Here is a 72,089-nt window from a genome sequence, read left to right as displayed (position 1 = left end):
CATACTTTAGTAATTAGTCCCTACCTAGCTAGTATGATACTCCTTACTCTTCCTTGAAACAAACTCTTAGAAACGGAATTTTCAAAAGAATATTGATCCTGCAGTTAAATAGCTAAAATCATTTTACTTGTTGCCACAAGTATAAGTTCTGAGGCTACAAATTTCAGTAAAAACTTAGTTTCTGAGTAGCTCGATATTTTCTGTCACATAGGAAAATTTCATTTGAACAAATAATATTGCTATTTTAACTAGGTATGTAAGTAATATAGGTTAATACCTTGCACCTCTCAATACACTGACAAGAAAAATTTTTGCAAGAATTGAATAATTATAAAAGTCACAAATTATGATCTAAAAGTCAAAGCCAGCAGTATTTCATTGCATATATATATATATACCTGTCTATCTATATCTGTATCTATATGCATATACATCTATATAAGCACATAGCCACACTCATTGATTTATGTATGACCCACACTCATTTTCACACTACAAATGTCCGGCTGAACAGTGGAGAGCATTTGGACATAAAGCCAAAAATCTGTTTATTCTCTGGCCCTTTGCAGAAACAAGTAGGTTGGAAAGGGTGGGTGAGAACGTTGAAAGGAGTGACATTGGCTAAGATGCCTTGCATGTATAATCTGCTTTGCTAAATAGCAACTCCTTATACAACAACTAAAAGATAAATAAAGTCTGACCATCTCTTCTTTCTGATACTCATTTCTTTTATGTGTTTTTGCTAGTGTCTGAACTCAGGACTTAACTCTCAACCCCTAGAATGGTTACTTTTCCTTTTCCTTATTGAAAATGAGGCACAGAAAACCACTACCTCTGAAAACTGTGGCTGCGAGAGCCCAACTAAAGCTTTGCCACTAAGTTGGATAGAGGCTGGCTTCCTCCAGAAACATGTGGGACTTGTCTTCATATGTTACAGCCCACAGGTTACTTGAATGGAGAACACATCAACAGCGGCACACAGGGTGGCTGTGAGGGTTGATTGCTTTTAAAGACTAAAAATTTTAAAAAATAAAAAAAAGGAGAGAAAGATCATTTCCAGACTGCAAGAGAGGTTATGATTATGCAAAAGGCTTAGGAAGCAACAGAGAAACGGACAGACAGACAGATAGGTACAAGTAAAAAAAGAAAATAATTAACTTCCTAATCATTTTGACCAAATAAAAAAATATGTATATAGACATGTTGACTCAAGCAAAGACATCATGAACTAGGGGGGGAATGGATAAATGGTTAAATGGAGTCCAGCCAAGCAAACCTTCTCCAAGGTTTGCTAATTGGGTTGCATCTATACAGGACAAAATATATTTGCCTTCATTTAATTGATACAACCTTCCTTTGCAGATATATTATTCCATTCAAAAAGAAAGGCCTGCATGTGGTAGAGTACTTGCCTAGCATGCACGAAGACCAGGGTCCGATTCCTCCATACATATACATAAAAAAGCCACAAGTGGTGCTGTCGCTCAAGTGGCAGAGTGTGAGCCTTGAGGAAAAAGCCCAATTTCAAGCCCTGAGTTCAAGCCCCAGGGCTGGCAATTAAAAAAAAAAAGAGTAAAATAATTCATTACTAGTGGATTTTCATTGAAGAAAAAGTAAAATGAATTCCTTTGTGCTGAAAGAAAATAAAAAACAGACGAGATTGGGCGCGTTCAGGGTGGTATGGCCGTAGACATGTAATTTGATAGGGAAGGGGGGAAAACCGAGACAGGGGGGTGGGGGTGGGTGGGGGGAGGGTAATGGGTACCAAGACATGTGAAAGGGTATCAATGTATGTGAATTAATGCACCTTCTATCTGGCAAATATCATGTAGCCCTTCTACATGATAAAAAAAAACAAAAATAAAAAACAAAAAAAAAAAGAAAAGAAAAAACAGCACAAGGAAATATGGATGTGAACACAAAAATAAAAGTGAAAACAAAAAAAGAAACAAAAAGAAGGCCTGGTTATATGTCACTATGAGGTAAAATGCAAAAAAAAAAAAAAGCAACAAGCAAAAGTAGGGAGGCTGTATTTACACAAATGAAGAAAGCTACCACTTCTTAAAAGTCTCCTAGACTCCTTTGCTAAAAGTTGTCTAAGGCTGAGGGAAAAAAAAAACGTGAAGGATATAAATGGATGGTCCAATCTAATAAGCTTTATCAAATGACTACATCTATGCCCCTCATCATGTGAACCTCGTCACGTAAGCCACATTTCCAAGAAAAGCAGACAGACCGCAGGTCACCCCTCCTAAAACGCTTATCAACACTAGAGAGCACGAGAGTGATGCTCTCATGGAGATAACCCTGTGCTGTACTAAATATATTTTAAGTGGAAATTATTTGCCAGCTACAGTGCTTCAGCTGGGTTTGGTCACAAATGTTTCTTAGTTGCTTACCTGGGGAAATAATTTTTAAACCAATCTTTGCTCCCAAGGTACAGTGATACATTTCATAGCCTTATACACAATGAGAACCAAGAGGTCCATGAGCTCATTCATTGGTCTATGATTCACACACACACACACACACACACACACACACACACAGAGAGAGAAATCTAGTACATGCCTTTCAACCCACAGGCAATGAGATCTTGCTCTCTACCAGATGCCATTTGGAGGATAAATAGTCCTAGCTCCAGCCCTCTAGAAGCTAGCAAGAGAGAGAGGGAGAGGGAGAGAGAAAGCAATTTCAATGTGATATGATGGAATAAAATAGTATCCTATGAACACCATGTTTGATGAGCCAATAGAAAAGGAAACTGGAACACACAGGAATGATTCAAGAAAGCTTTGTGTAAGAGATGATCATTGATCTTCCTGCAACTATTTATTGAACAGCTGCCCCATGTCATTAGTAATGTTGGGGTCTCTGTCCACCTGTGAGGAAGACAGCATGGGGCCTGGCATGAGAGAACTCACAAACGGGGGGACCAAAAATAAAAAGCCAATTTATATGGATCTTTGACCCATATGACCTTGAATATCTAAAAACAAGGAATTGTATAAAATTACTATTTCCTGAAAGGTACATATTGGAATGCAGTCATTATTATAGATAGATCTACTAGTAAAAATGTATATATTTTCAAATAAATGCTCAATATACTTGAAAATGATATACTTGATATAATTGAAAATGATATTCTTGAAAGATATACTTGAAAGGTGTTACATAGAGTATAATTCTATCTTGTAAATACAATATGCACATACATATGTAATACATATGTAATCATTTGTAAGAGAAAACAAGCCTTGATGGAAATCACCATCAAATGATTGTTGTTTTCTAATGTTTTTTTTTCCTTGAGATTCATTTCTATACGAAAGCTCTTTGGTTTTGTTTTAAGAATGGCTGTAAATGTCAGCTTTATGCCTTTCCCTGGCTGGCTCATGCTAGCTCACCTTCATTGAATGTTCTCGCTTCGCCCACCTACACGTTAGCCAAAGGAAGCCCTCTGTCATTAAAACAAGCTCAGGAAGTGAATCTCTATTTATGAAGTTGTGGTACGTGTTTGAAAACGTTAATTACTCTGAATAAAGGTCTCTTGTCTATGTCCTCGCAACTGATGGAGGTGAATTCTGACTCCTAATTCATGCAGATGAGATGGCACACTCACTGTTATTTCTATTGGCCGGTTCTTTTTAAGATCTTGGGACATTAATGTTGGATAATTGGGACATTAATCACAGCATGCACCAACCCTTAACCAACAGAAGAGAAGCATTTTAATACTCACATTCTTAATCTAAGCCTCAAAAGAAAACCATTAGTAGGAAATCAAAGTTGTCCCTACATAGCTGAAAGAATTCTCTTAGAAGGATTTTTGTAGTATTCAGTAATTGGTCCTTTTTATTTTATGCATTTAAAAAATATATGCATAGTTTAAAATTCCTTTAAAAATTAATATCTTGGAACTAGTGGCTCACACCTGTAATCCTAGCTGCTTAAGTGGGTGAAAGCTGAAGATCAAGGTTAAACATAACTACATAGACATAAAAATATATGATAGGATATATATACTCCATAGAAATAATGTTATATAGATTAATATGTATCTAAGACATACAAACCCTAAGCTTAATTTTAATTATGTTCTAAAATCTATGTGCCAGTGATTGCATATAGATTCCCTCCTTGAATACTTATTTATTAAACATGACATTTGAAATATGGTGTAAAAATCAATGTTAATAAAATCTTTTTAAAAAAATCTAGCTTGGGCAAGAAAGCCCATGAAATTCTTCGAATCCAATTAACCACTAAAAAAAAATAAAAGCTAGAAGTGGAGCTGTGGCTCAAGCAGCAAAGTCCTGGTCTTGAGCACAAAAAGCTCAGGGATAGCACCTAAACTCTGTGTTCCAGCTCCAAGATTGGCAAAACATAGAAAAACATATCAACTTAATAGCTATAATGTTTCTAGATTCCTTTCCTGTGGAAAGTGTGCGTGTATGGAATCTTATGAAAGTATGCATAAATATCCCGGGACAGTGTGGTCTTCTCTGGAGAGAACTCCAAGGGTGGAACGCCATTGAACACATAACTTACAGTTTAACAACATGACTCCCTGGAAGCTGGAAGAGGACGTTATCAAAGAAAGGCAAATCAATGGAGAGGTGAAGGTGGGGAAATACAGTTATCACATGCATGTATGAATGAGAAGGGAATGTGTATATGAAAAGAGAACCAGGCAACGTGAAGGGATTAGTGGAGTACGGGGAAGCAGAATGATGGAAGGGGAGACTTCCTGAGTTCAGTTTTTGTCTCTAAGCCCAAACTGAGAAGCTCATATTCAGAATTAAACTGCACATCTATTAGAAATGGTTGATTTAATTGGGAGATTGGCTTAGATGTAAATTGCCCTTCTGTATGATCTAAAACTAAGCTTTTACTTTCCGGAAATAGTAATTTCGTAATTACTGGAAATGTATTATCAAAACTAGTTTTCATCAGTACTCGCAAAGCTGGGGAGTAGCTCAGTGGCAAGAGCTGGCCTGGCAAGCACAGGGTTCAATCTCTAGCTCTGAAAAAGAAGAAAAAAGGATTAAGTAAGCTTCTTTTGGTTTTGTAGTAATGCCAGAGGCTTTGACTAAGTTAGTTTGATTTCCTCCCTAAATAAACAGTAAATGAAATGTGAAAAATTTACATAGAAAACGATTTTCAGGTATCAAAATACAAGTGAGCGGGAGGGGGCATTTCAGTGTTCCACGGCAAAAAGTACAGTGACTATAGTTTTCTAAAGATGTAGAATAGGCATTTGAAAGCTCCAAAGACAAGTTAGAAATAGTGCTTTAAAAGATGGAAATGCTAACTTACCATGATTTGAGCATGGTACCTTGAAGAATTATAATGAAATATCCACCATAAATCTGTGCTATGTGTTAATTAAGCATAACATTTTTTTGCCAGTTCAGGGCTTGAGCTCAGAGCCTGAGCCCTGTCCTTGGACTTTCTCAAGGCTAAAGCTCTACCACTTAAGCCTCAGCACCACTTCTGGCTTTTTTCTATGTATGTGGTACCAAGGAATTGAACCCAAGTCTTCACACATGCTAGGCAAGCACTCTACCACTAGGCCAAACTCCCAGCCCCTTAAACATAATGTTTGAAGTTTATTTCTACCACTCTCTCTGATCCCTTTTGCATAATTCTGGGTCAGGAGTCTCTGCTGATGAGTTCTTATAGTAGTTCTGTTCTTTAAGTCCAAAGGGCTCCCTTCCAGTTCTAGCCATAAACTATCACTCTCAGCATTCAACAGAATTGGGCCAAGAGTTAGGCCTAGTGATAGAGTGCTTGCCTAGCATGCATGAATACCTGGGTTTAATTCCTGGGTACCACATACAACAGAAAAAGCTGGAAGTGGTGTTATGCTCAATTGGTTGAGCTCTAGCTTTGAGAAAGCCCAAGGACAGTGCCCTTAGTTCAAGCCCCAGGACTAGCAAAAAAAAAAAAAAAAGAATTTATCAAAATTCAAATCTAAATGGGGTTTAAGAATCAGACAATTATTTTTTTAATTGTCCATTAATGAATTAGTTTTGATTGGAGACATCGTTTCTGTCTCTTATTCTTTTATCAAACAATACATCTATAGTAACTCTTAGGTACATATCTCTGAAATTCTATCTTATCTGTCCAATTTTCCTTGAAGACATTAATTTTAAACTTATTTTTCCTCCACATGGACAAAGGTGATAGATAATTATCACATGGGTAACCAGAAAGATGCTTTTGATTTTAGACATCCTTTCAGGACTAGCTCTTCTATTGACCAAGCATCCACGGCATGGTTGAGTAAGGTTTAGCAAGCCATAGACAAGCATCTCATTGACACTCAGGAAATCGAATCAGGGAACACCAGAGTGTTTATTTCGCCTCCTTATTTGGAAGAAAAATTTTCTTCACCTAGTCAATTCTAGGACCAGTGATAGTTAAACCAGAGTCTTTTGTGACATGTTTCTCAGTAAAAGGAAAATCATATCATAAGCCTACTTCTCAACTGTGTGTGACATGCTGTCTAGGTTCTGGTATGCCTCAAGTTGGAAAATATGCCATTCCCTTCAGAGAGAAAAATACCATGTGTCACAGAGGCTGGGGGCCCTGCGGCTTACTTCCTCATGGTTTTCTGAAAGTCATGTCACAACCAATTAAGGAATTACCTGTTTTAGTGTCATACTTTGCTAAAATACATCTCTGGGGTGGGGAGGGGAAGCATTTATCTAATGGCAAATTATCAGTGCTGGAATAGTTCCAAACAACACAAATTCCTTGGATGGCCACACTCCCAGCCCAAGAATATATTTCTTAAGATTTAAAAATAAAATAGCCTAGTGGTAGAATGCTTGCCTAGCAGGAATGAAGCCCTGGATTTGATTCCAAGGTACTACATACATAGAAAAAGCTGTGGCTCAAGTGGTAGAGAGCTAGACTTGAGAAAGCTCAAAGACAGTCCTCAGTTCAAGCCCCGAGACCTGCAAAAAATATATATATATATACATATATATATATATAATCCTTGAGATGATAGACAATAGTTATTTTCAAATTTCATTTCTACTTTAGAGTAGATGTAGAAGCCATGGATTGTCATTGTGATAATGTGAGAATTTCAGAACAAAATACCAGTGTCTCTTTTTTTTGTTTGTTTTGCCAATCCTGGGCTTGAGCTCAGGGCCTGAGCAATGTCCTTGGACTTTCTCAAGCCTAGAGCTCTACCACTTGAGCCTCAGCACTACTTCAGGCTTTTTTCTATATGTGGTACCGAGGAATTTAACCCGGGTCTTCATGCATGCTAGGCAAGCACTTTAACCACTAGGCCAAACTCCCGGCCCTCAGTGTCTCTTTTCTACCCAAGAGACTCAGAATTCATTGAGCCTGGCTTCGACCGGTGCTGGGAATATTTACCAGATCCTCAAATAACTTTCACTGGATGGCCTAGAATTGCCATCCTCCTTTTCAGGCCTCCCAAATATCTCTAATTACAGCTATAAACCACTAGATCCAGCCTTGAGCAACTTCTAACAAGGGCTGTTGCTTTGAAAAGTTTGACAACTTCACAGTCAAAGAAGGCTCCTTTGTAAACAAATTAGAGGATATTCTCCTGAGGTGGCTAGCTACTGAGGCAAACAGAATTATTTGAAAATGGACCAAGAGATCAACCACACCAAAAAAAAAAAAAAGAGATTATTGCAATCTATACTAATGGTTGTTTACTACCTCCATAGACAGTGAGTCCTATGGAGTAAAAGAGTAGACACACAAGACAGACGTCCAAGTGAGGAAAAGGAAGAGGGAGGGGAACAGAAAAAGAAGGAGAAGAAAGAGGAAGCACCGAATATTTGCTACATATCTATCAGATAATTCGACTTTTTAAATCATTATGGAGCTTGAATTCAGGGCCTGGGCACTGTTCTCTGAGCTTTTGCATTTAAAGCTAGTGCTCTATCACTGAGCCACAGCACTACTTCCTTAGACGTTCTATGTACTCTCTCCCTTTGTAGCATTCCAAAAATCTTATAAGAATTTCTTTCCTTATGACATAAAAGAAGACTAGAAAATTTAGGTGCGTCAGGTGCTAGGTCACAGAATTTGCCTTGCATTTTCTTCTGCTGTGAGCTAGTAAGCAGCCTTTGCTCTCCCATTGAAACTCCTCCTTTTCTTCCATCTGTCTGTGTCTCAGAGAATCTTTGCTTCTTTTGTAAGGGGTAGAAGCCTCACAGAGAGCAGGCTACATAGAAATAACTTCATGAGTCATACCACAGGTCAAAACCAGGCATACAGTTTCCATCTCCTGTCGTTGATTCTCTTTAGGAATTATACTCTGTTTCTCATATCTAATATATAGGTATCCTTCCTATCTAGAAAATGGCCATTGACATTTCCACACTTACTTTTTTCCAAGGTTATGACTGCAAAGAAAAACCTCTCTTACCAACTTCATGGAAAAGAAACACTGGATTCTGACTACTCCACTCAGATCCCATGCATTCTCCCTGTAACAGTCATAACGAAATTGGCCAGTCCTGAATCTTGTGTGTACTTCTACAACCAAAATGTTAAGGCTCTCTGCTTGGCAATCCAACTGATCAAAAATATCACAATTGGAGGGAGAAATGATCCATTCTTTCAAGAAGGTGCATGGTTAGCAGAATAAGGCACACAGACAAGCACAAATGGCCGGTGTCCATTCTCTCGTGATGTGTATATGTGTGCTATAGAGGGCTTGGTATAATGTGCTTTTTTCATTTAGAGAATGAAGATCCTGCATGTCCCAGGCATCCCTCCAATCACACACTAAGCCACAAGACAGGAGCTTCCTTTCTGTGAATGGCACATGACTTTCTGAACAAGGTGTATGGTCTAGAGCATGAGGAGTCCACAAGTGATGAAATGCAATCTCACAGGCTCTGTCTGCATGCGGTGCCTCCCTCCGACCAGCCGAGTTCCCGTCACAACACTGAAATAGAAGAGGTGTGGCATGTCAGGATTGAGACATATTGGCAGAAGTCTGTGATAAAAACACTTTACAATTTCATATCACCTTTCATTCCAAAGTGTTTCAGAAGCTGTATGCATTTAGCACAGCTGAAAGATGATAGAGACAGCAGAGTCTGTGGGGTGAAGGAGGTGGCAAGAGATGGAGTGGGGAGGGGATGGTGAGAAACATAAGCCATGGACAGCTGGACAGTTCTCTGAGAAGAAGGAAAACCAAAATCATCAAAGCTCATGATGTAAGATTAGTCCATTCGTTGACATTCAGAAGCATGTCATGGAGCCATCTCTCCCAGTAAGTCTGTGAACACAGAAGAAAAAGAAAAAAGATGGAATCATGATTCTAGCATTTACAGGATTTGCTGGTCTTCTTCCATAATGATTATTAAGTCTTCAGTTATTTGAGTTCAGCTTTCCATCTCAGTTACTCAGAAAAGTAATTTTGATGACTTTGAGTAATTTTGATTGGAGAATTGAGCAACACAATCCATTTAAAAAAAATATTACAGGAGCCAGAAATGTGACCTGGTGGTAGAGGACTTGCCTAGCATCCATGAAGCCCTGAGTTCAAGTCCTCAGTACCACATACACAGGAAAAGCCAGAAATGATGCTGTGGCTTAAGTGGTAAAGTACAAACCTTGAGAATGCACACGGACACTGCTCAGGCCCTGAGTTCAAGCCCCACGATAGGCAAAAAATAATAAAATTTACAAAATGCAAACATGGTACTTAACTCAAGGACAAGGTGAACAGTAGATATATGTTCTCAGAGTCAGGGGATGAGGGGAATTACTTCATGACAAAATTTATGGGAGGGGGTCATCATGACTATTTGACATCAACAGAAGTCACTTTTTGGCATTGCATATCATTTTGTTATTAAGGACCCAGAGGGACTTCAGTGACCTGGTAGGAGTTTTGCTTGGACATTCTGGTTCCTATGATTCCACAAGGCACCAGTGATTCACATCTGTAATTCTAGCTACTCAGGAGCTGAAATCTGAGGATCACAGTTCTAAGCTATCCCAGAGCAGGAAAATTCTTGAGAATCTTATCTCCAATAAACAACTGAGAAAAACGCTGTAAGAGGTGCTGTAGGTCAAGTGGTAGAGCGCTAGCATTAAGCAAAAGAAGCTCTGAAATGGCACCCAGGCCTAGAGTTCAACTGGGAAGAAGAAAAAAAAGACAAAGATGAAAAGGAGGACGAGGACAAGGTGGACAAGGGAGGAGGGGAAGAGGAAGAGGAAGAGTAGCATGATGTAACATCTAGGACTTTCCTAGCAGAGGATTACAATAGCTCAAAACCTAGGTACATAAGATCATATAGTATGAGATTAAATGAAAGCACCTCTAGGATATGGAAACAAGAGCTTTATCTTGTGTGATAGTTGTTTTCAATGTACTATGTTATTTCTCTTCCCTTTTTTTATTATCGAGGTAATGTATAGAGGAGTTACAGTTGGATTCGCCATATAGTTGGTACATTACTTCTCATACATGGATACCCTTTTGTTGCCCTTTGGTTAATCTCATATTGCTACTGTATCTGACTTTGTTACCTGGCATATTATATATACATTTATTTGTTTATTTGAAATAGGAAAGGGAAGGGGGGAACAAGATGATTGAGAGGGGGTGGGAAAAGAGAAATGGGGACAAAATCCATGAGAAGGGGTATCAATGTGTGAGAAGTAATGCACCTACTATCTGGTAAATGTAACTGTAACCCCTCTGTACATTACCCTGACAATAATTTTTTTAAAGAATAGTATGATATATCTTACTAAACCCACTAGCACAACAATGTTCATTGCAGCACTATTCACCATAGCAAAGATATGGAACCAACCTAGATGTCCCTCAGTTGATGAGTGGATCAACAAGTTGTGGTATTTGTATACAATGGAATTCTATGCTGCTGTCAGAAAGAATGACATTGCCCCATTTGTTAGGAAATGGAAAGACTTAGAAAAAATCATATTAAGTGAAGTAAGCCAGACTCAAAGGAACTTAGGCTCAATGGTTTCCCTCATTCGTCATAATCAGTAGAAACCTTGGGCTCTACTAGCAGAGATTTGCAATACAGCAAAATCTTGATACATAAGGACATATAATGTGAAGCTAATTAAAAGGACCTCCAGGATAGTGAAACAAAAGCCATATAATGAATGTACTATGTTGTCTCTCATCTCCTTTGCTGTCCCTTGTTATCTCATATTGGTATAGTATCTCACTTTGTTATCTAATATATTGAATTTATTTGTATTTGGATATTTGAAATTTGATAGGGAAGGGGGGAAAACCAAGACGGGTGGGGGGTGTGGGGGGGGGGAAATGGGTACCAAGACATGTGAAAGGGTATCAATGTATGTGAATTAACGCACCTTCTATCTGGCAAATATCATGTAACCCTTTTACTAATTACAATAAAAAAGAAAAAAAAAGAAGCAAAAAAAAAGAAATTACCCCAACAATAAAATACAATAAAAATTTTTAAAAACTGAGATTCTACCTTATCCCAGTTAGAATGGCCATTATCAAGAAATCTACTACCAACAGATGCTGGTAGGGATTTGGCCATAAGGAAAAGCTACTACACTGTTGGAGGGAGTGCAAACCGGAAAACATTATACTAAGCAAAGTAAGCCAGACTCAAAGAAAATTAGGTTGCATGATTTCCCTCACTTAAAAGAACTAGAATATGTCTATGATATCCTTAACAGGGGATCTCAATAGCCCAGTTGCTAAGTTCAATATATATAGTCTTATGAACTTTAAGAATTGAAAATAAGAGGTCCTTATTATGTCCTGTATATAGTTATTTTATTCCTTTCTTTTAGCTTCCTGTACCTTGTATCTTATATACAACTTTATTAAAGGGAATCACAGAAACAGCAGGACAAAGATGAACTAATGCAGCATTGATATTCACTTGATACTGTGTTGGATATGACCCTTACAACTTGGGAAAGGCGTAGGAAGGAGTAATTGGGAGAAAATAAGGGATGGGTAAACAGTATTTAAAAACAAATGTATTCATTACCTTACATACAACTGTAAGACACCTGCTCATCACCTTTTCTCTCTTTTTGAACACTTGTTTGTTAAACATGTCATTCGAAAAATGATGTAAAAATCAATGTTAAATTCTTTAATAAAGATAAAATATGTTATTTAAAAAAAAAGAATAGTATGATATATCTAAAATATATCAACAACTCAAAAAAATGAATCACTCCAAAACTAATCTCCAAAGTAACAACCATCCCATTAAAAAATGGGCCAAAGAGAGTCTTCTCTGAAGAAGAAACAAAAGTGGCCTATAGACACATGAAGAAATGCTCAACATCTCTGGTCATAAAAGAAATGCAAATCAAAACAACTCTAAGATTCCACCTCACTCCAGTTAGAATGGCCAGGATCAGGAAAACGAATAATAACAGATGCTGGAGGGGATGTGGCCAGGAGGGATCACTACTACACTGTTGGTGGGAGTGCAAACTCGTCCAACCACTATGGAAAGCAGTGTGGCAGTGCCTCAAAAGGCTAAACATAGAACTCCCCTATGACCCAGCAATTCCACTACTTGGCATTTACCCAACCATCCAGAAACAAGGGCATACTAAATCCACTAGCACAACAATGTTCATTGCAGCACTATTCACCATAGCAAAGATATGGAACCAACCTAGATGTCCCTCAGTTGATGAGTGGATCAACAAGTTGTAGTATTTGTACACAATGGAATTCTATGCTGCTGTCAGAAAGAATGACATTGCCCCATTTGTTAGGAAATGGAAAGACTTAGAAAAAATCATATTAAGTGAAGTAAGCCAGACTCAAAGGAACTTAGGCTCAATGGTTTCCCTCATTCGTCATAATCAGTAGAAACCTTGGGCTCTACTAGCAGAGATCTGCAATAGAGCAAAATCTTGATACATAAGGCCATATAGTATGAAGCTAATTGAAAGGACCTCCAGGATATTGAAACAAAAGCTATATAATGAATGATTGTTGTCCTTAATGTACTATGTTGTCTCTCATCTCCTTTGCTGTCCCTTGGTTATCTTATATTGTTATAGTATCTCACTTTGTTATCTGATATATTGAATTTATTTGTATTTGGTTATTTGAAATTTGATAGGGAAGGGGGGAAAACCAAGATGGGTGGGGGGTGTGGGGGAGGAGGGAAATGGGTACCAAGACATGTAAAAGGGAATCAATGTACGTGAATTAATGCACCTTCTATCTGGCAAATATCATGTAACCCTTTTACTAATTACAATAAAAAATGCAAAAAAAAGAATAGCATGATATAAGTGACACATGGATACCTACCAGGGCAGCACATAGCATATTCAAAGGGCAAGGAAAAACAGACATCTTTTCAGTATTTTATAATTCCTGCTATTTCAAATATCTTCATTGTATAGAGCCACTTTGTAAATGTTTTAGCAAAGTTGACTCTTTAGGAAAAACCTTGGAGATCTTAAGGAAAAAGAATAACAGGGATTCTTAGAAATGTATTACCATGCGTTCTGTGTATTCTCTCCCCTGCCTCATCTTGTTTCTCCTTCCACTTAAATTACAGACAAGGCAGCAAAACCTTCCCAGAGCCAATAACACTTATTACTCCAACAGTAATTTTGAATTGGGAATCACAGTTTTATTATTCTGTCAGAGTGACCATCCAGCTGCTCTTTGGAGATCCTAGAAAAGTATTTCCCAGGACTTGCAGGTATTTTTTTATCACTGAAATTCCTCATTTACATTTGGAGATAGATGCACGTGGCTTATGACTCTCACGAGCTCTGTGATGCTTCTGGGCTCCTAGTCAAAAACCTATTTTTATAAATCCTGGGGGGCCACGGATGTATCTGGTTATCTCTTAGGATTCTGTCATCTCCACAGCTAGAAATGGCGCTGCCACACTCACTTCAAAGCTAGGTGGTGGTGATGTGTGAGCTTCAGATAAGGATTTACGTGAAGAGGCCAGCTTCAGAAACCACGTGAAAGATGATAGATAGGAGAAGAGCAATGAGCAAGCGATAGTCAAAAAAATCAGCTATTGCAATCACATGACTAAATATACTCCATTCTTCTTTGTTCTTCACTTGACACACACAAAATTATAAAATAACCTACTATGCCAACTTGAATGAGAAACCAAACCATTTACTTGGCCATAGTTTTTTTTATTTTGGGGGGGGTTGGGGGGTCGGGGGGTTTGGACATCTTTACTTGATTGTTTGACACACTAATAGTCCATCTGCTTCTCTAAATGTAACACAAAGTTTGACCATGCCAATCACATCAAGATAAACTAACCACTTACTCTATCCAGGCACAATTCTAAAAATAGAGAATGTGTGGTAATCAAGACAAGTATGTTTCTCTCCCTTGAAACATTTATCCTAGCAGAACAATCCAGGTTAGCAAGAAAAAATGGAACTACTGAATCAAGAACAGTACTACTAGAATAGAACTACTAGAAAAAAAATGAAATTACCGAAACTAGAACCCCTTTGACCAATGAACTGTCAGCCACTTTGTAGACACCCGCTTATTAAGAGGAAGTGTTATCTTTAATATTGAGGGTGCCATATCACCTTTAAAATTTCCAGATTTCTTGTATTATCTTTAAGTAGTTGTACTAAGGAGTTGCCACTCAACAAAGCAGTTTTTGAGTATAATGAATCTTGATCAGTGTTACTCCTTCCACTGTTTTCCCTTTTCCCCAAAGCCCACCCATCCATCCCCTCACTTATCTTAATTTTTGGAAGTTATACATTGAATTTTATGACTACTTTCTTCATTCAGCTACTTCTTTCCCTTAACCCCACCTATTCCTTTCCACCCTATTAGAATTTGTGTAAATTTCTTTTCACTTTCAAATTCTATAGTATAGTTTCAATATTAGGTTTAAGCATTTTTTCAGCCCTGATTAACATATGGTGCCATTAAAATGTAAGCCAAATAAATATTTAATTCATTAATATTATATTTATACCATGAGAAAAACTGCTTCTAAAAATAATTTACAGTTTATGAACAAAGAAAGCTTCTTTTTACTTTTTGAATAATCTTTTTTCCATTAAAAAAATCATTACTTAGAGCTAGAGTTTGTATCTCTGGAGTCGCTCTAACCTAGATTCAGCACAGCTCCCTTTAGAGCAAAAGGTTGATATAACAAGTACAACAAAGCTAGAAACATGAAATAACATTAATAATTAAAATGTGCAATCAATAAGGCTCCAAAGAATACAAACACTTCAGGACATTTTCGTGTGGCTTTTGTTTGGCTGATTGGTTTTGATCATTTGGATCCAGATTAACATGATAAGAGTAAAAATTATATTGTCACATGTCTAATACATTGAAACTGTGCCTTTCTAATGACTCACAATTTAAAAGACAATTTAATTTTCTTTCCCAAAAATTTTTCTTTCCCAGATTCCTTTTTCTTTGACACAGCTAAGTCTCATAAGAGGCTCACAAAGGTTTATCATTGCAAACAGTAGCTACAGAAATGTAGTCTACGATTTTCACATTACTAGGAATAATCCAAATAGATAATTATTAAAATAAATAAATAAAATTCTGTCTGGGAGTTTGGCCTAGTAGGTGGAGTACTTGCCTAGCATGCACGAAGACCTCTAGGTTCAATTCCTCGGTACCACATACATAGAAAAAAGGTGGAAGTGGTGCTGAGGCTCAAGTTCTAGCCTTGAGAAAGCCCAAGGACAGTGTTCCAGCCCTGAGCTCAAGCCCAGGACTGGCAAAAAATAAAAAATAAATAAATAAAATTTATATATGAGCGAGTCTGGATGGGATGATTAGACAAGATTTAAATTCCTGCATCATAATGCCTCCTAAGATTGTGATTAAGATTTTGACTGTGATTCTGATGTCTGGCTATCGGAGGGTTCTAGGTCATCTTCATCTAGGCGAGCTGACAAGAAAATGTAGTTCCCTCCTGGAAATGCAAACTGAGCAATTCCTGATCTATGGGCAAGAATTCCACTCTGCCCATAACCTCCTAACCCGCATGAAAGCTCCTGACCATGCTCTAAACCTACCCTGCACTCTCAGTAAGCCTTCTTATGTGAATAAGACCCCTGCCATCTTGGTTATAGGTAACCCTCAGATTCAACAGAAAAAACAGATTTCGGCTCATTCATCTCTGTAGAGGCAATGACATAGAGGGAATATATATATACATATATATACATATATATATCCATTGTTTCTTTTCAATTTTTAGTTATTATGATAAGCATGATGTACAGAGGGGTCACAGTTTCATAAGTCAGATAAAGAGTACATTTCTTTTTAGACAAGTGTCACTCCTTCCCTTCCTCTCTCCCAGTTTTTCCCTCCCACCTCCACCCACAAGTTGGATAGTTCATTCTCAACAGAGTATCCAGTGTGTTCCCATGCTGCATTTCACCCTTTGTCCCTCCATTTCTGTGCTCCCCTTACACAACCAAATATACATAAATTTAACATGGTTAAAATGCATAAAAACTGAATATAAAGTTTGATAAATATTCATAACCTTTATATGACCCTTAGGAATATAGCCTCTCTCGTTCCTCTCTCCCTTGCCTTGCTTTCCACACCTAACTGCACAAGTACATGCAAACATAACAAAGTATATTACCTGGATGTTTTTAAAAGAATATTATTACATCAAATTATAAATTTCAAGCCATCTTGTATGAAAATACAAACTGGGCAAGGTGTCTCAAGGTTCTAATCCTAGCTAATAGGTAACAAATATTTGGGAATCACAGTTCAAGGCTAGCCTATGAAAATGTTTGAGAAACTCCCTTTCAACCAGGTGGATATGGCAGTGTGTGCAGAGAAACAGAAATAGGAGGCTTGTAGTCCAAGCTAGTCTTCCCATAAAGCAAGACTCTATCCTAAAATAATAACCAACTACAAAATGGGCTGGCACAGTGGTTCAAGTAGTATTACCTAGCAAATATAAGGCCAAATTTAAAGTCTACAACTATCAAAACAAACAAAACAACCTATATATTTCTTTCTTTCTTTTCTTTTCTTTCTACTTTCTTTCTCTCTTCTGCTACACTTCTGCCATGGTGATTAGATTAGGAACACGGAAAAACCAATCAGGATGTGGCAATGTTCTGGCCATAAGGATTGGTGTAGGATGGTCAGATGATCTACTTTCTCACACTGAAATGCAAAGAAAAGTTGGCATAGAACTCCAGGAAAAATACTCTTTTTTTATATTACTTTAAAGAGAAATTCTCCCCAATCTTTCACTTTCTCTGGAAGTCATGAAATGAAACTGTGAGGCTTAAAGAGCAACTACAGTCGTTCTGCCTGAGAGGGTGCAGCTGAACAAACGGAAGAGAACCAGCCAGAGGCCCTGGATTAAGACAAGCTGTAGCTCACTCCCTCTGCATGCTCAAACATGGCAGCTACTAATATGTATCTGTTTGTTTAAGCTGGTTTAATTTTGTTTTCCATTACTTGTAGTCCTAACACATACGTAACATCAGATTACATAGAGTGATTGTATACGACTCTACTTTCCACATCTGTACAGAACACCCACCCTCTTGGTCTCCAGGAAACCATCACTATTCACGTCGTGAGGGATATGAATGGCTTTTCACTGGGGGCTTGTCACTGTAGCCTGCATTTTTATTTCAAGAAATGTCTTTAGCTACTCATTCTCATCATGGCTCATCTCAGACTTTCTCATAGTTTATTCCTGGACATCGAGTTATAGCAGAGAATGGAGAAAGGAGGCATGACACAGCCATGAGATAGAGTTTGGAGTGTCTCTTTCCTTACTTATGCTCCCCAGAAGACATCAGTCATCTGTAGCAGTGTAACAGGGCCAAATGAGCCACGAGGCTGAGATCTGAGGATCATGATTCAAAGCCAACCCAAGGAAGGAAAGTTCGTGAAACTCTTACCTCCAAGAGAAAGCTAAAAATGGAGCTGTGGCTCAAGTGACTAAGTGATACTCTCGAACAAAACAAAAAGCTCAAGGACAGTGGCCAGTTCCTTAATTCAAGTCTCACGATCAGTACTTGGCAGGGAAAAGGGCTGGGAAGGGGGAAAAAAACCCTGGGAAAAATTGAGAGAATGACAAAATAAATGTACCTGTTGCTTAACTTATATGTAACTGTGACCCCTCTATATATTGCCTTTACAATAAAATGTAAAATTAAAAAATAACAAGGTCACGTGGAAGATCATTGGATAAAGGAAAGCTGATCAAGTTCAGTATGAGGACAGAGAAAGCTCCCATTGAAAGACTGACTGAAGATGTAGCTCAATGGTAGAGTGTTTGCCTAGCACATGGGAAGCTCTGAGTTCAATCTCCTCCACCACACATACACACAAAATAGTAGAGAACATCGAGAAATTAATAAATGATTGATAAACTACCACTCTAGAGTATATTGTAAACTATGATCAAGATATACCATGGATTCTTATGTAGATTTTAAAATAAGTATTGTAGACCACATTAGACTTACTAAGTGTCCAAAAATATTAGACTACCTAATATTATACTCATAAACTGAAAACAATGGCAGCTTTTCTTTTTTAAAATAATCTGAAGTAAATAAAAAGCCACCAAAAATATATTAGGAAGGGCTTCACTGATGATTGTAAACATCTTTTTTTCTTCTTCTTTAAAGGCACAACTTGTGACAGAAATTGTAATGTCTTCATTAAAAAAATATGCATTCAGTGTTATTCCCTTAGATCTAAATGAGTCTGTTTATGTCACATATACAAAGATAAGCAAGTTAGGATTGCATTGCTTAAAGATAGCCGTTTTCCCAAAGAGGCTTTCTAGGCCAAATGAGGCTCATGCGCACAAGTAACAAACTCTCAACACCATCCCTGGAAGGCTGAGAAACAGAAGAGCCTTGGTTAGGTTTTCCCCGCTCTCCAGAGAGTCTTCCAGCCCCCTTCACAGCAGGAAGAGTGGTGGAGAGGTGTGGTGCATGGCTTAGCCAGACTCTGTAAAAGGAAGAAGGAAACAAGGCAGAGCATGAGCTAATGCCAGGCTGTACATCTGTATACACCATACCTTGCTAAAAGTGAAGAGCAAAGTGAAGCTCAGGAGGCAGATCAGTGAGTGAAAGCCACAGGTACCAAGCTTGAGTTCTTATCTCAGACAAGAAAAAAAGAAGGAGAGAAGGGGTAGAGAGAGAGAGAGAGAGAGAGAGAGAGAGAGAGAGAGAGAGAGAGAGAGAGAGAGAGAGAGAGAGAGAGAGAGAAGGAAGGAAGAAGGGAAGAAGGGAAGGAGAAGGAAGGAAGGAAGGAAGGAAGGAAGGAAGGAAGAGGTAGGGAGAGAGAGAAGATGGAAATGGAAACGAATGCCAGCAACTACATATAAAATATATAAATATATAATATAATAAAAAAACATATATTTACCAAAGGACAAATTTTAAATCAGAATTATGGGCAGAGACACAGAGGTTAATAGGAAGGACAGACGAAATTGAACAGGGAACAGAATGAAAAAGGATTTTCCCAGCATTGTCTGATCTGATGATGGAAACCTTGAGATACTGGGAGGGAAGATAGAGGAGAATGATAAATGTGAAGAATAAAAATAAATCATCTTTTTCTAGGTCTTCTGCAGGAACAAATTTTCCAGAGATTTAGATTTGGTAAACAGACCAAGCTGGATCACAGTGAGAAACTCACAGGGGATTTGAGATGTCAAACACACAGAAGCCAGGGTTTGCCTGTAATGTTGAAAATAACACCCTGCATGGCCTTTGAGTATGGGGCTCATTTCAAATAAACTGAAGTTCTTAGGGGCTTCCTTTGAAAATCTAAGACAACAAATTAATTTTTCTCTAGTTATGGGAATAATAATTCCTACACGATTTCTCTACTTTGCTAATGACTCCTCAGACTTGAAAATTGTCTTGTGTTCAGGCAGGCTTGGCACTGTTGATGAACACTGTTTATATTTAGCACTCAACATCAACTCAATATTTATTATGTGATAGAACTGTAAGACTGGAAAACAAATAGCACGTCTGAACACAGGTTTAATTTTTCTTTTCGTTTTCAGAGGTCAGATTCTCTAAGTATAAATTGTTACCAGAGAGTGAATGTGGTGCTTGCATAGCTTTATTAATTTTCAGTGATGAAGAGAACAGGCTTTTGAGTTAGAGGGATCTATCTCACTCCAGGATCCACAATGTTTCAGGGCCTGATCTGTTTGCTAAGGTCTTTGATCCTGTATCTCACCGTGTTTGAGGAAACGAGAGCAGTGCTTGCCTTATGTGTTCTTCATGAAGATTAAGTAAAATCACTGATAGTAATCAGTGATAACCATCTGACACTTGGTAAATAGCTTCTGCTAGCTCAAAAAGTCCTTCTTGTCGTCAATACTGTTGTCACTATTATGGCCAATATTTTTATCAATGGGAGAAGAAATTTGGCTAAGACAAAAAATAAACATGTCTTGCTTACCAAGTCTCTATAGTTCAAATATACTCAAGTTCCTAAGCTTATTGTATGTAGTATTTTCTCCACCTAGATTATAATCTCTGCCATCACCACTCTTGTTACTGGGCTAACTTGCACTCCTTCACTACTCCTGACTTAAAACGTGGCTCCTTCCTACAAGTCAATTTTTCTGACCTCTAGCTAGCTGCTCTGCACCCAGGATGTTGTCATCACTTTTATACCCTAACCCCATGCTTATTTTATTGATCTGTATCCCCCCTTACGTCACACACATGTGCATATGCGTGTGTGTGGGCACACGTATTGACATATAAATACACTCAGACAAACACACATCTTCTTGGATTTCCTTTCTAACACAAACACATAGCCCCAGTATGCCTGGAATACATTTACTTCCTATTATACCTGCTTTTTGAATTATACAAGACACCTAGCAGACAGTTAAGAAGGTTTATAAAAATCTGTATGTTAGGATAGACCATATAATACCTACTGACCGGGACCGGGAGTTTGGCCTAGTGGTTAAAGTGCTTGCCTTAGCATGCATGAAGACTCGGGTTCGATTCCTCAATACCACATATAGAAAAAAGCCGGAAGTGGTGCTGAGGCTCAAGTGGTAGAGCTCTAGCCTTGAGAAAGTCTAAGAACAGTGCTCAGGCCCTGAGCTCAAGCCCAGGACTGGCAAAAAAAAAAAAAAATACCTACTGACCTGAAAAATGCCCTAGCTAATGAACTATTAAATTCATTCACTACTTGCCAGGTTTCTTCTAACTAAAGTAATTTGACAATAGATAAATAAATTTGATATATTTATGTAAAGCAGATTTTTTAAACTTTTTTTCATATATTTTATTGTAATTAATAGAAGGGCTACATTATATTTGCCAGATAGAAGGTGCATTAATTCACATACATTGATACCCTTTCTCATGTTTTGGTCCCCATTTCACTCCCCCCCACTCCTACCCCTCATCTTGTTTTCCCCCCTTCCCTATCCATTTTCAAATAACCAAATACAAATATATCCAATACATCAGATAACAAAGTGAGATACTGTAACAATATGAGATAACCAAGGGACAGCAAAAGAGATGAGAGATAACATAGTATATTAAGGACAACAATCACTCATTAAAAGCCATATAATGAAAGCAGATTTTTTTAACCAAAGTTATCCTCTCCTGAGCTAAGGTATTTTAGTAGCTGCTTAAAAAGAAGTTAATTTTATGAAGATAGTGATGGAATTAACCAACCAAATTGTGGTAAGAAATTCAACTTCAAAAAAGAACATTTGTAAAGGACATTTTGTATGTTAGATGAAAAGGCAGACCAAGGGAAAAAAAACGTTTTAAAAATAGGTGACTGCATAAATGATAGTAAATACTCACTTGTATCTAATGTGCTAATAAAGAACAATTCTTCTTCACTCATACATTTACTTGGCTTCAAATCTGATAAAGACCACATGCTCAAATGCAAATATGTATATGTCTTTCCTTTGCAAGCATTCTGTACTCTTGTGTTTGAGATAAGCTAAGCATTCCATATTGTATCACAACTTGATTAATTTAGTCTTTTGAAAATAAACCAATTCCACCAAGAGCATATGTTCATAAGACTGATCAAGTAGACAAGACAATTTGTACAGAACTTCTTAGATCCCCCCCCACCCCAGTATCTAATTATTTTTCCTTTTGGCAAAACTTCTGACCTGTTGAAGTTATTACTGTTTGCATCCTCTGGGGAAACAAGGGAAGACTAGCTCCCTTTCACACTGTGTTTTTCTCAAGATTGATCAGGAATGTCATACGGCCACTATATATCCAGTGCCACTGAACAGGTGTCTGGCCTTATCTCTCTTCCTCCTCTCTTTTCTCACTCTCAGCCTTTACATGAGAGTTTCTTTTACTTTTCTTTCATTACATTTTCTTTGTGCTCTTTTCTCTTGTGGAACTATCCAGAGTATTGTGGAGATACTTTCAGAAGCAGAAAGAATTTCTATGATTTATGTGTTGCATATAACAACAACAATAAAAAAATTGCTTCTGAGACAAGAAATGGATAGGGCTTAGACCATTCCTGGAGCGTGAAGAATATGAATGAGAACTGACAGGAAATTATCAGTCTTCCCATAAGATGATAAGTCCTCAAGGAAAAACAATTCATCTCAACCAAATGATAACCACTATTTAGTTTGGGGACATGGTGTCTATTTCCTTTTGAAAGTTAAGAGAAACTTAGTAAGTCCTAACTTCATCCCTTCACCAAAGCAAATGCTTAGCTTTTCAAATATGTGTATACATAAGTAAGCTTTTGATTCCATCATTTAATGGAATCAAATCAAAAGATCCTCATTACTGATGATCTATTATTACCATTGTGTTGAGAGGAAGAACAAATGACATTAGAGGAAGAAGACATAATAGGAGGAAAAGAGAAGTACCTCTGACCTCTCTCTCTCCTATCTTCCCATTGATGTGATGTTGTCTAAATGCAACTGCAGGATGGAAATGAAGTGGAAGAGAATCTGGTGATGCAGCCTGCTCTGGTGGCCAGGCACCCGTGGTGGCTCGCTCCTGCAATCCCAGCTACTTAGGAGGTTAGATCTGAGGATTGAAGTTTGATGCCAGCCAGGCAGAAAAACCAGAAAGACTCTTATTCCAATTAGTTTCCAAAAGGTCAAAAGTGTGGCTCAAGAGGTAGAGGGAGCCTAGAACAAATACATAAATAAGAAATAAGCAAATAAATAAGCAAATATATAAATAAATAAGCAACGCTAAAGGTCATTAGTAAGCCCTGAGTTCAAGCCCTGGTATGTGAGCACACACACACACACACACACACACACACACACACACACACACACACACAGGATAGTATGTTTGTGTGTGTGTGTGTGCCAGCTTGGATGCTATCCCTTAGCTCTTCTATCAGAACTGGCACTCTAACACTTGAGCCATAGCTATACTTGAGGTGTTTGGTGGTAATTGGAGATAGGAGTCTCATGGACATTCCTGATTGGACTGGCTTGGATCTGCAATATTCAGATCTCAGCATCCTGAGTAGCTAGGATTATAGGTGTGAGCCATTGGTGTCCAGCTAGAATATATCTTGAAGTGACACAAAACATTTAAAAAAGGTAGAGACAAATCTACATAGGACCTATTAATGAATCACCAGGCTATCATTAAAGAATATTTATCCTCAGCAGTCTAAATGTTTTGAAAAGTAAGAGAGCTTCCCATGTGAATACTTCAATACATGTCTGTACAGATTTACAGTCTCATTTTCCCTCTTCTCATTTCTCAAGCAAAGTTAAGGGTCACCAAGAGAACTACTCAGAAATATAGACAATATGCTACACAGAAAAAGAGTCAGAAGCCTAAGGCTTTGTTTTGTTTCATGTTTTGAGATAAGGCCTCATTGGCATCTAGGATGTCTTAGGATCCAGTTGTGTGACCTGATTGGAAGAAATGAAGTCAGGAAAATTGTACTCACTGGGTGAAGAGAGAATGGATTACTAAAATGTTTCCCCTAGATTAACCCCTGAGAAAGGTAATTGGGCCTGAAGCAGTTAGGAAAATATTGCCCAAGGTGACAACATAGACATGCCAAGCAGGAAAAGGCTTTGTTGATAGACCACACAGTTGACATGGAAGAGCGATGGAATCTGTGCAAGAAAGATCCAGTGACAAAGTCTACTCTGAGAAGGCAATGAGCCCTCAGGCTCCTCCATGCCTCTGAATATTTAAGAGCTAAGAAAGAACTAAGGCCCCAGAGCATGGCCTAGTGGTAGAATGCATGTCTCGCACACAAAGCACTGGGTTCGATTCCTCAGTACCACATACACAGAAAAAGCCAGAAGTGACACTGTGGCTCAATGGCAGAGCACTAGCCTTGAACAAAAAGTGTCCAAGGACAGACCCTAGGTCCTGAGTCCAAGACCCAGGACTGGCAAAAAAGAAAGAAAGAAATAAAAATCGATACTGTCCAGTGTGGAGGGACATTTTTCATTCATCTTCTACTTTCCTCTCCTTGCCTTGTATTGAAAGAAATTGAAGCCGGAAGAGGAGAAACAGAAGGAAGGAAAGTAAATGATTCTTTGCCAGATTCTGCTAGCCTCCAGCTGCCAGTCACTGAGCAGGCAAAGAAGCTTTGATTTGGACAAGAAACTAAATTTCCCTGTAGATTTTCCTGGATTACTACAGACATAAAAATTATGCTGAGAAGGGGGTAGGGGGAGGGAAATCAGGACAAAAACATGAGAAGGAGTATCAATGTGTGACAAATAAGGCACCTTCTATCTGGTGAATGTAACTGTAACCCCTCTATTAATTATAATTTTACAAAGTAAAAAAAATATGCTGATGTTAGACATCTGAAAAGGACTATAAAGAAAGCTGAAAAAGTCAGAAATATACAGAAATGGGGTGAAGCCAGGGCCTTCAAAAATGTAAAGAGAGAGAATGAAAAAGGCAAATGTATTGAAACTCTCCTGAAGATACAATTGGGCTGATAGACTCCAATCTTCCCTCCTGTTGTGGTTATAGAGTAATTTTCCTCCATCCCAGAGAAGATGGGACTAACAGCCAACCTTCAAGCAGTTCAGTGAGGATTAGGAGTGAGGTAAACTGGAGAAAAGAGGGAATCCCCAACATTTGTAACTTCACTTAGCCCCTTGGCCCACAGGGATCCTAGAACACAGGTGGCTAGGCTTATAAACGTCACAGCAGGTGACTTAGACTCTTGTAAAAGATACTTACTGCCCATAAAGGGCAGACATGGGTGGAGAGGTGCCTGATGACAGCTGTCGAGAGAGGAAAGAATATTCCACTAAATATGCTTTCTATTGTTTGAATGGTTGGTTACAGGCAGAGAGTGTCTACTGAAAATAATTAATCATGGCAGTTTTAAAGTGTAGTGAATGTCTGAAAAAAAGATATTAAGTGATATAGGATCCTCAAAACTGAAAGAGATGGTACAGCAGAAGAAAGATTCTAACACCAAAGAACAGCTGTTACAGATGAAGAAAATGATCACACACACACACACACACACACACAATGATGTGATAGAATAAAATTTACAGAGAGAAAACACAGCTAACAGGAAAATGTTCAGAAACCAAATGTCATCTCAACAGCAAAACTCAAAAAATGAAGAAGCATGTTCACAATTCAAGAAAAGAACTGTTTTCCTGCTTAGAACACACAGGAAAGAAAAGCCCCAAAAGTCACTATATAGAAATATTTGGGGACAGCATAGGATTGGAACAGCTTCACACTTGTTGTCAGTTACTCTACCAGTTGAGCCACATATACTGTTAGACACAATTCATAAGAGAATACCCTCTATATCAGTTCCACCTAACTTTTGTTCTAGTTTCTTAAAATGTTGCTCCAGTCAAATGCACACTAGAATATTTATAGTTAGGATCGAGTGAATTTTCACAGAAGTTTGGTCCTTGTTAACTTATCATTTTACAGAGAACTGAATGCAAAATCAGTTTCTCTCCAAAGTATAACTTGATTGTAAAGGGCTTAGTCTGGGCTTCCCAAAGTGAAAGCCAAGTATCCAGGGCCTATCTCCAAGGAATCGGGATAGAGGTAGAAGAGGTAATAGGCAAAGCACGAGGGAGTAACTCCACCAATGTTCTCCTAGAAGACTGGAAAGACTAGATAAACATTGGATTCTTTCGCTGCTTTATAAGTTCTTTTAACTGTCTCTAATTTTCAATTTAATTGTTACTTGTGTTAATTGTCTTTAACACATATGTTCTTTCCTGGTCTCAAACAGCTTCTCCACCTACAGGCTCAGAGAAAGAGATTACTCCAAAGTCTTTGAGACAAAACAGATCTCTCTACATCTTCTTGGAGCAAGGGACCACTCATTCCACAGTTTCTTAAATCCTTACCCTCCCCCCTCCCTGTGATATTCTAACCAATCTCTAAGTCCAAGACATTTATAATTATTTTTAAAAGAGACTGTTTTAGAAATGTTTGCTTTTTTAAAAAATGTTTACTATTCTATGTCCATATGAGTTACACAAACACAGGACTTGGAAGCAATTGCTCAGTGAATAATGTGTCAGTATTGCTGACTGCAGTTGATTCTCCCAACAGTTAGGGATACTCTGTGTTAATAACCTGATACATAATAGTCATTATAATTGTCTTTGCTATCATAATCTCTAATAGCTCAGAGTGAAGTCAGAAATAACTCTATACAGTGTTTCCACCATGCCTATTTCACAGATAAAGAATACTAACAGGTAAGAGAGAGGAGTAATTACATTTTCATGGCAACATCTAGGTCAAGAAGTAATTGGACAGGTTTACATTCATTCCAAGTTGTGGCAGAAATCAAATAGTGCTTTTTACCAAATATCTTACCCCATTCATTCTAAGCATACAGGATCAAGGAAAGATAAAAATCATGCTGGACTCATGTGTTGAGAGCAGAAAAGGGTGTTTGTCAGCAAGGTTAAACATTCAATTGCAAAGCATTACTCTGAACTCTATTTCATCTTCCTTGGTGAACGACCATGTCCAAAATGGTGGCTGCTGTGTCTCAACCTGAATCATTATACCACGCAGGACATTCTCACAACCCACACTTGTCACCATTATCTGTGACTAGCCTAGCCTAATCTAAATGAGACAATTCCTTTTCTGGACAGCCGATCTATCAAATTCTCTCTTTCTCCAGGATCCTCCATCCCTCCCACCTTCCTTCCTGTTGACTTAAAAGCAAATCATTACTGGAAGCAGTCACTCAATTAATGTACGACAAGGCCACATGCGTGAAGTCTACAGAAAAAGGCAAACTGTACTGAGTCCATCCTAAAAAGGGAACAGAGCAGAGATGGTTATCCTCGTAAAGACAAAAAAAATACAGAGTAACTGAGTAATAATTGTGCAGTTCCTCTAGAATTTGCTGTACTTCCATTCTAAGAGAAGTCATTACATTCTTCTGCCATGCAGCTATACTACCCAAGCTAATTTGACTAGACTTTCTTTTACTAACAGTAGAAAGAATGCTGATTGAAAGTGGTTCAAAGACTAGAACAAGATAGATGGTGCCCAGGACAATCACAGGCAGCTTTGTGCCAATAAGAACAGAGGAGAGATTAAAGGAATAAACACCTGCTCGGCCCCAGAGTTAAACCAGAGTGAAGTTGCCATTTTTCCACCTTAGCAGTTCCACAAATGAGCTGAATGTATTTGGTATGTCATAGTGATAGTTAATTGCAGGAAACCTACCACTCATGTTCTGAATTAAACAAATGTCTATGCTCTATGTAGAAAAATAAACTACCTGCAATATGTCATGGATGAAAAAATATTTACCCATCAAGATCCTCACCCCAGGAGAACATCCATTAGGCCAAGCATAGTTCATCTGCTATGGACAAGTGCTGGAGGGAAAATGACGACACCTGCATGAACATTTGATTACTTAACCAGATCTTTTGTCTCTTCTGTCAAATCCCTCTATTAAAAAATCCTTCTTTTTTTGACATAGTAACAAGAGAACCAGCTTTGCAAATGAATGTTCTTTAACACTGAAGAGCAAGCCTGGACTCAGCTCTGCGTGTGTGTGTGTGTGTGTGTGTGTGTGTGTGTCCATCTCTTTTCAGGAGACAGATGGTAATTTCTGCAGGGCTATACTCAAGAGAGGATTCACCCCCTGTGACTTTCACTGATTTGTTTAACCAACAGTGAAATGAGATTTACATGCCTTTCTCCCAAGGTGGTCTTTCCTAAAAGAAAAAGAAAAAGAAAACCACAGCAAAATGATCATCTGATCATGGGCATGCTAAGCTCATGATAAATAAAACCAGGTCCCTTCTTTTCTACAGTGGAAGGTCTAATCCTATCATCTTGATTGCTTTCCTAATACGGACTCCAGTTGTCACCATAGTACCCAGTGGTGGCAAGACCTCTGTAACTGGTTACCATATCCATCTTTATCATGGATCTATTGAAAGCCAGTGCAGAATCATCTCAAAATCCGCATGGTTACAAATATCAAAATGTTTGCTGAAGTGAGAGTTTGGATTTTTTAAGCAGGTCTCCATCCTGCCCTCTGTACCTTTATCTTTCTCATATTTTTTAAACAAGGAAATATGATCTTCCCTTCCAACAATAAAGGAAACTGGTCCAAAAGCTTAGCTTCATCTCTTATTAATAGAATACTGAGAAATAACAAAGCAACCCAAGTCCAAAGGCTGCTAGAGACTTGGTTTTCCATGTTCAGATAAGTCCGGACAAGAAAGACGAATATTCCAGACAGATTCTCATCCATTTGACTGGAGGATGAGTAGCTGCCATGCTACCAAGAGCAGGAAAACAGAGTAAAATGAGAGATGTAGACAACTTGTTCCAAAGGGGAAAAATTCTCAGAAGAGCATCAGGATGTCCCCCAAGAAGACCCCAGCTTAAGAAAAGCACTGGCTTCCTTCGGTCCACACTAACACTTAAACATTGGAAGAGTCCATGGGCTCCTCTGAAGACAGGACTCTATCCCAGACACTATATCTGCTCAAATCACGGAGGAAGAACAAAGGAAAGCCTGAATGAAACCTAGACAGCGAACAGGGCACCTGGTAATTCAAGGTTCCATGAAGCATCTTGTCAGAAAACAGAAACGCATATGGGATAGAATCAAGGACATAAGCCTCACAGCCAGCAAAGCAATAAAAATTGAGAGAACTGGCCAGAGATGCTTATTGTAGACTGGACTCCTGAAATCGTGACAATGGCCCCAGCACTGCATGCCTCTCAATCTTATGATACAAAGGGAGTCAGCCACTCCTGAAGCTGACTGAAGGGGTGAGGAGAGAAATCTCACCAGTGAGGGTTCATTACAAGGTCACTATACACAGCCTGACCTTGGAGATTAAGGCAGGGAAGATGCCACCACACCAGCCAGCAGCCAGCTAGCAAGAAAACTGAAGAGAAAGGATGCTAATTCAGCAGGACCAAGGAGAAAAAGTCAGTTTGTGCAGCTATGTTAATGGGGTTCCATTTCCATTATTATCTGACTCAGGAAAGAAATCATCTGCCTGCTCATTGTTTTTGTCACAAAATGTGAAGTTAAATGAATAATCATCTTTTACTTTTCATTCTCTCCAAGTGGTTCTGAAGGTAGATTTTTTTTTCTTTACATCCAAGATGTTTTCTTACTTTACATTGTAAGGTAGAAACATTGTAAAAATCAATCACGTGATTAAAATGGTCTGTCTTCATTCTAATAGGTCTCTCATTTGTCACATAAAGTACGTAAAATCATGAAAAGCATGGTAGTCTAGCAATCGTTTCTCAGACATGGATATCCACTACTGCCTATTACATTCTTAACGTGCAGGCAGCAATTCCACTTCTAATTCATTTCCTAGAGAAAACTCTTTTTCTTTTTGAAAACTAGTAATTAGCTAATTTTGACCACTATCAACCCAGATCGAATTTGACCTGGTAGGGCATGTATGCTGAAAAACTGCAAATCCTGGATCAGGTTCTTTGTCTCTGTGATCTCAACAAAGGAATCCACAGACATGGAGGGAGACATACAATGACATTGATTTGTTGAAGAAAAGGAAAATAAGCAGAATGCCTACTAGACTGGAGGGGTCTCAAGTGAAGGCACTGACTGGGATGCATAATGAAGTGTATCCAGGAGAGAACTCATGACCCTCAAGATACTGGACAGCTTGCAGCCATGCAGTCACTGGGCCCAATCAGAGGTTCACACCATTCCTTTGATTAGTCCCTCTGACAGAGTATCCATTTGGGCAAACTCCTTTGTGATCCCAATCAGCTCTGTTTGCAGGCTAGCCTTCCAGTGGAAATGAGCCATGATATGATACCCAAGGGCCTGCATATGACTTCTCAAGGTCAATGACAGTGCTATGATATCCAGGAAGCTTGTATGCAGGACTGCTCCACACCACAGTGAGAGATGCAGGAATCTTTCTCCTGATTACCTAGCTAGGCTCTTTTTCTGCTCTGGATATGAAAATGATTGAGCTCCTTGCTTTACTTAATTGTGAGTTTATGTTGCTGTGATCCCTGCTTGCTTTCTTATGCAAGTGTGTATAGCACATACAGAAGACGGATGCAAATCTACAGTCCCTGTGCTTGGCATGATGAGCACAGAATCCTAACCTCAAGACCAGTATGGGATATATAGCGAGACCCCTCTTCCAAAAGTAAGATGTGTGTGTGTGTGTGTGTGTGTGTGTGTGTGTATGTACATATACATAGATACACACATAAACACATGCATGTACACACGTAGTGTGTGCATATATATGTGTGTATCTATGTATATATGAGAGAGCACTTGAGCAAAACACTTTGTAGGAGTACATAATGTAATATTGCTATAGCTGGAGATTCATAAATGTATTTTCATATTTTACATGCTTAAGTACATTGTGTTTCTGAATAGTACACATTCTTTGGAGTTGAGTTACTCCTGTTGTAATTTCTAGTTTACAGATAAGGAAACTGAGGCACTAAAACAGATTAGATCTACCATTAATCCCTCACTGTTAAATGTCTGCTGTTGACAATCTGAAGAGAGACAACAGGGCTAGTCAATTAGAGGGCTGGATTAAGTTTTCATGTCCGGCTAGGTTCAGCCTTGATCAAGGGACCACCTTGTCACTTCCACAGTGTACTGGAGGTAGGTAATTTTTCTTTTGTATGTGACAGACTCTAAAGGAATCCTATCTTCATTCCATTGGCCCTTTATCTTGTTTCTTCCTATTTCAAATCAGCTGTCTACATAGTTCCATGTTTTGAATATACTCAAGAGCAAGACTATAAAGAATACAAAAATAAATCAGTCCAGAAAGATTATCTGCACAAATGCCACTAGGAGACAAAAGAAAACTGCCACAGCAAGAAGAGAAATTAACATTCTTTCCTATCCACCTGGCAAGAGCCACACTCAAACAGGATGAGCGTGAGCATTCTGCTCATAGGGAGGGACTGGAGCGCTGAAGCTTGCCTAAAAGACCAACCGCGACAGGCTTTCCTTATTTACTCTTCTCTCTCTTGAACCTCTTGCTTGCTGACATTCTCATTATTAAACTTCCTTGAAGTCTTTCTGAAACGAACTTTTAAAAATGAATTAAAGGCTGGGTGAATAGTTAAGAGAAAAGTGTAAGTTTTATCTATAGGAGGACTTCCTTCTGAATACCACCTCTGACATTTATTAGGTGAAATGACACAGAGCCAGGCACTTCACCTCTTTAAGTTATTTAACCTCTTGAGGCCTCACTGGTTTCATTTCTTTAAAAAAAAATGATCATTAGAAAGTGGCACTGTGGAGTCTGGGATATAGCTCAGTGGCAAAGTACTTGCCTAGCAAGTTTGCAACGTCCTGGGTTCGATCCCCAGTACCAAAAAAGAAAAGACAAAAAAATACATTAAAAAAAAAAAAAAAAAAGAAAGTGGCACTGCGGTTTGGGAGCGTGGCTGAATGGTAGAGTGCTTGCCTAGCATACACAAAGCCCCGGGTTCAATTTCTCAGTGCCACATACTCAGAAAAAGCCAGAAGTGGTGCTATGGCTCAAGTGGTAAAACAGCTCAGGAACAGTACCGGGGCCCTGAGTTTCTAGTCCTATGACTGACAAAAACAAAATAAGATAAAGAAGAATCTCTCCTTCTTGTAATTATTAAAATAAGATGTATATGTAATTGATAGCTATTAACTCAAGTTTCTAGGCAGCCTATATGATAGCAGCCATTTTGCATCAAGGTAGTTCCAAAACAAGAGAGAGAGAGAGAAAGGAAGAAAAAGAGAAAGACTTAAATTAGTCTAGCTTTCTCATAATACAGTGACCATTCTAATTAGATATTTTGGAAATTCTGTGCAAGTGCTCAATTTTTTACTTCTAATTTTTACTTTTATTTATTTTTTTGACAGCCATGGGGCTTGAACTCAGGGACTGGGCAGCGTCCTCAGGCTTTCCTGAGGCTAAAGCTCTGCCACTTGAGCCACAGCAGCACTTCTGACTTTCTGCGTATGTGGTACTGAGGAATCAAACCTAAGGCTATGTGCGTGCTAGGCAAGCACTAGGCCATGCTCCCAGCCCACTTCCAATTTTCAACAGGCATCGAAGAAGTGTCAATAGATAGTATGAAATGTTAATTGTCTTTACTTTTTTTTGGGGGGGGCAGTCCTAGGGCTTGAATTCAGTCTGGGCACTGTCCCTGAGCTCTTCAGCTCAAGGCTACCACCCTACCCTTGAACCAAGCCCCATTTCCCATTTTCCAGAGGTTAATTGGAGATAAGAGTCTCAGGTCCTTTTGTGCCCAGGCTGGCTTTGAACCTTGATACTCAGATCTCAGCCTTCTGAGTAGATAGGATTACAGGTGTGAGCCACAGCACCCAGCTACTTTTTTTTTTCTTTTTGGCAGTGCTGAACTTTGAACTTAGGTCCTTAGGTCCTTGTGGCTTGCTAAGCAAGCAGCCTGTCCCTGAGTCACACTCTCAGCCTTTTCTTCACTTCTCTATGGAAAACAAGATGAATTTTGGCAATGCATGAAGAAAGCAACCATAAAGTTCAAAAATTCCTTCATCTAACTCTCCAAGCCTACTAATATTGCAATATTCAATCATTAAGTATAAGTACTATAATGTAGTTTTTGAAAAGTTGAGACGTCCTCCATTAGAATATTTGAACCTGGATTCAGCCAGTTGATGCCATGGGACATTACACGTGGCCTTTGAGCTGTGGATTTCTACATGTGAGATGAAAAGTTTGAACTAGATTTCCGGTTGATGAACTGTTCCTTTGACTACATCACACAAACTGTGAATTGGAGCTTTGGATAGGGAAAACTATTGAAGCAGAAAATGGGAAACATCTTTTACTATTGAAATGTTATATAGGTCATTCATTCAAATTCTAAAATCCTATGATTCGCAGACAAGAATTCTACTATGTATAGCTTCTTCTCTCTTCTCCATCCCCTTCTTAACACAATAATCTCATTATAGAAAATATGTATAAACTTAAAGAATAAACATCACAAACTAATAGCCAGAGGATGTCTCTGATTTTGCTGTCTTATATATTAATTCCAAGTCACAGATAGACAAGAACCTCACAATATTTACAGAGTTATAATCTCAAGGTCCTGCATGCTGTGGAAGTTAACAGGATGGTGACTGAGCACCAAATGGCAGGGTGGGGAGAACTAAAATGTATTCAAACAATGAGAACAAATGACATTCTCTGGATTTTCATTTCAAAGAACACAAGATGGAACAATCAGCAAAATACCAAGGAAATTAATTCAATATGCACGGAAGATTAAATCCAATCAAACAGTGGGCTGGAAGAATCTGTTCAGTCATGTGGTAGGGAATCAACAGTGAAAGTCCAAACTTCTGTTTTGGTTTTACACTTGCTTTTGAATGAAGCCACAAAACTTTGCAAACCATATGATGGTTTGCTAGATCGTTTTAATGTGATCTAATTGTTTTTGACGGTTCCTTCTACAAAGTCATAGACTATGTACATTAAAGATGAGCCAGGAGTAGAGAAAACTATTTCACTGGGAATGCAAAACAAATATATAAATAATTGAAATTTGTTATCCAAGTTTTTTGTATGAAAGAAGAAAGCAAGTTTAACAAAAAAATCATATTCCTGTTCACTATTGAGAATTATTTTTGAATAATTCAATAAACTATCACACGTATGGTGAATTTTATCTTGTAAACTCTTTTAAGTCAATAAATCTCACTTCATAATTAAGGTAGTACTTTATGGGAGATTTCATTTAGCAAGTGGAATAAAGTACATTAGTATGTTTATATGGCCAGGGTTTCATCACGCTGTCCATCTGTAGAGAGCATGTTGCCTTGGTCCACACTGTATATCTATCTTTTTGAATGAACTTCCATATTGCCAGTACAAAGCCCCTGCTCATATATTCTGAGTGTCTTCAAGAACTCTCTCACACTAATCTGAATATGCCCTAGCCCCAGCAGTTTCAAGTCCCAAGTAACCTAAATTTCCTGCCAATTGACCAAACAGGATAAGGAGTGATAATTGACCATATAATTGAACCAGCTGCCTGAAATTCTGAAACATTGTGGGTAATTTATTGAGTAGTGCCTTTTTTCTCATCCAGTATATACTATTCAATGATGTAGCCATAAATCTCAGTTCAAACCCTAATCATATTCTATACCTAACTCTACCAAGGTAAAAAAATATGCAAAAGAGATTGCTACACTCAGCCAGTAAACAATGATGATAACAGAAATAATTAGTAACACTATTATGAAAAGTTGCAGAGGTGAATAGAAATCAAATATTTAAATAAAAGAGAAGATAGTGAATAACAAGATAATAAATATATCATTCGAATGGATTTATCTTAAAATAAAATAGGAATTAAACAGTGATAAGTAAAACTTAGGGCAGAGATTAGCAACTATGGCTGGCTGGCTGCTTTTGTAAATAAAGTTTTATTGAAAACAGACACTGACATAAATTTGCCTATTATCTATGGCTCTTCTCACACTACAACAGCAGAGTTGAACGGTTACAATTGAAACCCCCGGCACACAAAGCCTAAGGTGTTTACCGCATGACTTTTGTTTGATAACTTCTATCTCTGACCTTTGGAATCATTATGAAAAATAAGTCTGATATGAGCTCAGTCACCAACACCTAAACTGAAACGTCTATTTTTGGATATAATATGAACTCACATCCACATCTCACATTATTCCACACTGTAGGCTGTTTGTAGGGTAAGTACCATTTCACTACGTAGTTGGAGTGATAAATTCAGAGAGGCCTCTCCTGTCTACACGTGGTACACTTTTTCACATAGAAAGCCAATCAGATAAAGAACACCCTCGTCCTATCAAAACCTTAAGAACAATACTTCATTAAACATTTGAATTATAGTATTTTCCAAACAAGTGCAGGAATGCTTTCAGAAGGATGTCTGAGAAAGTCCTCTGGGTGCTTTAGGGAACAACTCTGTAAAGAACACAAGGAAAGGGAGAGCATGGAAGAAGATTGTGGCCAAAGGTTCCCATCACTGTCTACTTTGGGGCTAATTATGACACCCACACTTAACCTTGCCAATGCTGGTGAAACCAAGTCCCTACAAGTGTCCATTTCTTGATTTGTAATCCGTATTGATAGCACAGAGCCCACTGTATTGGCAGCAGTCCTCTCATCTTCAAATCCAGCTTCTTCAGGATGTGAACAGGTAGAGGTAGAGGTAGAGGTAGAGGTAGAGGTAGAGATAGAGATAGAGATAGAGATAGAGAGAGAGAGAGAGAGAGAGAGAGAGAGAGAGAGAGAGAGAAGGAGAGAGAGAGGTGGAGGTAGAGATAGAGAATAAGAGAGAACTATATATAATAACTATATATAATATATTGACATAAGTTGCAGTGTTCCCCAAATTTTAAGTAAAAAGTAATCCTTAAACTAATGTGAACCCTTAGACTTAAAATACATCACTGATCTGAAAAATAACTTAAAGTAGATATGGGGCCTTACATCAAGTGAGTGAAGCAGAAGGACCAGAGGTTAAATCCCAGTATTCAAAGAAGAGGAGGAAGAGGAGGAGGAGAAGGAGGAGGAGGAGGAGGAGGAGGAGGAGGAGGAGGAGAAGGGGGAGGAGGAGGAGGAGGAGGAGGAGGAGGAGGAGGAGGAGGAGGAGGAGGAAATGAAAAAAGAGAACTTTTTAAATACCTCTCTTCAACTGTGTAACCATGTGAAATTGAATGCTCTATACACATACTTTGCCCCTAAAAATATGTGTCAGCAGAGCACATGTACAATGATCTTCAATGACCTTCTATTAGGCCAGACATTCAAGAAACTTGGGAAAAAAAGTAAAACCATGTCCTCTTCTCTTCCAAATTTATTCTTCATTAAGAATATGTTCTATATATTAACATATAATAGACTTAATATTTTAATAAAGTAATAAATATGCTGAAATTTTCATAGGCTTAATTTCTAATATTGCAAATATCAATAGCTATAACCCACGTAAATATATACTCCTTGTGAACCATGGTAGTGTGTGTGTGTGTGTGTGTGTGCGTGTGTGTGTCTGTCCTGGGGCTGAACTCAGGACCTGGGCACTGTCCCTGAGGTTTTTTGGTTTGGGGGGTTTTTTTGCTCAAGGCTAGCACTCTTAACACTTGAGCCACAGCTCTACTTCTGTTTGATGGGCGAGGGGTTGTTTTACTCTTTGGTAGTTAGAGACAGACTTTCTTGTCCGGTCTAGCTTCAAAGCATGTTGCCCAGATCTCAGCCTCCAGAGCATCTACAAGCATGAGCCACCAGGACCTTTTCCTACTTGTCCTTAAGACCTCCTCTTCCCTCTTCTCCTCCTCCTTTCCACCTTCTTTTCTTCTCTTCTTCCTCTTCCTCCTTCTCTTCTTTCTTCCTCTTCTTGTTCCTGCCCCTCCTTTCTCCCTCTCCATATTCACCCACAGCTAACTGATGCTTGACTAAACAGTCGACTAAAAGAATAGGATTTGTAAGATAGGTCCAAGTCCTTATAATATTGAAAAGTAACTTCAAGAAACTTACCAGTCTCATATACATTTTATAAAAATCAGTTTTACTCACTACTTTACCAAGACTAATACTTCCATGAGAAATAATGTTGAACAATATCCTCTACTAGGTTTATTAAGCAATATAGATGGCATCTCATTATCATATTAATCTGTAAGTCTCTGATCACATGCCTTGGAGCATGCTTTTATATTCTTATTTTCTGCATGTCTTCTTCACTGAATTATCTGTTCAGAGTACTTGCACAAAGATGACTTTACTATGAAGATCTTATGTTCAGGATTTTCTCTTCATTTCAGCTCCACTAGCATACGCATATGTGATCAAGTCTCAATCTTCGCTCCATTGAATATTCAATTACTTTAATCTCTCCTTCTAAATCAATTCTTCAATCCTATCTATGTCTCCCCTCCCATTGTCTTTTTTCGAAGTATTTACAGAATAGCTAAATGAATCTCAGTTATTATCTTTCTACCACCCTGATCTCCTGATACAAAGTTAAAAAGTAACTTTGGGACCAGGAGTTTGGCCTAGTGGCAGAGTCCTTACCAGCATGCATGAATACCTGGGTTCGAAACTCAGGAAGTGGTGCTGTGGCTCCAGTGGTAGGACTCTAGCTTTGAGAAAGCCCAAGAACAGTGCTCAGGCACTGAGTTCAAGCCCCAGGACTGGCACAGAAAAAAAAGGTAAATTTGGACACCTACCCAGAATTTACCTGTTGGTTGTGTCATTAATTACATTGAACTATCCATAGTTTTCATTGGCTTCTAGATTCTTCTTTCCTATGACCTCTCAATTGCGTATCCGTTTCCCACACATAAGAAAGATCTTATCAACATTGCCAGGACTGTGAGATTATGAGAAGCTAGGATGAAACGGAAGTTCAGAAAGAGTGGGAATGGCACTCGAATGGGGTTTGCGCATGCCTGCACACATCTGAAGATTCAAAGGATAACTTTTACCTCCGTTTTGCATAGAAAGAAATGCATGTTTCAGTTCAAATCCTTGATCTTCCTTCTTCTCAAGGTATACTCGTCTTTCCAGCATGACATTCTTTTCCTTTATTATTTATTGCTAGAGTATTTTTAGCAAAGAAAGAAGTGTATTTTAGAAATCATTCTTTTAAAAAGAAAATATCACATATTCTGAAGGGAACTTTTTTCCTTTTACATGATAAGACTTGGAGTACACCTTTGTATTGTTGGCAGTTTTCCATCTTCTGGTCTGTGGACTTTTCAAATGCTTGCCTTGGGGAGAAGCAATCAAGATTAAGCAAAAATAAGCCAGCAATCATCCCCAAATCAAAAGCTGATGAATAGTTCATGGAAAAGCAATGTATTTAGAGACCTTTTCTGAAGGTTCATAAAAGAAAATAATACAGTAGAAAATTTAAAGTTGAAACTATTTTTCCTTAACTCATATTCCTCTTTATTCTGGTATATATTTTATAAAGGGTAAGAGGTCACCTTCATTTCCTCACACCTGTCACTCTCCATTGGCATCTCACATCATGATATCTTGATCATCAAAACTAAAAGAGAGAGAGAGGAGGGAGGTGGGGGTGCCAGAGGTTCATGCCTATAATCCTAGCTACCCAGGAGGCTAAGATCTAATGATCATGGTACAAAGCCAATCCCCAGACAGGAAACTCTAATCTCCAATTAACTACCAAAATGCCAGGAAAAAAAACCTAGAAAAAGTCACACTCTTCTATAACATAACTACATATTCATAATTGCTTACATTTGGTCATTTTGTTATAAGTCAACATGACTAGAAGAAAATCACATTTCCTGCCCTGCCCAAAAAGTAGGAAAAAGGATTACCAGAAGGCATGGATGCCAGGAAGAACTGAAATCATAGGAGCCACAAAGACCTTTCTGCCAGTCCAATAAAATCACTTCATTGCTTAAAAGATGCGTAGAGGGTTTAGAGTCAAGATGATCTTCAAGTTGGAGCCATCTATGCAAGAAATCTACATACACATTGAGAAATAGACACATATATTACAAAATGCTCAGTAGCATTACCAAATCTTGGGACATGAAAGGAAAGATTCTTTGCACATGTTATCAAGTATCTGGTCAAAATCAGAAGGCTAATCTGCCTTTGCTTCTAATCAAAGAACTCTGCCACAAGTCTAAATAAAGATGGACCTGTAGTCAAGGAAATGGAATTTCATGAATGCTACTTATCAATACATCTGTATCTGGAAAAGCTCAGTTTAGGATGCAGTGGGGAAAATGCCGGTCAGTGCCTTTCACAGACGTGCTTCCAGGAATCTACCTCCAAAACATCTCAGAAGCCAACAATTTAAAATTTGGCCAACAGAAAAGTGTGATTCTCCATCATCTATGAAGAATACTATTTCATGAAAGTCAAGGACAGGCTAGAAGTTTTGAGAAATCCCGTAAAGGGTAGAATGAAGGAACTGTCACTAAAGTTTCATTATGATAGCTCCATATCTGGAAGCTCTCCATCAAGATTTTGGTCACATAAATAAAGAAGTACAGAGACTTTGTTGGATAAAGTATTATCCAAACACACAACTGGCTTAAAGTGAGTTTTGTTTGAAATACTTCAGCTATGTTTTGAATGTCATCTGTCCATTCATTCTCAGGAAAACACACACAAAAAGAAAAAATAAATAAAATTCTGAATGGTTCATTCTGTGATGGCTTTATTAAAAGCATTCTCCATTCTCTTCTTCTTTTTCTTTTTGCCAGTCCTGGGACTTGAACTCGGGACATGGGCACTATCCTTGAGATTTCTCTACCACCTAGCTCTACCACCTGAGCTACACCACCACTTTTGGCTTTTTCTATGTATGTGGTACAGAAGAATTGAACCCAGGACTTCATGCTAGGCAAGCACTCTACCACTAGGCAATGCTCCTGGCCCTCTCCATTCTCTTCATATGTAACTAATTTTCCATTGTGCGTACCTTTCACATGTTCAAGATCCAAGCATCAGCTGGACAGCAATTGCTCTGCTTTCATAGTTCAGCTGTTATGAATTGTGTGTGTCAATAAATGCAGTATGCCAATGCCTTCATTGTATCTAAATGTACATTGCTTTTATCTGTGACCAAGAGTGGTCATGGGGTAAATGTTCACTTTCCTGAAGAAACTCCATATTGATTTCCACAGTGGTTGCACTAGTCTTTATTCCCTCCATCAGCATAAAAGAGAAGCCAGATCCAATTTAAAATAATTAATTAAAAGAGTTTTATTTTAAGACAGCAGGGTGGCTCAGGCCAGTAATCCTAACAACTCAGGAGGCTGAGATCTGAGGATCAAGGTTCAAAGCCAGCCTGGTCACAAAAGGACCTGAGAATCTTATCTCTAATTAATCCCTTGAAAACAGGAAGTGGGGCTTGGCTCAAGGGTAGGGTGGTAGCACAGGGACAACGCCCAGGCCAAGTTCATGCCCCATGATCCCCCTGCAGGGTGGGGCGGGGGAGGTAAGGATGGTACTAAAATAAAACTGAAAAGAATTCATATTTCAACTATATCCCAGATATTAGCTCCCTGGATGGCATCAAGTCCATTTCTAAACTATTCATTTGAATATTTCTTTTACCTTATAGTAAGAAATCTAAGGTCCATTTTTCTGTATCTCTAGAGATTTGGGCTGAGGAGGTATAGAATATCTTGATGCTAATCAACTCTGGCTCCTAAGGTTTCTACTTTGGCATAATTCTCTAGCTTTCATTCATGCTATAACTATTTTCCCATACTACATTGCTGTGACTTTCGCTGAAACTAAAACCAGGATACCAACAAAGTTCCACTGAAGACATAGAGGAAAAGGCACAGGGAAGCAATTTCTACATTAAAGATGTTTATATAGCCACATATTATTTAATTACATTTAGCTTTATAAATATGCTATTCCCTTTGTATATAATCTTCTCAAACTTACCTTAGATCATGTTACTAAAATACATCCATACAATTTCAGCCTCTCAACAACAACATTCTGGTTCTCAGTTTGGGTTGGGTAGTTGAGTTCGCCAGTGTTTGTTTCACTCTGATATATATATATATATATATATATATAATCATATATATATATATAATCAATGTGTTCTCTGATGTACGCTAAGTATTGGCTACTTCAGTCCTGAAAATTCCTCCAGCCACAGACACCTCCACAAATGTCTTTCTTCCAGTCAACCCTCCCAGGGAGTCTAGATTCCAATCTCTCTGTCTTCTTCTTTGTTTCTTCTAATTGCATACCTTAATCCTTCAGTTCCTTTACTAGTTTTATATATGCATTAATGCATAAGAAACAACTCCACTGTCAAAGTGGCTTAATACAATAATGCCACACTCTTGGTTCATATAAAATCCAGATCAGAAGCTCTTGCCCAGAGGATTTCCTGAGCCACTCCTCCAAGTAAGTGATGGACAAGGAAATCAAATTCTTCCCACTGTAAGTTCTACTGGAAGTGGCATACAGTTTATCAGTTGCACTCACCTTCTATTCAAAGAGCTTGAGAACACCAGCTTCCAGCAGTCTCAGAGAACTAATGGGAAAGTCACATCTTCACATGTGTCCTGGAGATATCTAAAATAGTTTGGCTTGGTACGTTGTTTTTGTTCTGTTGCTTTTCTAGTGATTCAGGGTATTGAGAAATACAGAGAAACAGAGGATAGGAAGGATCTTTTTAAGTTTTAAATTTTATTTAGTGTGTGTCTTTGTCTATGCATATGTATGTGTCTGTGTGTCTGTTGTTTTCAGGGCCTGGGTGACGTCACTGAGCTATTTGCTTAACTGTGGTGCTCTACAACTGGAGTCACAGCTCCACTTCTGGCTTTTTCTTTGATGGCCAATTGGAGATAAGAACCTCAAAGACTTTCTTGCTTGATTTGGCTTCAAATCAAGATGCTCAGATATCAACTTCCTGAGTAGCTAGGATTACAGACATGAGCCACTGATGCCCAGCTTGAGATAGTTATGTTTTGTTTCATTTTGCATTTTCACTCACAAATATAGTATCAAGCTATTCCTGATACAAGAACAGAACCATTTCTGTGACTGAATCTGCTACAGTGGGATGGGAGAAATGCTGATAAAGTAACAGCTTTCCTCAGTTGCGTTTCTTTTATTTTATTTTCTTTGTGTGTGTGTGGGTGGGGGGTGGCAATAGTATCTTCTTCTTGGGAAAGAAAATCAGAATGAAGAAGTTACCTGAGATGCCTAACTCATTTGTTCTCTCAAGTTTTCTCAGAGCCAGTTGTCTTGGAAACCAAGAGAGGAGATTTTAAGAGAAAAGAACAACCATCTTGAGCTACAAAAAGCTTGCATGTGAAAAGAACTGTAATCTGGAGGGCTGACATGCTGAAATCTGCCATAAACCTGAACCAAAGATGATCATGTTGTGAGAGAAAACCAATTCCCCCAACCCAAAACGTGCTGAGTGTGGAAGGGAGATTGGAAGGTGATTGGGCATTTAAATATTGATAGCTTCTCAAGAGATATTCCAGTGTGTGCCATCTCTTCAGGGTCAGCAAGGCTTGGGAAGAATGACTGAAGACAAAGATGTATCTCATATTATATTGAAGGAAATCTGAAGCATCTTCCTAGAGTGCTTTTCAATGGTCCTTCTTCACTATCATCTTCCCCAGACAAATTTGAAGAGAGCAAACATAACAGAGAAAGACCATCACCTAGTTATCGGGGGTCTACTTCAGCAGCCTGGTAGAGCAATCCTCTCTATTCAACAAATGCACCTGCAGCAGCAGAGCCTGAAAGAGGCTCTTAGACCAATGGGCCTGAGTAATCCCCTGTCTTTCTCCAGGTCTGGCATGTCCAGGAGAGTATAGATAGATGTGACAATCGTGAGCCCTTCACAACCTAGAGGAGAACAGACATAACTCAGAATCCAGAACTCAAAAGTTCTTTGCAAGTAGAGAGGAGAAAAGGAAAGGAAGATGAAATGTGAGTTTAACTGGAAGTGACAGTAGGTGATGCCTAAGACCACGAGTGAGTGACCTCTTTTGGGCAATGGAAAAGGCCCTTCTTCAAGCCACATGGCTGGAGCCTAATACCTGAAAGAAACGTGACACAACCTCTATGATCAAGAAGGCCCAGAATTACAGGAGTGAGGTCAATGCAATTAACCAACTATATAATCTAATTCCTTTAAACTGGCAGTAACAAGGGACTTTCAGAAACCAAGAAACTTGACTAAGATTAGATGAATTATGGGGAAATAAGCTATGATTTGTATCCACTTATGACTTTATCCCTTGTCTAAAGTATGCATTATTGATCATGTATTATGGTCTAGGTATGATGTCATGTCTTAAAGATGCATCGTTTTTCTAGTCATTGACTAGATTGTAGCTAGCTTGACCCACTCAATCTTGGTGTCAATCACCGGAGTTGAAGACTGAATCAGTCAACAGACCATCAAAGAAACAGCCAGACATTGAAAAAGAAAGAGAAAAAAATTCTCTGGCAGAAATGGTTTATTTCTCTCTTGTGAGCGAAATGGTTTATCTTAGTCTAAGGCTAACCTTCTTGATTCGAGACAAGACCAAGGGCTGGGCAGCTGTAGCACATTCCCATAACCCTAGCTACTCAGCAGGCTGACATCTGAGGATGGAAGTTCAAAGTCAAGCCCTGAAAGAAAGTTCATGGGACTCTTATCACTATTGAACTGCCCAAAGGCTGGAAGGGAAGCTGTGGCTCAAATGGTAGAGTTCCAGTCTCAAGGGACAGTACTCAGGCCTTGGAGTTAGGCCCCAGCATTAGCACTAAAATAATAATAATAGTAATAATAAAAAGTCAATTTAATATTTTAAATTTTTTAAAGACAAGAGCAAAGAAAATATGAGAATGGAAAATTACATGCAACATGAAACCCTATTTATAGCAGAAATGGTTCTTTACTATCTTCTATCCATTGCCCCTTTCTTCAGCAAGAGAAACCACGCATTATACCCATTAGTAACTGTTTGAAAGTACTTTGCATTCTCAAACCTTTTAGCCTAGCATGATGTAAGACTACATTCTCGCTAATGAGCAACAATACAATACAGGATTTCCGAAAATCCGGCTAACACACACACACACACTTGTCCTTTCCCTCTCACCTATTACCGCTTTGCTGGAAGGTTAAGTCCCCAAATTCGTCTTGGAACAAGACGTGCCCTTGAGACTAAATCCCATTTCACTATTGACAGAATAGTGAAATGGGATGAACTCATAACAGCCATCATAAAACCCCCGGATACCTTTCTCTGTGCTTTGTTCCCATGTGAAAGAAATAGATACGTCTAGCATACATACAGCATTTGGGATTTGTTATTAAGCAAACTTCCCTAGCTATAGAGATATCAAAAACTTAGTGACATATCCTCATATAATCTATACAACGTTTTATTTTGTGCCATTCCTGAGGCTTGAACTCAGGCCCTCGGCATTGTCCCTGAGTTTCTTTGACTCAAGGTTATCACTCTACCACTTGAACCAAGGTTCCTCTTCTGACTCTTTTTGTAGTTAACTCAAAATAAGAATCTCACAGATTATCCTGCCAGGCTGGCTTCAAACCAAGATCCTCAGATCTCAGCATCCTGAACAGGTAAGATTGTAGGCGGGAGTCACAAATGCCTAACTTACATTATCGCCAAAAAAAAACAACAACAACAACAACAACAGCAACCAAAAAACCTTCAAGTTTTTATTTTTGTCTTTAAAATAGAAATTGAACTAGATAATCCCTAAAGTGCCTTTGAACTACAAATAACTTTTTTTAATCCTATATGTCTTCCTTTTATTACAGGGTAGTTCATAAGCTCCAAAAGCACATTTATTATTTAGCAAACCATTGTCAGCACTGGCCAGGAGCTTTTATTAATGTAATCATCTCAAAACCAATAAGAGCTATTTTTCAGACAAGAAAACTGAGGTATAAAGAGCCTAAATAATTTGTCCAAATGTACACAGTTGGTGCTTGATCAAACCTAAATTCAAACCCAGGAAGTCTAACTGGGTTTTAATCCTAAATAAATAAAACAATAAATAACTTCTCCTTAATCATCCGATTGTATCAAATCTAGTACAGTATGACTCCAGGAACCTAATCGAACTTACAATCTTAGAAACAGTTCTTATTTCGCAGTACAATTTCTTCCAAATCTTTATTTTTGTATTTCATTGTTAAATAATTGCATAAAGAGGTTACAATTCCATAAATCAGGTTATGAGTACAATGCAAAAGCATTTTTTCTCATATTTTATTGAAGTGTTGTATACAGGGGTCACAGTTACACACTTCAGGGAATCACCATGGACTGGACCTAAGCTATTTTCTCAGGAAGGAGAGCGCTCATGCCTTCTAATAAAATCAATTTTCTTCTAAATAGATAGATAAATGAATAAATAATCCCTTGCCCCTCCTGTTTTCAAGCTGGCACACCCCATTGATCTTGCCGCAGCCTGGCAGTGGATTGGCCGCGCTCTGGCATGCCCACACAGAATTGCCATCCATCAGTCACCCGGGCTCCAGTTCCTCCTTGCTTTCCTGGCACGTGCATATTGGGTTTCACATAGCAATGTGAAAAATGCCTTTAAGCTCATTTCAACATGAAATACAATATATTCACCAGATAAGTGAGACCCACATATTAATCATAAATCAATTATGTTTATCCTTAGCCAAGAAAGGACTCAAATGTTCTTTCCTCGTTTTGAAATCCAATCTGCTATTCACAGTAATTACGCTGCCCTTCATATGAATCATGGTTTCAGACTGTAATTGTTGGTACATGGCTCATTCACCTAACTGCTTTATAGCATTGCAAATGATTGTTTCACTTGCGGTAGGATTTGGGGAGTTATTAAACTAAATCCTTTTACGCACTAGACTTTCCTTTGTTGTATCTCATCGTTAGTCTTTTTGTTCAGCTTTTACACCCAAGTTGGTTGAAATCTGTAACAAGTATAGGACATGCTCTTGGTTTTTTTCCTTTTATTTCATATATTTTTAGTGTAATTAATAGAAGGGTTACATTATATTCACCAGATAGAAAGTGCATTATTTCACAAACATTGATATCCTTTCTCATGTCTTGGTCCCCATTTCCCTCCCCCCACCTCTACCCCTCATCTTGTTTTCCCCCTTCTCTAACCTATTTCAAATAACCAAATAAGCATATATATAATATATCAGATAACAAGGTAAAATACTGTAACAATATGAGATAACCAAGGGACAGCAAAAAAGATGAGAGATAACATAGTACATTAAGGACAACAATCACAAAATATAGCTTTTGTTTCTATATCCTGGAGATACTTTCATTTAGCCTCATCTTATATGGCCTTATGTATCTAGGTTTTGCTCTATTGTAAATCTCTGCTAGGAGAGCCCAAGGTTTCTACTGATTCCTTTGAGTCTGGCTTACTTCACTTAATATGATTTTTTCTAAGTCTTTATTTCCTTACAAATGGGGCAATGTCATTCTTTCTGACAGCAGCATAGAATTCCATTGTGTATAAATACCACATCTGGATCCACTCATCAACTAAGGGGCATCTGGGTTGGTTCCTTATCTTTGATATGGTAAATAGTGCTGCAATGAACATCGTTGTGCTAGTAGCTTTAGTATGCCCTTGGTTCTGGACAATTGGGTAAATGCCAAGTAGTGGAATTGCTGGGTCATAGGGGAGCTCTATGTTTAGTCTTTTGAGGAACTACAATACTGCTTTCTATAGTGGTTGAACGAGTTTACATTCCCACTAACAGTGTAGTAGTGATCCCTCCTGGTCACATCCCCTCCAGCATCTGTTGTTACTAGATTTCTTGATCATGGCCATTCTAACTGGAGTGAGGTGGAATCTTAGAGTTGTTTTGATTTGCATTTCTTTTATGGCCAGAGATGTCGAGCATTTCTTCATATGTCTATAGGCTATTTTTATTTCTTCTTTGTCACCCTGCACCAGGATTAACTCCAAATGGATCAAAGACCTGGAGGTAAAAGCAGATACACTGAAAACTTTACGAGAAGGAATAGGAGATACACTAGGTCTCGTTGGCACAGGTCGAAACTTTCTTAATAAGGACCCAGAAACACAACAAATCACAGAAAGTCTGTATTATTGGGACTGCATTAAACTGCAGAGCTTCTGTATGGCAAAAGACATAGCTAGCAAACTAACTAGAAAGCTTACAGAGTAGGAGAAGATCTTCAGTAACCATACAACAGACAAAGGCCTCATGTCTAAAATATATCATCAGCTCAAAAAATTGAGTCATTCCAAAACTAATCTCCAAAGAAACAACCATCCCATTAAAAGATGGGCCAAAGACTCAAAGAGAGTCTTCTCTGAAGAAGGAACTGGTTTTTATACTTTATATGAACTGTTTTTGATGATGGTGTGGTGATTGTGCCAGTTACTAGGGCTTGAACTAGGGGGGTAGGCACTTTTTCACTCAAGGTTCTGCCACTTTAGTTTCAGCTCACTTCTGGCTTGTTGCTAATTAAATGCAGATAAGAATCTCATGAACTTTTCTGCCCAGGCTGGCTTTGAAACTCAGTCCTCAGATTTCCACCTCTTGAGTAGCTAGTATTAAAAGTGTGGCGCTCTTTGCCTTTCTTTCTGGAAGCCACATCATACCAAGCCAATTCCTTTTTTAATCTTTTCTTTTTCTTCTTCTTTTCTCCTCATCTCTCTGAAAGTATGTTAGTATCCTATGTTAAAATTCTCTTAAAGTCTTGCTGTCAGGTCACAACTCAGGTATGCACAAACAAACATTGAGTTCTTTTTTTTTTTTAACCATTCCTATATTAGACATTCTAGAAGAGTTCTGTCTGGAGACAGATAAATGTCCATTCCTCTAGAACCTCCAGCACCACAGTGTTCCAGGCAGATTAAGAAGGTGTTGTAGAACGGAATGTGAGTCATGGCCTTAAGATTATGTCCCGCGGTCCTTTCCACAGGAAATGTTCAAGTGTCAGTATGAAGGGGAACAGGTGGATGAGCCAAGAACGGCCATCTGACTTAGGGTTACCATCTCTAGGAGGGAATCGTCGGGAGAGGGACAACCAGGAGAAGACACAGTCGTGAAAGGACAAACCAATCTGATACGTAGTTCCTAGAAGTACGTTTTATCAAATCTATTTGTAGATGTGGAGACAAAGCATCAGATAACTAGTCAGGGTAAAATTCATTTCTGAAATCCCAGGGTTGAGCCACTAAAATCCAACCATAGCTTTATCTGAGGGCTATACCAGGCTATTTTTCCCAGGATTTTCAATATTTTAATTTTAAAAAAAAGTTGTTGGGGTCCTAGGGAGGAGTTATAGTCTGGTGGCTCACTCCTATAATCCTTGGTATTCAGGAGAATAAGATCTGAGGATCATAGTTTAAAGACAACTCGAGCAGAGAAGTCTGTGCAACTCTTAATCTCCAATTAACCACCATAAAAACCAAAGTGGACGCTTGGTAGAACACCAGCTTTGAGTAGAAAAAAGTCTAAGGGACGGTGTCCAGACCCAGAGTTTCAGTCCATAGTACCAGCACACACACACACACACACACACACACACACACAGAAAAATGTGATCTTAAATTTATCCACCGTGCATTACTTGCTACCAGCTATCTTTCTTTCTTCACTAGCCAGTATGCCTCCTGATGTTTAGTCATTCCCTCTTATTTCCCACCATCAGTACTCATGTTTGTTTGCCTTTCTTAGTCTTTACAGAGCAAAATAATGTTATCCAGAGACAGCTGTGATTGGTCGACAACTACTTTTTTAATCAATACATATGTTCTCACATTTATGTGAAATAGAAAATTGGTGGGATTTTTCTTCTATGTGAAGATGACCCTGCGTTTTGTAAGATGGTTGTTTTTCTAAGCTACAGAATGATATTCTTCTTGCTCAGTGGCCAGCCCCACCCCCACTCCTGACTTCCCATGTGGAGCTACCCTGACATCTAGTGGCAAAAGGCAGAGCGTGTTTTCAATATTCATACCAAGTGAAAAGTTTACAGGGTGCTTCACAATTTATAATTCCTTGTCTACATTGCCAGTTGTAGACTTCAATCAAGCATCCTTCCTATATTGCTTTAAATTTTAAAATATCTTTTATAATGAATGTTAGATTATTCTGAGCATGTGAGCTCACCAAAGGATCCTATTTTTAATTTTATACACACAAGGACAGTGGCTTTTTAAGATAAATATCAATAATTAGATCAAATCTGTGTGTGTGTGTGTGTGTGTGTGTGTGTGTGTGTGTGTGGCTAGCCCTGAGGCTTGAACTCAGTGCTGAGTTCTGTCCCTAAGCTTTTTTATTTCTCAAAGATAACACTCTATCAGTGGAGCCATAAGCTGCATTTCCAGCTTCTTGGTGGGCAATTTGAGATAAGCGTCTCACCAACTTTATTGCCCAGGTGGCCTTCATAGCATAATCCTCAGATCTCAGCCACCTGACTATTATGGGCATAAGCCGCTGGCACCTAGCTTTTGTTTTTATTTTTATGCTATAATTTGCATTTCTTGTTATTCTGTTCAAATAGTCATACATATGGGTTACACATTAACATATGCCTCTATGCACAGTATATCTTGATCAGTGTCACTCCTCCCATCATTCTCCCCTATCTCCCATCCATCCTGTCTTACGGGTCTCTTCATTTCCTAGATCCATTTTCACATGAGTTCACTGAGCCCAGGCACTGTATTTACCCACCATTCATCTCTCTACTCCTCTGGCACCCTCCCCTCAGCTCCCACCTCATCCACACACAGCATGTTTCAGCATCTTAGTATTCGTTCACTAAACTACGTATTAATTGTTCAAAGGGTTTAACCTATGTTAGTTCATCCCAGTTTATACTAACTTTACTCATCATATTTGCATTTTAAATAAATGAAAATCTAAGAAAGTGAGTGCAAACCATATGAACTGCCATGAAGCCAAGCATTAGGGACTTACACTACAATCCTAACTCCTCTAGAGGCTGAGATCTGAGGACTGCAGTTTGAAACCAGCCAGCCAGCCTGAGTAACGAAGTTCAGGCATTCTTATCTATAATTTACCAGTCAAACCATAAAAACAAATCTGAAAGTGAAACTATGAGTTCCAGTGGTAGAATACTCTAGATCAAACTCTAGTACCAACACACACACAGACACACACACACACACACACACACACACACACACCACGAAAATTAGGATATACATCAATTTTTATACTTTTTGCTGCATTGCTATGTTTTTTTCTACAGTAAACTAAAAATAAGTTCAATATCTTCATACTATTCAACCCAAAAAAATAGATTAAAAATAAGCATTTAAAAGGAAGCAACTAAGCAGTGGCTCATGCCTGTAATCCTAGCTACTTAGGAGGCTGAGAACAGAAGGATTACAATACCAGTCTATATCAGGCAGAAAAGTGAGTAAGACCCCTTCATAATTGGGTACACCCATTGCGTGGTATAAACTATACATCGAGTTCCTGAAAGCCACAAATATCAACAGGCAAATGCATGGAATATATTTCTTAACTTTTTTCTTAGATTTTTAGCATAAGAATCTCCAAAAACGACACCTGGGATAAAGGCTGATGTATGAATGGTTTGTCTGAATTCATGTCACGAGCAGATGTGGATTCCAGGAGGGACAAGAATGCAGAGAGAAAGAGCAACCACCAGTACAAAAATGTGAGATAGATCGATTGCCTACTAAATGCCTCAGGATCCTGGATCTGTCCCATCTTCTAAGAAAACTGGAGATGCAGTTCCTTCTGTAAGTTTTCTTAATCACCTTCTGGAAGAAGGGAGGAAAAGAGTTGCTAATCCACCAAGGGTCACATCCCATTGGTCAAGTTTTATTCCATAGATCATAACATCACCCTCTCATGTTCATAGGTTGCTCGTGTGTGATTAAGAGTCTCAGGTTGCAGATGTCAGAAAAGCAGTTTTATATGGACTAAGGCAGGGCATTTCTGTTTAGAATGTACAAAACAGGCCAAAGTATGTGCAAAATTCTTCTTTCAGCCATGACCAATATAAAAACAGGGTCAAGTGGACCCTTTCATTTTCTTGCTTCTTCACAATAAATATGCCATGGTTATCTTTTAGTAAATCTGTTGATCAAACCATAGAATCTTCCACTCTGGACTATACACACCAAGCATCAATACCATAAATATATCTTGAATCCATTCATCTTAATTGGCAATTCCTTTGGCAAAGTTTTGAAAAACCATCTTGTATGTATTCTTATGTGAAAGAATTTTAATCTTGTAGAATTATCTTGTAATCATAGCTACTCAGGAGACTGAGATCTGACAATCCAAGTTTGAAACCACCCCAGGTAGATAAATCTCAGATATTCTTATCTCCGTATAATCAGAATAAAGCCAGAAACAGCAATGAGGCTCAAGCTCAAGTAATAGAACATAAACTTTGATTGAAAAAAAAAAAACTAAGCAAAAGCAAGATGTCTTGAGTTCTAGATTCAGCCTGGACTCCTTTCAAACTTCAGATACCCACTGAGCCCACAATGTGGACTTAAATATGGGTATTATCTTTACAGACCATATATCTCAAAGAAGTTAGTCTATAATAATCTAATAAACTCATACAATTCAATAATAACACTCAAAATAAGTTAAGAAATCGGCTACGAATTTTAAGAGATATTTATCTAAAGATGTTATACAAATGATCACCACAAGCCTATGGAAAAAACATCTGGTATCACTACTCATCAGTGAAATGCAAATCACCTCAAGTGTCATTGCATACCAGGCAGGGTAGGTATTATCAAAACCAAACAGAAAAGAAAGAATGTAGAGTGATCAGACCACTAGTACACATTGGTGTAAGAATACAAAATAGGGCCGGGAGTTTGGCCTAGTGGTTAAAGTGCTTGCCTAGCATGCATGAAGACCCGGGTTCGATTCCTCGGTACCACATACATAGAAAAAAGCCGGAAGTGGTGCTGAGGCTCAAGTGGTAGAGCTCTAGCCTTGAGAAAGTCCAAGGACAGTGCTCAGGCCCTGAGCTCAAGCCCATGACTGGCAAAAAAAAAAAAATACAAAATAATGCATCCATGAAGGAAAGTAGTATAAATGTTTCTGAAAAATTCAAAATGCAATTACTCTATGATCTAGTAATTCTACTTCTGAGTATTTATCTTAAGATTGAAAATTAGAATAGTAAAGAGATGTTAACACTCCTACATTGAGTGAATCATTATACCCAATAGCCAAAATATAGAAGTTACCTAAATGTCCACTGACTGATGCATATATAAGGAGGAAAGTAAGTTAAAGTAGCATTCAGTCTTTGAAAAGAATGAAATTCTTTCTACTACATGCAACAACAGGATTAACCCTTGAGGACATAATACTGAGTCACAGAGAGACAAATATGGTGTGGTTCTATTACGTGAGTAATCTAAACTAGAAAATTCACAGTGTCAAAGAATAGGGGAAAGAGGAGTTATCAATCAACAAACACAAAGTTTCAATCACACAAGATCAAGCTGTTCTAGAGATGAGCGATACAGCATTGTACCTGTAGTCAATAATTATGTTTTACAGCTCAAATTACTTGAGGTAGACCTCCTATTATGTGTTCTACCACAGGAAAATAAAATTTCAAGAACAAAGTCACAGGGCTGGGAGTTTGGCCTAGTGGTAGAATGCTTGCCCAGCATGCATGAAGACCTGGGTTCAATTCCTTGGTACCACATACATAGAAAAGGCCAGAAATGGTGCTATGGCTCCAGTGGTAGAGCTCTATCCTGAGAAAACCCAAGGACAGCACTCAGGCCCCGACTCCAAGCCTCAGGACTGGCAAAAAAAAAAAAAAAAAAAAAAACAACCAACAGCAATCATTTCAATAAGTGATAGCAGCTTCTATTTTTTGATATGCAGATATCTGAAAATCATTGAGGAAGCGCAGTGGCTCAAGTGGCAGAGCACCTGTCTTGAGTGTGAATGGTAAGGGAGAGTGGGAGGCCCTCAATTTAAACCCGATATGGACACAAAAATTTCAAAGAAAAACAGAGGAAAGAAGGGATCAAGGGATGAAGGAAGGAAAGAAAAGAGAAAGGAAGGAAGGGAGGGAGAGAGGGCAAGTAAAAAGCTCAATTCACTATAGTTGACTAGAAGAACATTACACCATCTGATGACTACAGAACACTGTAGGAAAGAAGGAAAGGATAAATCACTGATTAATTTTAAAGCAGGATATGTACAATTCTCACCAACATTTTACTGCCACAATTAAAAACAACTCACTAAGTCATTCTTTTTATATGGGTCTAGTAAGTAGCATAACTCCCAGCTAAGAATATTCTATAATATGAAGATCCACAAAGGTAAAATACATCTTACATTGTATTTAACACATAATTTTTATCTGTGATGATACATATCATATAAAACTCCATAAACTCCATGTACTTATATTTATAACATATATATGTATGCATTGCAAATGTATATGTGGATCTTCACCAGTGCTTTAAGAATAAATATTCATCTAAAAATAGGCATTCACAGCTCTTCATATTTTGTATTTTACTTGAATGTTCTATACAACTGTGTGGGAACCTGGGAGTGCTGAGCTATGAGACCTAATAAAGAGAATTGGAACGCCATTCTCTGACTCCCAGAAAGCTGGGAAAGGCCTGAGAAAGATCAATCTCTCTCAGCATTACAGAGACCCAAGATTCTGCCCTTAATGTGAGTTAATCAAAATCTACCTTCCCTATACTCTCAGAATACTGAGAATCTCCCACATCTGTCAATCAATCCTGGCTTGAAGGACCTCAGATTCCTATCCTAGGTGTAAGCTAATTCTACACTTAACCTTCTGGGAAGTTAGGGAAAGATATAAATCTGTGCTAATTGAATCTGCTTTTTAAGATAAGTTGGTTGTCACTTGAGTATATCACATGATCATGGCTGTGATTTCCAGTTTACTGTGACCTCATTCTTTCTACTGTATTCCTCTGTATGCTTCACAGTAAACACCTGGTATTATGGTCCCAGGACACCTGAAGCTAGAGGAAGATTTCAGGCCACTGGTGCTCCAAACCTAAAACCCAGGCTCTAGTATCCATTATTGTCTTTCTCCAGTCTCTATGGTTTGTGAGACAACTGTACATTACTAAATGAGAAAACAAGGATAAACTATTTTTCACCTGTAAAGAAATAGACCTTTGGATATGCTAGTCTTAGGCTGTGCAACACAATCTTCCACTGTTTCTCCCCAAGTGGTCAGCTTACAAACACCACATGACCAGATTTCACTCATTTTCATCTACAAGGTTACATATCAAACTTTCAAAGCATCAACCAATTTTGGTATTAATAGATAGATAGATAGATAGATAGATAGATAGATAGATAGATACTTCCTTTACAAAGGACCTCCTTGAATACAAAAGCCTAAATGGTGAAAAATAGAAGAGGAAGATAGGCAATGGGGGAAAACAAGATGAGGGGCAGGGTGGGGGGAGGGAAATGGGGACCAAAACATGAGAAAGGGGGTCAATGTTTATGATGTAATGCACCTTCTGTCTGGTGAATATAATGTAACCCTTCTATTAATTACAATAAAAAATATATGAAAAAAAAAGAAATGCTGACCTGCTCTGGGATTCTCCAACAGCCAGCATCCTTCTCCCACCAGAAGGAACTCCACATTCCATAAGGCCTCAGCACCTTCTCACTCCTGGGAGAAGTATGTCCCAACCCAGGATCCAATGCCTCCCTAATACATTAAGAAGTCAATAACTCCCTTCTACCAGGATTAGATCATTGATTACACGATCTCAGCAGAGGTGCTTAATGTCAGCTCAGTCCCAGTTAAACCTCTTAATAGAGCACGCATCCTCCCTGAAGGACAGCAAGGTAGATTCGAGTTAAGAACACTAAATCAACTCCCTGTGGTCAGTAGCTCAGCTGTGTGACTTCTGAATCATGAATCCCAGGAAGATGAACCAGATTTTGCTGAGGAGGAGGAGGCGGTCAAGGAAGTGATGAGGTGAATAACAAGAGAAAGGAGTGAGCCCACAGTCACAACATCCAATGTACATATGTAAGAACTGAACCTCAAAACTTGAGGGTAGGCGTGAAGGTGAACTCCTGGACCACATCTGTGCCGAAGATGAGAACTGACTCCTCCCTTCTCCTCCATCCAGGCTGAATTTGGTCATCTGTTTCCTCCCTCCAAGCTCTCTTGCATTCCAGAACTCATCCTTAATGCTTACCTCCCCATAAGTTGAAACTGGGGTATCAATGGACCTTGTGGTAACCTGTCTGGCCCACAGGTACAACTATATTGGGTAAGAGATCGTGCTACTGGCAAGATTATTAGTAAAGAAACTGAGATCAACAAATGTTAATGTCCTTGATCTAAGTCAAGTAGTAGGAACTAAAAGAAACGATTTCATGTTTGTCAAGTATCTAACCGAGCAGAAACACCATAGCATGAAAAAGAAATGTTAGGAATATCTGTGAATGAACTTTAAAAATTCACTAACTACAAGAGGGATGTATTGAGAAATGTACTTTGAGAAATGTATTTTGTGAATGTATTGAGAAATATGTTTGAGCTCTGGGTATTAGACATGAATCTAATATCCTAAGAATTAAAAAAAAGAGATGAAGTAATTTTTCAAAACAGAATGGGTATTTGAAAATGAATAAAATGAAGTTTTATTATAAATAAATGAATAAAAAAGGAATAATATTAGCAAAAATGCATGAAGACAAGCAAAAATAAATAAATAAATAAACAAATAGATAAAGGACTAGAAGAACTAGAAAGAATGCCTAGATCTTGAGCTTTTAAGTCTATTTTTCCCTCTTTGTAAACCATGTTTCTTTCTCCACATTACAGAAATAAATTTATTGTTCAAGATACCATAGAAAATTTCAGTTCATTGTTTAATTTTTAAAATATGTAAGAATACAACTTATGCCAGACACAATGGCCAAAAGCCGTCATCCTATTTACTTGGGAGGTAGAAATCAAAATTGGGGAAATATAGCTGAAGGCCAGCCCAAACACACACATTCCTGAGACTCCATCTCATCTCAACCAATAATGGAACATGATATCCAACACCAGATGTCCCAGCTACCAGAGAAACACAATCGCTGTTATCCAGTGGTACCCTCTCATATATATACATATATACATACATATACGTGTATGTACATATGTGTATATATACATATATGTTTGTTATATACATATGGAACCATGAGGAAAAGGCATTGCCTCCGCAAACACAAAACAGATGATGTCTGGTTATGCTGGCTCACACCTATAAACTCATCAGAGGCAAGAAGACCTCAGCTTCCAGCTACCTAAGTGCATAGTGAGTTCGAAGCCAACTTGAACAAATTAGCATAATAACAATAACAATAAGGAATAACAGTGATACTTAGAATTGTTTAAGCTTGTTAGAGAGACAAGTTCCCTAAGAAAACTTGTATTCACAAACAACACAAAGACAGAACTTAAATATACACAGAAACTGCAAGGAGACTATTTTGAGGGTTTTATATTAATAGCCAACAACTGGAACTAATCTTCAAAGTTCCAAAAAGTAGCTGAACCTATAAAAAAGATTCTTATTGGCTTTGCCATTTTAAATGTTTTAACATAACTTTCTTGGAATAATATTAATTAAATTTAGTAAAATGATTTTGAAAGTGTTGCTTACCACTAGTGTTTCCTATGACATTCAGTTAATTTAATGTAATCCCGATATAATTTAATTTACTCTTCAACATTTAGCTGAAGTCTGTGGCATCTTATGTATTCTGCTGTCAATTACTTTAACACAGAATTATTTCAATTAACATAATTTAATATCTTGAAATTATGGTAATAGAGGGGGGTAACTTGAACAGATAGAGATTGTAAAGATTATGGATAGCCAAATTGACTGAAGTGAACTCTTCCCTACACTGTGTTTTCTAAAGAAAAGCAAAAATATGACAGTAAAAGAATCTTGATCCATTCCCAAAATATATTTTAAAAGGAAAAGTCTTTATCAAAGCAAGCATTCATGTATATAAAGACCAGTAGTCTGCTCCATCTAGTTTTGAATGTAAGACTTTTTTAGCATTAGCTGTGTGCCTGAGTCTTATATTACTAAAATGTTTCCCCACAGTAAGCTGTGAATTACATGAGTTTCGATGCATCCACAGCCAAAGATAATCAAGTCCACAGCAGAGCAGGTTCAACACACCCCAGGGCCAACAAAATCCCTGATCTTAAATTTCAAGAGAGAAGAAACAGACTCAGAGACAGTTGTTAAGGAATCCTGGCAGAATCTCTTCACAGAGAGAAGTTAATAGGTGTAATAAATGACCCAGGGCACTGGTAGGAACAAATTATATAAATAAACTTAAGAAGACATTATACAAGGATGGTAGACCCAAACAAATGTGACTCTGTAAGTTACAAATGCAAACCCGGAGGACTGCAGAACCCATTAGAAGCTATTTGACCTCCAGATCTTCTATTCTTTCGTCTGAGTTATGAGACTTACCCCTTAAACTGTCACTTTTACAAATGTAAGCAAAATAATTTTATAAAGACCTATTTTGTCTTATTAAACACTGCCCCAGTACAAAGTCCAGATTTCCCTCTTAGGAAAAGTGAATGAACATTGGAGCAGAAGGTTTACATTAGAGTTTTTATTTAAATTATCATTATGCTAGGCTCTTAAATCACCTAATGATTCGTTTGCTTAGCAAACCTAAAACAGAACTTTCTAAGATAAACTTTGGCTTGCTACAAATCATAAAATTATTTCCATATAAAGTCTGTTTATTAAAGGTGCTAAACTGTTATATGGCCCCGTAAAATTTATGGAAAGGCAAAGAATTGTCTGGAAATAATACCATTAAATGCAATATACACCAGAAAAAAAAACCTTTTATGCCATATAAAAATAGAGTACACAAAGGATATCTGAACTATCCAAGACTGGAAATAGAATTATTAAGTCGAACAAGAGCCAAAATGATCTTTTTATTATTTGTTTGTTTGTTTTTGTATGGAGCCATCCTGAAGGCATACAGTCTTTTATTATCTACCCTAACAATAGACACTTCTGATTTCTTCATCTACTGATTACAAGGAATTTAATGACTAACTGGGGTTCAACAGCTTCAAGTCTTTTCCTTCATTTTCTGGGTGCAGATAAATTCCGGAAAAAGAAATGGTTAGAAACTACCGAAGCTTCAAGTCAAAGATCACAACGTTACTGTTTTAATGGGTTGGAATATAATTGTTAATTGCAGATATTTCCCCTGCAGACACTCTTATAGTCCTGCCTGAGAGGAATATATGTGGGCCAGCTTAGCATTGTAAGAGCTCATAACCTGTACGTTAAGCTGTTAGGAAAGTTGTTAGCCACAAACACTCTGCTTCTGCCAAATAACAGGAAGATTTCCTGAAGCAAGTCTGCACCTCTGCCTCAACAATCACACATGGCTTTTCCTACAGCACTGTAGCTGGATTAGCCAGAGGAAAACTGCATAGCATCAGATGTTGACCAAGAAAGAAAGACTCCTTTCTGAAGGAGTGTAAGTTCAATTTCCATTAAATCCTTTGTGTCTGTGTGCATGAATATATATATATATATATATAAAGAGAGAGAGACATGGAGCCATATATATGATTTGTATGATGCATATGATACATACTATATATCACATATCTGCATAAATACATATGCATATGAGAGATATAGTATATTTTTTTTAATTTATTTTTTTATTTTTTTATTTTTTATTGTAATTAGTAAAAGGGTTACATGATATTTGCCAGATAGAAGGTGCGTTAATTCACATACATTGATACCCTTTCACATGTCTTGGTACCCATTTCCCTCCCCCCCCACACCCCCCACCCGTCTTGGTTTTCCTATTATATATTATATATGATCATATATGCCCTCATGCACACATGAGCATATATAATCATATGTATGATCACATATGGTTAAAACATGTATATAATATGTATGATCATATATGTGATTATATATGTGACTGATCTGATTATGTGTGTATATATGTATATGTGTGTGCATATATATATCTGTGTGTATATGTGTGTGTATGTGTGTATGTATGGATTTTATTGTTGTTTGCCAGTTCTGGGGCTTGAACTCAGGGTCTGGACACAGTCCTTGCGCTTTCTCAAGGCTAGTGCTCTACCACTCGAGCCACAGCATGTCTTCTGGCTTTTCTGTGTATGTGGTACTAAGGCTTCATGCATGCTAAGCAAGCACTCTACCACTAGGCCATGCTACCACCCTGTATGTATTGGTTTTATATATGATTATTGTGGGTGGGGAAGTTATCAGATATGAGTTGTGCTTGTGTTTCCCACTAAGAGTTCACTGATGTGCTTATTCGAAGATTACAAATTTCAAAGGGAAATCACATCAGCATATATTATGACAGGTTAGTCAGTGAATGTACAGGTTTTAGACACTGACTGACTCCCCCTCTCTGTGCAATTCTATCTGGAAGTGATATTCTTCCCCCCACACACACACCTTTTTTAGCTGCCAACTCAAAAATCCATAAACAACCACAACACAGGAAAACAAGCAGTTTCCTTATAAATAGATTTGTCATGTTAAGTTATTACTTTCATTGCATCAAGGAGCTCGACAGTTTTCTGACTACCCCATGAGACTGTGATAAAAAATAAGAGCTTAGAAATCTCTAAAGAAGTTTTATCTGTTGAGATACCAAAAACAAAAAAGCTATGCAATAAATAAATGATATATCTAAGATATCTTTCATCCATATCATTCTTATTTCCAAAGAAGAAAGATGACAGCTTGTGGCTATCTTGGTTCAGTGACTGGTTGCCTCATTTTTTGATAAGAAAAACTATTCAGATATTCCATGCGAATATTCCAGAAGCTGACATCAAAGTAATCTTGAAAGTGGGTATACTTTCTTTGTTGCTATTTTTTGACAAGGTAGGACATAGACAATACTGTGAAGTCAAACTCAAATATTTAAATGTGATCATGTAAGTAAAACAATGAATTATGTAGTTCCCATGTTGCAGACACCAATCTAAATGCTGTATCTGAACTACCCTTATCAATTTCAAAAGGATAGTAAACCACAATTTCGTGATTAATAACTAGGACACACTCTTACTTGCTACCTCCTTTAATCCTCAGAAACAATTATACAATGTAGGAATTAGGATTCCCACTTTTCAGAAGTTGACTAAAATTTAGATGTTGTGTGATTTTTGCCTAAGACTATGCATAGTAACTATTAGAGACAGGTCTTTCACTCAGAATTAAGACGCCACATCCAATGTTCTTTGCAAGACCCTGGGTTGTGTCCTTACACAACACTCAATATTCTCTTTGGCTGAGAGGCAATGCTGAGAAAGCTTAGTATATGACTCAACATATGACTCTGGGGTAGCAGAGTGGATTTCCAACTTATGAGGCTCTTTGAGAGGTAAGAAAGCAGACAGGAGAACACCAGTAAATCCTCGAGTGTCATTCAACTGAAAACACTCCAAAGCCACTAATTTTATCTTTGGTAAAGGTGTATTGACTTTTGGTTTAGTTTCTCTTTTCTGGGTTTCATTAAAAGATGGCACATGTGTAACGCCCCCCTCAAAAAAAAAAGAATACAAGGCAAATTCAAATTGGTTTAAAAGAACCTGCATGCATAAAGGAAGCCAATCATAATTTTAAAATGCAATACTTTTAATAAAACAAATTATTTTAGACAGGTGCCTGTGGATTATGCCTGTAATCCTATGTATTCAGGAGGCTGAGTTCTGAGGATCACAGTTTAAAGCTATCACTTCATGAGATTCTTATCCCTAATTAATAACAAATAAAGAAAAGAAAGGAAAGAAAGCAAGGAAGCCAGAAATGAAGCTGTGTCACTTGCCTTAAACAAAACAGATCAGAGACAGCACTCAGGCCCTGAGTTCAAACCTCAGGACTAGCCAAAAAATATGTGTGTATGTATATATATATATATATATACATATATATGTGTGTGTACACATATACATACATATGCATATATGCAGATAGATATAGATCAATTAATTTGTATTTGGGGTTCATTGAAGAAAATAATTTCTTTAATGTACCCAGAACGAAGACAATGACAATTTTAGAGCCAGACTGGAGCATTTTAATTGTGGTCTCTGAATTTATCACCAATGCAGTCCTGAGTAAAATATGTAACTATAGCTGTGTCCTCATTTATAAAATAGGGGCTAATAAAAATAGTATATGTGTAAAGATTTTAATATAAGATTATTAGATTTTTTCAATCAGCATAGTTTGAAAATCTATTCTATGTGAAACAGAAATACATGTTTGCAGAGCAATGTTGAATGATGACCAGTTTATGGTTTATATGTCATTTTCAAGATATATTTTGCAAATAAAAAGACACTACTAAAAAATAAAAATAGTATATACCTTAGCAGTACTAGTGGCTCAAATCTGTAATCCTAGCTACTCAGGGGGCTGAGATTTTTGAATTAAAGTTCAAGACTAGTCCATGTTGAGGAAAGTTCTAGATATCCCCTTCTCAATAAAGAGCTGATGTGACGGCATAACTGCTGTCTGGGAACCTACCAAGTGGATATGCCCAGGCACAGATACGATAGGTCCAGTTAGGAAATGAGACTGTGTCTCAAAAAACGTAGAGCAAGCCAGGTGCTAGAGCCTCCTCACACCTATATTCCTACTTTGGGGGGGGAGGACATCTGAGGATTAGGGTTCAAAACCAGGCAAAGCAGAAAATTCTGTGACTCCAATCTCCAATTAGCTATGAAAAGCCATAGGTGGAGCTCTGGTTCAAGTGGTAGAGCACTAGCCTTGAGCACAAAAGCTCAGGGACAGCACTCACGCCAGAATTCAAGTTCCAGGACTGAGTGGAGGGACAATTTTAAATCAAACTAAACAAATAGCAAAAAGTAGTTGAAGGCATTACTCAGTTATCAGGTATGATACTGGGAATTCACAACCTCAGTACTAAAAAGAGAAAAAAATAATAACACCATTACTGGGAGAATTAAAATTTAGCTATTAGTTGCAACAGTATATACTAAGCCGGTTAACTACAGATATCACATTGCTTAACAATATTCACCTATGTTACAAATTACTGCCTAGCTGGGAGCTGAATAAATACTTCTGATTACATGATCATGGTACTATAAAATTATGGTAAGCATACAACTACCTGATTGGTCATGATAATGTGTAGTTCTTTCATCCTAAGTCAAATCTCTATGATTAGAGACATAGTTAAGCCAGTTTTTCAGATGCATGGGATTAAAGTATTGAGGAATGTAGAAGTAACGATGTGAGCCAAAATAGATACAGAAATCATTATATATTTGTAGTTCCAGAGATGTTGGTAGTAAATACACACATGAATAGAATTACACTAAGGTGAAGAGACAAGTCTGTCCAAAGTTCTATGGATGTGGTAACAACTGTCCAATCCTCATGCCAGAAAGTCTAACGTTTTATTATTAAAAGTCACATTCTATTAAATAAACTTCTCTTAATTCCACTTTCAAATATGTTTTATTTATTTCTATAAGTGCTATATATTTCTATTATAAGTGGTATATATTTCTATTATAAGTGCTATATATTGGGTATATCTATTCCTCTTTTATTTTACAAAATTACTCCCAGAAGAGGTGAGGCTCAAGAAAGTTCATTCATAAGAAAGTATTAGCACCTGGTCTGGTCTCTTTTCTAGGAAAATAGAAGGGCACAGAACAGAAGAGTTCAATCATGTTCAGGACAGTTTCAGAGAGAGAAAGAAGTAGGATAGATAGTGAGAGGAATAAACTGTCAGGAGGTCTCTGAAGAACACAGAACCAGCCCAACTTGATTTTCATCCCTTCTTTCTAGAACAGGCTTACAGAATCTTATTTTACAAAGGACCAGAGAGTTAATATTTTTAGCTTTACAAACTAAATAGAACTACCCATCTCTGTGTCTATGGCACAAAAGAGCACTAGATCAGAAGTTAAGAAAGGAGAATTTTGAGAGATCAAGACCAAAAAAAAAGCTCTTTAATATACTTAAACAGTATTGGACCACGTGTGTTCAAATAAACTTGTTTATTTATAAACATTGGTAGATGTCTCACAAAGACAAATATACAATATATCTCCTATATAGACTCAAGGAAGAGAAGGACATAAAAGTAAAAGAGGCAATGAGAAATACAGAAGAGAAAGGAAAAGGGGAGGGGAGAAAAGGGAAAGAGACAGGGTAGACATAACTAAATTGCATTATATGCATATGTGAAAATGTAATAATGAATCTTTCACGATTTCAGAATTTTTTTCAATGGATTCTTTAAAAAATGTAGCCAGAAGCAGAGACTCACACTTGTAATCCTAGCTACTTAGGAGGCTGCGATGAAGAGGAACAAAGTTTGAAGCCAGCTTGGGGGAAATGTTTGTAATACCCCGTTTCAATCAATATAAACAAAAAGCTGGCACACGAGCACACATCTGTTATTCCAGCTCCATGGGAGGCGTTAATGGGCGGTTTGCAGTCCAGAGCATCCCTAGAGAAAAAATAATACTGTGTTCAGAAAGTCTTGAAGGCAAAAAAAGGCTGAGGATATGGCTCAAGTGGTCAAGCACCTCCCTAGTGAGTGAAAGGCCCTACCTTTTCAAGTTCCAGTACCATGGGGGAAAACATATCTGCTCTGAACAGTAACAATGCTAGATTTCTTTTGGGTTTTGGCATATTGTCTCACATAAAATCTAGCATGAAAATTTTAACTAATAAATTTTAACTAGAAAAAAACCCTAATGCAACTGTTTCTGCAAAGAGAGCACATAGGAACTTATTTAGACACGTAATTGAGTGTGTAAATTGGAATGAGGGATTAACACAATGCTCTGATGCACGTCTCTACTCATAAACCGTCTTTCACGAACCCCCTGCTTATCTCACCCACGTAGGGAATTGATAGACATTGTATGGTTTACCATTTTCTAGACAGGCTTTCCCTTTAAATAAATAAAGAAGCACACTTAGAAATCTGTTAAGGAACACAACGTCAATCTGGCAGGTGACAGAACCCAGATTTTTTTTTTTTTGGTCAGTGATGGGGTTTGAACTCTGGTCCTGGGTGCTGTTCCTCAGCTCTTCAGAGCAAGGGTAGTGCTCTTCCACTTGAACTACAATGCCACTTCCAGTTTTCTGGTGGTTAATTAGAGATAAGACTCTCATGGACTTTGGTGCCCAGGCTGGCTTTGAACCATGGCCCTCAGATCTCAGCCTCTTTAAGTAGCTAGGATTACAGATATGAGCCACCAGCACCCAGTTAGAACCCAGATTTAAACCTAGTTCTACCTGACTCTGAAGTGCAAGTACAAAATAACTTTGAATGGACATCATACATAGTAGCCTAGAGATAATTTTTAGTATATAGGAAAATGTGTGAAGCTTATTTACAAAGAATATTGCATAGATAGCTAATAGCATCCAAAAATAGCTAATTCTTCGTAATTAGTGACAGATGACTGCATTTAACTTAAATGTACAATATTAACAATGATATGCTGTAGAAGGGGTATCTATTTTAGTTTTCCCAGGTCTGGTCTGTGCCTCAGTGGTAGAAATACTTGCCTAAATGTCTAAACATCAAAGGAAAACAAAGTAAGTACATCCAATTTAAAACATTTACTGTTCTCTGATTTAAATAGTGTGAAACACATAGACTGTCCAAATATGTAGGGAAAATTCAAATTTAAAAAGTAGAATTCAAAATGTAAAAGTCTAACCAGGAAAATGTTCAAATTTAAGAACTGCTTCTCACAAGAGAATTACCTGGCATCATCCATACAGAGCCCATCATATCACAATATACATTTTATTTATAAGGGATTAGTAGGTTCTGTTCTAAGAATAGGAGCCATGCACCTCAGATTCCCCTTAGGCTGCAGAGATTATACACTGACATTGATTTCTACATCTGTCAACATAGTAACCTGACATCTGTGCTGGCCTAGCACAAACTGTCTTTCGTCTTTGCTTCTACAGCACAAAGATTGCAGAAAAATGATCATGAAAGATTGCAACTGAATAAACTCTGAAAACCAATTTTAATTTTGCTCTCTTTGATAGTCAGTTTCTAATTACTAAATTAAGCACATTCTACATATCTTTAGAAACACAAGCCAGGCACCAGTGGTTCACACCTGTAATCTTAGCTACTCAGAAGGCTGAGATCTGAGTATCTTGGCAAGGTGAGTCAAGTGGTAGAGCGCTAGCCTTGAGCACAAAGAGCCTCAGGGACAGAGCCTAGGTCCTGAGTTCAAGTTCCACAACCAGAGAAAACAAACATGGTTATCTTATCTCATTATGGCACACTAGGTAATATGGACAAATTCTCAAGTAGAAAAGCTGAAGACATTGTTTTAAGACATATTTTTTAATGGGTAGAAAACCAAAAGAAGATAAAGAAACACTAAACCAATACCTGGAAAAGACTGAGGTCCAAAGAGATGAACTTGGCATTGGAAGCGACCCATTGTCCGATTGATTCGACATATCTGCTCAGCTGAGAGGCTAGGAGGCTGAATGGTATTTTGCCATGCTTTGAGAGGTAAAGAGAAAAGGATTCAACTCCATAGGCCCCTAGCTTCCTTTCAACTAGTGCTTGCACACAATACTTGTATTTAAACCCATACACATTAGTGTTCACATGAAGTAAGAAAAGAAACTAAATATTCCAATTAAGAGACAAAAAAAGATCAGATTGACTTTTTAAGAAAATCATATGCTATCAGGAACATATTTAAAGGAAAAGACATATAGAAAGTTGGAAGCAGAAGGATGATAAATGTTATGCTGTTGCTAGGGTTCGAATGGCCCCACCAAAAATTCATGTTGAAATGTAATCCTCATTGTGAAATCATAAAAGGTGGGGCCAAGCAGGACTTTCAAGAAGTGATTAGGTAATGAAAGCTTTGAACTCCTGAATAGATTAATCCACGCATAGATTAACAGATTATTAGGTTCATAGGTTACCTCAAGAGTGAGTGTTTTATAAAAGCTACTTGGGCTCTCTCTCTTACATGTGCCGCTCTGTCACCAGCTCATAATCTATAACATCTAGAGGTTTTGCTGATATAGTGAGCTGAATAAACCACTTTTCTTCATAAATTATGCAGTTCAGGTATTCTATTGAAACACCAGAAAATAAACTAAGATCCATTAAACATAAAAAAAAATCCTGGTGTAAATATGTGATCATGAAACACAACAAATGTGAAGTCACAAGATATGACTAGAGATAAAAACATATTTTTTACACTAAAAGTTCAATTCACCAGGAAAATAAACTAATTTTAAATTTATAAACACATTAGAATGTAGCCACATCCGAAATAAAACAAAAATTGGCATTCTGATAGGGAAAGATAGATAAATCTATATGGATGAATAATTCTAGCAGACCTCTTTCAGTGATTGGTAGTCCAAAATATCAGCAAGAATATAGATTCATTGAATGCATTAATTGCCAAAGAATCACCAAATAGCTGGAAGTGGAGCTGGGCTTCGAGTGGAAGCATACTAACCTTGAGTGAAATAGCCATTGGACAGCACACAGAAGCCCTGAGCTCAAGCCTGGCACAAAATACTAATATAAATAATACTAACAACCCCCACCTGAGTCATCAAGAAAATTTGAATCCATTTTAAATGACAGAAAATCTGCAGTGCCATCTCTGATCAACTAAGGTCAAAAGGATTACAAGATATTAAGCAGAAGTTCATTTCTGCACATGTCACAATAGCCAAGATAGGGAAACTACCCAGATGCCCCACAGTAGATGAGTGGATCAAAACATGTGGTACCTATCTATACATAATGGAATTTTACATAGCCATTAGAAAGAATAAAATAATGTTATTTTCAGGATGGAAAGCCAAGCTCAAAGAGACAAATGGCACATGTTCTCTCTTATAGGTGTGAGTTGGATCTCAAATGCACTGGGATATGACAAATTATACAGGATTCTAGATACTCACACATAGTGAGACCAGGTGAGGATAGTCTTGGTAGAGAAATACAAAGGCACAATGCCTAACTGCCTCTTCACATTTATATGAAATAATACATACTGAAATGAACTGGGAACAAGAGACTTGCTTTTTTTCTTTCTTCTTTTTTGGGGGGGTTTTCAGTTTTTGAAAATCTCTCTTCTTTTACCTTATATATGGTATATTCAAGTGTACATATTCATAAGGGTTAGTGGGAAGGTACAGAACTTGAGATGAAAAGTGTGAAAAGTGCAGCAGTGGAGCTACTGGCCACTAATAGAAGTGAACTATAGAACTTGAGGGTAGACTATGTTATCTCTCATCTCTTTTGCCATCCCTTGTATCATCTCATATTGTTACAATATTTCACCTTGTTATCTGATATATTTTATATGTGCTTATTTGGTTATTTGAAATTGGATAGGGAAGGGGGAAAATCAAGATGAGTGGGGGGAGAAGGGGAGGGAATGGGGACCATATCATGAGAAAGGATACCAATGTTTGTGAAGTAATGTACCTTCTATCTGGTGAATATAATGTAACCCTGGAAGACACTGTATATGAAGGAAAATGTACTCCTTACCTGACTCATGTCACTGTAAATCCCTCTGTACATTCTATAATAATAATAAAGTAAATAAACCATTTAAAAGCTTTTAAAAACTATGCAAAAATTATCCAGTGTAACCCAAACACTTGTTTCCACACTATCTCCCAAAATAAGTCTGCCAGTCAGTTATATTATTTCATATAGAGAGAATTCAATAGAATTCATATATATATATATATATATGGAACTATTGAGAACCAGAAATATCTTGTTATCAAGATTTATGCCAGGTGCTGTGACTCACGCCTGTAATCCTTGCTACTCAGGAGGCTGAGATCTGAGGAGCACAGTTCAAAGCCAGCCTGGGCACTAAAGTCCATGAGACTCATATCTCTAATTAACCACTAGAAAAACTAGAAGTGGCTCTGTGGCTCCAGAGGTAAGGATAGTAGCCTTGAGCTGAAGAACTCAGGGACAGTGCCCAGGCCCAGAGTCCAAGCCCTACAACCAACAACAACAACAACAACAAATAAAAGATTTTACATAAAACTGCACGAATTGAAATAACTGATATGAATGGATAGACACTTATTGAGTGTAATGGAAAACCAAGAACCATTCCTTCACCTAGCAAAGTTGATTTCCTAACAAAACTGGCCTTGCAGAACAGCAAGGAAAAGATGAGCACTTCTATAACTGGTGCTAAAAAAATAGATATATATGTGTATAGAAATAAATGCCCTTTATGGAGAAAAAATAAATAAAACTTGATTGTTCCTTACACCAAGCAAAATACAAAAGGCAGATTAGATAGCTTCTAATGGCTACTAGCTACAAGAGGACATTTTAATAGCTAATAGATACAAGAGAACATTTTGTGGCCTTGAAGTGGGGAAATTCAGCTTTTATTTTAAATCATTTTTACAAATTTTAAGTAGATATATAGAGTTTCATCTCTGTGTGTGAACTGATGGAAACACTGCATCTTCATCAATGTCATCTCTTTTACTACTCTCCTCCCTCCACCAATCCCTGAGCCATCCAGCCTCAAGATCCGTCCTTCAATTTGCCCATGTACACACTGAATATCATGATTGTATTTGCCCATCATTTCTCTATATATTTTCCTGTCAGCCTTCCCTGGACCTTCCCTTACCTCACAACAGAAGAATCATAGAAAAAAGACATTGATGAACTGGAATGCATTGATTCTGAACTTAATTGGAAAGATGGTGAACAAAAAAAAAAGTTCTTTATTGGAGTTGGTTAGAAATCAACGTTTCTGCTTTTCAAAAGACATCACAAAGAGCTAAAGATCCACAGTGAACCCATGGGATGATAAGATGAGCAAAAGATTTAAACATGTGTTTTACAATAAAGAGTATCTAAATGACCAAGAGATATGAAAGGTGTTCCATGTCACAGATAATCAAGGAGCTGGAAATCAAAGCCATCATAAGCTACCACATCAAGTAGCCAGGCAACGAGAATGAAAAAGTCTGATACTACTTATATTTGAGAATCTGTAGAAGAGCAAGAACAATAAATACCACTGGTGACAATAGAAATGCCTAGGAGAATGATATGGAAAACTCTTCTTTAACTTTAAAGTGTGTGTGTGCGCGTGCGTGCGTGCGTGCGTGTGTGTGTGTGTGTGTGTGTGTGTGTGTGTTAGCTTTCCATCATTGTTAAGAGGCATTTGAGATGGCTAACTTATGAAGAGCAAAGGTGTCTTTTGACTCACAACTTCATAAGACTTCAGTCCATGATTGGTTAGTTGATCTTGCTCCTTTGGAGGCTGTGGCAATGTAAAGGAAAGCTATTCACCTAATGACTCAAGTGGCTAAGACAGGCTGGAGCCTCACCTAATCACTGCAGCCCTCCTACTACAAACCTCTTCATTACACCAAGCTAAGACCCAACCCTTTAACACATACACTTACAGGAAACATTTAAGATCTACATTACAGCAACATGATTTCTTATAACTCGCCTTCTTCACTTGTAAGTAGCTAACTCTACCCCATCTTCTTTAAAGAAACATGTTATGGGGGCTGGGAGTTTGGCCTACTGGTAGAGTGCTTGCCTAGTATACATGAAGACCCAGGTTCAATTCCACAGTACCACATACATAGAAAAAGCCAGAAATGGTGCTATGGCTCAAGTGGTAGAGCTCTAGCCTTGAAAAAGCCCAAAGACAGTGCTCAGGCCCCAGGACTAGCAAAAAACAAAACAAAAGAAACATGTTATGATAATATTGTGATATTAAAAAAAACTGAAATCACAATTACACGTTGAATCAATTAAAACTAGTAAATAAGAATATATTTTAACAATGAACTTCTATGCAATGATAATGAAGAAATGAAGTAACAAAGATTCTTAGGAACAAAACCACTGAGATAAGAAAGCTACATATGAAAGCATTTACATTAGTTTAATAGGCATGAAGATTTTTAAAGAGACTTAACTATAGTGCTTAGAGATCAAGTACATTGTGCATGTATAAGGAAAAGAAAGAAAATGATTATACCATTACTTGGGGTGTTAGTTAACTTTAGGAGACATAAAAGGAGCAATAATTGGAGAGAAGTGTAGAAAGGAGTGTGGAAATAATTCTGAGCTACTTATTCAACTGGTGCTTTGCCTGTTTGTGAACTTTGTGACAAATCATTAAGCTGTATTTTTACATTATGAACTATTGCATACATGCATTATATTTACTAGTTGGGCATTCCTTTTAAAAAAATTCTTACAACAAGAGGCCGGGAGTTTGGCCTAGTGGTAGAGTGTTTGCCTAGCATGCATGAAGACCCGGGTTCAATTCCTCGGTACCACATACCACATACATAGAAAAGCTAAAAGTGGTGCTGTGGCTCAAGTGGTAAAGCACTAGCCTTGAGGAAAGCCCAAGGACAGTGCTCAGGCCCTGAGTTCAGGCCCCAGAACCAGCAAAAAAAAGAAATTCTTACCATAGTAGAACTAATACATATATACATATAAATAGACATATATAAAGGTATATACATACATACTTATGTAAATATGTACTGTACATATACACGTATACGTATATAGTGTGCTTAAGATGAGTAAAAAATGTATTAACATTTAGAGATAACTGTGAGAAATATTTATCAATAATAGAGCCAAACCCATTTCTTATATAGTAAGATATATAATATTCTGCGTCAAGAATTATGTCAACCAATGCATATATATTATATTTTATATTAGATTTGGTATTTTGTATGTATATATTATATATAAATAAATAATGATATGTTATATATAAATACATATTAATATAGAATATATTTAAGCATAAATAATTACATATAAGTGTGTAGATATATGTAAGAGCATATATATACATATATACATTTATACATATACTTACATGTGCACCTATACACAGATGTATTTAATCTTCCAACTCAATATATTCATTTACAATTATGTATACTCAATCTTACAAATCCTATGAAGCATGGAATAGAAATATCTGCATGCATCTTGTTTTCTAAACAGGAATCGCAAGATTACTATTTGTGAAGAAATAGAAAGCACATTGAAAACACCTCTGAATAATCAATGCTGTTCCCAGGGTGCAACCTTTCTGAATGTCACAGGTCACGACAGACAAACAAAACCACTTGTCAAGAAGTTCATGCCGAGCCAAGGAGAGATTAGATATTTTCAAAGAGATCAAGTACCTGTCCATCAGCAGAAGGTGGGAACCAGTAGGAAAGTATTATAGATAAATAAGTGAATTTAACAGATGCTTTTCAATCCAGATTGCTAAACTAAGTAAATATATGTATTTTTGCCTTAAAATCTTCATGAAGGTTTAAATGTAAAATGTTGCCCTTGTGAATTTTCAAGATCTCACAAAAGAGTCAAGAAAGTGTCCCAAGACAAATTAAACTGACTGTAAAGAGTGATACGAACAAATAGCTTACCATATATATTCTATTTGGAAGAATGGGATGAGCCAAGCAAGATACCACTAACACTATATATGTAAACACCACAGGCCCCTTGAATCACTGGGAATGACAACTTCAGTCTTTCTGGACCCCAGATTAAAAACTCACCGTGAATTCCATCTTCATGCGTGACAGTTGAAATATCCCGTCTATTATGTGATCACAAAAAATCAGTTTCCTTCAATACATGCACTGGCAAAATAAAGAAATGTGCAGTTGGTAGAATATTTCACTTCTCAGTGCTTTTCTTTGGGTTTTTGTATACTCATTACTTGTTTGAACTCGCAGGCTCTTTCAACACATAAAATAGCTACCTACATAGAAAAAATTCTTCTGATTTTTTTTTTAAATTCCATATGG

The 72,089-nt window shown here is 37.7% G+C and overlaps 1 long non-coding RNA gene across 1 annotated transcript; it reads left to right on the top strand.

Moving 5' to 3' along the window:
- Positions 1 to 47,975: 47,975 nt before the first annotated feature.
- Positions 47,976 to 71,856, top strand: LOC150047281 (uncharacterized). Its single transcript, XR_016539382.1, has 3 exons — positions 47,976 to 48,183; positions 50,700 to 50,843; positions 71,272 to 71,856. It is a non-coding gene; the product is annotated as an uncharacterized LOC150047281 (long non-coding RNA).
- The last annotated feature ends 233 nt before the right edge of the window (positions 71,857 to 72,089 follow it).

The sequence above is a fragment of the Megascapheus bottae genome, chromosome 23, assembly GCF_031878675.1.
Source record: "Megascapheus bottae isolate mThoBot1 chromosome 23, mThoBot2.hap1, whole genome shotgun sequence".
NCBI lineage: Eukaryota > Metazoa > Chordata > Mammalia > Rodentia > Geomyidae > Megascapheus > Megascapheus bottae.
This window is presented reverse-complemented; position numbering and strand designations above follow the sequence as displayed.